Source organism: Giraffa tippelskirchi, chromosome 6 (genome assembly GCF_054371585.1).
Source record: "Giraffa tippelskirchi isolate mGirTip1 chromosome 6, T2T-mGirTip1v1.2.pri, whole genome shotgun sequence".
Taxonomy (NCBI): domain Eukaryota; kingdom Metazoa; phylum Chordata; class Mammalia; order Artiodactyla; family Giraffidae; genus Giraffa; species Giraffa tippelskirchi.
Window position 1 is genome coordinate 101,411,883 of NC_137280.1, and position 65,553 is coordinate 101,477,435.

General features: G+C 37.1%; 1 long non-coding RNA gene across 1 annotated transcript; it reads right to left on the reverse strand.

Moving 5' to 3' along the window:
- Positions 1-37,614: 37,614 nt before the first annotated feature.
- Positions 37,615-46,567, reverse strand: LOC145510488 (uncharacterized). The gene is made up of 4 exons (XR_014057054.1): positions 46,355-46,567; positions 45,815-45,906; positions 40,081-40,174; positions 37,615-38,718 (listed from the first exon to the last, which is right to left on the reverse strand). It is a non-coding gene; the product is annotated as an uncharacterized LOC145510488 (long non-coding RNA).
- Between the last annotated feature and the right edge of the window lie 18,986 nt (positions 46,568-65,553).

The window sequence follows — 65,553 nt, forward strand, 5'->3', positions numbered from 1 at the left end:
CAGTGACAGATTATCCTAAGATGCTAATGGAAAAAAAGGTTATCATTATGAGATTTTTATGGTAGTAAGGTTCTGCCTCAGTGTCTAATTGAAATACAGGAGATGATACATGCTCAGCAGATATAATCACACTAAAAATGGGACTCAAAGAAATATGATGCTACTAGAGGTGAAGAGCGTGGGTTTTATGAAGAGATAAAAAAAAAACAAACTTGGATTAGAAATGAAAAACAAACTAGTTATTTTATGTATTAGTGGTTGACAGTATTATCTTATTCATTTAGGCTATTTTGGCTAGTATTCAGGTTATTCTGTTCATAACATCTAATGAGTTAATATTTGAACTTTTAAGAAAGTAACACAACAATTAAACTTTGAAAATATAAATAAATAACATAGGTTTATTCCTGTGATAGACTTCTAAGTATATATCCTTCTTCTGAGCAGTTTAATGTATTTGATTATTGAAAACCAGTATTAATGCTGTATTGTGTAAAGTTATATTCAATAAGTTGAAACACAACTTATTCTGGGGATATAATATTAAAACACTGTTTTGTCTCCAACTATCTCTTGATTTTATTTGATGGGGCTAGATTTTCCCTGTCCTTGGATGTAATAGTCCCAAGAGAAATGTTAAAATGTCTAGAACCTTTTAATAATTAAAACTTTGAGTTTATTTTACAATTAAGCCATCTTCTATCCTTTCTGTAGCCCTTTCTCAGCTCAAAGAAATATAACAGTAACTTCAGCTTCCTCCTGCAAAAATCTTCATCCCGCAGTCTAGGCTGCCTGCCCTCATACAACCTTCTTTGTGTTGACTTTCATCTCCACATCTGATTCATGGATAATATTTCCTAGCCCTGGGAAAATCTGAAAAGTGAGCCCTTAAATGAAGTCACTCTCCTTTGCTAACTGCCAGCATGATGCCTGGTATCACTCATTCTAGAGATTTCACAGGTAAGAGTAAGACCTCACTCTTAGAACGGTCTCATTAAAACCTCCTCTCTACATGTGAGACTTAAGAGGCAATGCAACCCCATCCCTAACACCTTTGAGAGGAGAGATGGCTATTCACAGCACCCTGTGTTCTCTCCTAAGAAATTTGCTCCTTGTATCTTCTCCTTAAACACCATTTTCCCAAGCATAACATTAAGAAGTAGCAGACTCTTTCCAACAGTGGCCTGCTGAACACTCACTGCTACAAAGTCAATCTCTGCCATGGCCACCCAATTCAGTTACCACCACATGGGTGGTTACCAAGAATCAAATCATTCTGCTATAAAACTTGCTATCCTTGTGACTGTGAAAACAAATTTTTGTCAAATGTTATATAAACCAATGAAAAATGAATGCAAAAAATCATTTTTTTCTGATAGTTAAGTAATTTTTGATAATGGCAAGTCACTATAAAAAGATATTGTTAATTTAAGTGTAAGTGATAAAATGGAATAAGATTGGAACAAAAATGCAGAAAGATTCTGCACTCTGATTTCATCATAACTCTCTTTAAGTTCTTGCCCCTCTTTAAACAAACTAAACCTAGAACTTAATATGCTAGGGGGCAAAATATCCTGATTATTTAAGGAATACCTAGAAAATGTTCACTTTTCTTGCTCTGCTCTGGTTGCTCTGAGAATCAAATGGCATTCTAAAAGCACTGTTTCATCTTCTCTGAACCGCAAGCAGACAGTGGATTTAGGCTAATATTCCTCTGCACACAACTTACTAAAAAAAATAAGAGTGTTTTTTACTATCAATTTAACTTATTTAACTGAGTTCATTTTGTTAAATCATTTTTGGTATTGGTTTAGATCTAGTATACGTTTTCTATATTTTAAAATTTTTACTGACTTTGAGAGATGAAAAAACATTTTTACATGTCTAAGTTTACCAGCTTTCACTTGGAAGGAGAAAGCCAAATTGCCCACAGCCATATAAAACCCAATTTCCTTAACTTCAATGTAAGTTTACTGAAAAAATAAAATTTGAGATCTCAGAACTTCATATCAGAGATTCTAATCCTTGGTTCTAAGCTGTATTAGCTAAGGTAAGTAAATCAACTAGCAAATAAATCCTCAAATCTCAGTGGCATACACAATATAAGTTCAACTGTCCCTCTTACAAAGTCTAATTCTGAGTTCTTTCTCAGCATCATTCAGGAACCACAGTTTTTCCTATTACTTGGCTCAATCTTTCCTTAAGGCCTGGGAATCCCTTGCTCACTTTTCTGCATACACCTAGGAAACTGATGCAAAGAATAACAATTGGAAACAGTGCAAGAGTTTTCAGTGGATCAGGCCTGAAAGGCACATCAATTCTATCCATGTGGCATTAGAGAGAACTCAGTTGCCTGGAGACATCAAACTGCAAAGAACACTAAGATATATAGGACATCTAGGACATCTGTGTGTCCTGGAGGAAGAAGCAAGTATGAGTGAGCACATAGGAGCCTCTGCAACAGAAGTCCTCTATTGCATATAATGTTCCCAACACATAATGACAAACTTGTCCTGTGTCATGATATTTAGAAGTAAACGTGAGGAGCTAAGGGCTTCCCAGGTGGTGCTAGGGGTAAAGAACCCACCTGCCAATGCAGGAGATAGAAGAATTGTGGGTTCAATCTCTGGGTCAGGAAGATCCCCCAGAGGAGGGCACGGCAACCCACTCCAGTATTCTCGCCTGGAGAATTCCACGGACAGAGGATCCTGGCGGGCTACAGGCCACAGGGTCGCAAAGAGTCGGACACGACTGAAACAACTTGGCACGCACATGACGAGGTAAGAGGAGAATTTTCTCCCTTCCAAACTGTGTTGCCCTCTTTAACATAAAGAAGTAAGCTGAATTTTTCCTGTAATGTACTATAATATATTCTGGGTTATTGCTACCCATAAGCAAGCTATTTCATTGTTATGATGTGCATTGATACTTGCCTTCCATAGTATTATACATTTAGGTATGGGAATATAGATATTACTTCTATAGTAGTTTTTTTTTATACTCAGAAAATATGACCCCTTAGGAAAGTAAGCCCTGAGTAAAGATGTTTTTCAAAGCAAATTTCATTGTTATTACTGATTCTCAACTGAAGAAAAGTAAGTTGTTTGATTGACTTATTTGATATTTTAAAATGAATGAAAAATAGAAAGGCTTTTATTACACAAAGATAATTACAAACTGTAGAAACACAATATGTTTATTTTAGACTCGAGAAGACTGTATGAAAACCAAATGTGATATGAAAATAATAGAATAATAATTAAAAATATGAAGAATATACTTCATAGAGGTTCATCCCAAGGGAAACTAAGCTAGAATTACATAAATTAGAGCTCTAAAAACATTCCCTTTTAATTTATAATTTGGAATGAAATAACCAAATCCAATTTGATTAAAATATTCAAAATAATTAATTTAAGATGTTTCACTGAAAATTCTTTAAGTGTCCTAAGAGAACATGATGTTTTAAACTATAATCCAGAAAAACTTTAACCTCTGAACAAAATACCTCAATTGTATATTTCTAATATTTTTAACTAATATACAGTAAGAGAACATTTTAGACCAAACAGCTTTAAAGGACTCTCTTTATGGAACACCCCTGCTACAGTCTCTTTAGAAGAAAGATAATCTATTTGTCTTTCTGTCTGCTCTGAATGACCTCTTGAGAAAAAAAGAAAAGTATGCCTCCTTGGCTGCATTTAAAAATCATTTTCCAGTCAGTAGTTCTTAATTCCCCTCATCCATTTATTCATCCCAGCACAAACCAAGAATATTCTGGCATATTTCAGAACTAGAGGGTTGGATGAGGAGTATATCTGATTGTTCTTTGGAACCGTTATCATCACTGGAGGAATAATGGTTCTTTTGACCAGAAAGGTTGGAGAACAAACTGTTGAGGCCTGGGAATCAGAACTGAATTCAACCAAAACAGTGTAGTGAGATTTATTTCTGGCATTCCTGATTGTTTCCCTCTCATTATTTAACCTCAGTGTGAGTCCCTCACTGTGAGGCTCAGCTTGCATATAACTTCAGACTGTGCACCACAATCTGGACCTTTTCTTCCTTTGTTCTTTCATCTTGAGTTCCATTTCCTCCAGCCCTCCTTGTTATCCTAGATTACATGTATTGATACAATAATTAACATGCAGTAATATATTAGTGCACATCAGTGCCTTGGCGTGTCACTCCATTCACAACTATTAGTATTTTAACATAGACCTATAGGATATGAAAACTTTCATTTCTCTCCTAGTAGCTGATAGAGAATTCTGAAGGCATTATGTACAAGATGACAACTCCACAGCCTTCAAATGTGAACTATATCTGTACCACAGTTGTGGCTTTCTTCTTCCATAAGGGGCCATTATTTTTATTTCCTCCTTAATGTATAATGGGATAGTGGGTTTGTATGACGGGAACAATCTCCTATTACATATTTACATAATTCACGTTATAAGAAGACTGATTATTTCATTATTTTACATTACTCATTACTTTAGATGGTCTCCTTAAGGTGATGGTCACAATCTCAAATGCCCACAAAAGCTAGATAGGTGAAGTGAATGTGTGATTCTTGCAGTACACACTCCTACTTAGAAGTACTTAAATTCAACTGTCTTAAACATGCTGACTAAATGAAACATGCTGACATTGTCTGTTTAAAGGCCTGTAACAACAAAGTCACACTTCTGTGGTAAGAAACAGGAGGCTTAACAGGTGGATGCAGTGATGTTTTAGACTCTCAATTTAAGGCTATAAAATTGAGCTCCTAAGGGAAGCAGAAGGTACTCTACCTCTCCTGATCTTAACAATGGAAGAAAGATCAAGCTATCTAATCTGTAATTAAGGGAAGAGAGCTAACATCCAAATAGTAATATTCTATATTTTAAAAATATATCCATGTATAAAGTAAACAGATGATGAGATTATGAGATTTTTAATTTTCTTCCTTATAATTTAACCTATTTTCAAGTTTTACACAATAAAAAATACTGTTTTTTAAATCCTAAAACCCTGATTGATCAGGATCAATATGTTTACAAGACAAATGCTTATCTCTGTAGGGTCATGCCCAAATGGCAAGGCATTAGGATAATGGTGACCACAGGGATGTGAGGGCCAGAACGCAGAGACTTTCCTGAAAACTATAGGTGCCTGAACTTGACTTCAGACAGGATGCAAAGTGGAGTGCTCTGTAGTGAACAACTCAGAATTGTGTGCTTTGCACACCAAAATGGTGATGTTGCTTATACTATCTATATATTTTTCATTTTTCCCCAAGTCATTTTGAAACTCGAGCCTGTATAAACTGCACTTGGAAAGAGAAGGAGCTTCTGTCCATATTTGAGAAGAAAGGTAGAGAACAGTCCCCTGGAAATCTAGCTTGGAGGCCACAGCTGTGACTGAAGACCACGGAAAAGGTAGAGTGAAAGTTGAAAGGTAGCAAAGCTCCTTTTTCATGTAAAGTAATGTATTCATAATTGTGCAATTTTATCATATTCATAGGTTCCAAGGATTAGAAAATGAAATCTTTGGTATTTTAGAATTATGCTCACCTAAGACCCTAACCAATATTCCCAGCTGAATCAAGACAAGTCCTTACTGCAAACCACCCCCACAGTATCCTATGTACCTTTTCATACCTAATTTTTTCTGCCCGTAATAAATCTTTCCCTTTCGACTCTACTGTCCAATCTCACCTACCTAGGTCCTGCTGATGCTTCAAGGTCATTGTCAAAGGGGTACTGCATCAGGAATCCCTCTAAGAGTGACCCAGTTCCTTCTTTTACTACCCACACAGCTTAAAGTACACCTCTCTTTTGACCCTAATTAACAATTTTTCTCACTAGCTAAACACAATATATATTTGTTTGTTTATACTAAAGTCCAGCATGAGTTTTCCTGGTTGGTAGGGACATTCTATATGGTCTCTCAGAACTTCAAGTGCAACTCTCAGGTGATTGTGGGTCCTCTCCAATCACCTAGAAGAAAGGTAAACAGAGAATATGGAAGGTAACCCACAGAGGGTCTGTTTAGGTGAGCTCTGCACAGGCATGGCTCCCATTACATTTTTAATTAAAGTGTAGTTCATTTATAATGCTATAACTTTTTTAAGGTGTACACCATAGGGATTTTATATTTTTATAAATTATTCTCCATTTAAAGTTATTATTAAATATTCACTATATTTCTTGTGCTGTACAATATATCCTTGTTGCTTATTTATTTTATACATAGTAGTTTGTATCTCTTAATCGCCTACTCCTGTCTTAGCCTTCCCTCCTTTCGTCTTCCCACTAGTAACCACTAGTTTGTTCTCTATATCTATGAGTCTGTTTCTGTTTTGTTGACATTCATTTGTTTTACTTTTTAGATTCCACATATAAGTGATAATATATAGTATTCACCCTCCTCTCTCTGAGCTATTTCACTAGATATAACATGCTTCAGGTCTATCCACGTTTTTGCAAATGGCAAATTTTCATTCTGTTTTATAGTTGATAGCTCAGCTGGTAAAGAATCCGCCTGCAATGCAGGGGACCTGGGTTCGATCCCTGGGTTGGGAAGATCCCCTGGAGAAGGGAAAGGCTACCCACTCCAGTATTGTGGCCTGGAGAATTGCATGGACTGTACAGTCCATGGGCTCGCAAACAGTTGGACGTGACTGAGTGACTTTCACTTCACTTAATACACTTAAATATATACACCATATAGCATAAATATATACCTCAACATATCATAAATATATACCTTTAGGATTTCCTTTAGGAAATTTATTGGAAAGACTGATGCTGAAGCTCCAATACTTTCACCACCTGATGTGATGAGCTGACTCACTGGAAAAGATCTTGATGCTGGGAAAGATTAAAGGCAAAAGGAGAATGCGGCAGCAGAGGATGAGATGGCTAGATAGCATCACCAACTCAATGGACATGAATTTGAGCAAACTCCAGGAGATAGTGAAGGACAGAGGACCCTGGCGTACTGCAGTTCACAGGGTTGCAAAGAGTCAGACACAACTTAGTCACTGAACAACAACATATATATACATCACATCTTCTTTATCCATTCATCTACTGACACTTAGGTTGCTTCCACATCTTGACGATTATTACTATAAATAATGCTGCTGTGAACATGAGGGAGCATGTATCTTGTTGAATTAGTGTCTTTGTTTTCTTTGGATACATATTCAGGAGTGAAATTGCTGGATCATATGATAGTCCTTTTAGTTTTGTGAGGAACCTCCATACTGTTTTCCATAGTAGCCACATCAATATACATTCCCACCAACAGTGTAGGAGGGTTCCCTTTTCTCCACATCCTTGCCAATATGTTATTTTTGGTCTTTTTGATGATAGCCATTCTGACATATGGAGAAGGCAATGGCACTTCACTCTAGTACTCTTGCCTGCAAAATCCCATGGATGGAGGAGCCTGGTAGGCTGCAGTCCATGGGGTCGCTAAGAGTCGGAGATGACTAAGCAACTTCACTTTCACTTTTCACTTTCATGCATTAGAGAAGGAAATGGAAACCCACTCCAGTATTCCTTCCTGGAGAATCTCAGGGATGGGGGAGCCTGGTGGGCTGCCATCTATGGGGTTGCACAGAGTCGGCCACAACTGAAGCGACTTAGCAGCAGCAGCAGCAGCATTCTGACGTATGTGAAACAATATCTCATTGTGGTTTTGGTTTGCATTTCTCTGATGATTAGCAATGTTGAGCATCTTTTCATGTATCCATTGGTCATTTGTATGTCTTCTTTGGAAAAATGTCTATTGAGGTCTTCTGCTCATTTTAAAATTGGGTTTACTTTTTTTATATTGAGTTGTATGAGCTATTTATATACTTTGGATATTAACCCCTTTTCGATCATATCATTTGCAAATATTTTCTCCCATTCAGTAGATTGTCTTTTCATTTTTGTCAGTGGTTTCTTTGGCTGTGCAAAAGCTTTTAAATTTACATAGGTCACATTTGTTCATTTTTGTTTTTGTTTCCATTTCCTGAGGAGACTGACCCAAAAAATATTGCTGTGATTTATGTCAAAGCGTGTTCTACCTATGTTTTCTTCTAAGAGCTATCTGGTTTCCAGTCTCACATTTAGGTTTTTAATCCACTTTGAGTTTATTTTTGTATGTAGTATGAGGAAATGTTCTACTTTCATTCTTTATATGTAGCTGTCCAGTTTTCCCAGAACCACTTATTGAAGATACAGTCTTTTACCCATTGTACACTTTTGTCTCATCTGCCATAGATTAATTGGGCATATGTGTGGGCTTTATTTCTGGGCTCTCCAATCTCTTATAATGATATATGTATCTATTTTTGTGCTAGCATCATGCTGTTTTGATGACTGTAGGTTTGTCCCATAGTCTGAACTCAGGGAATATGATACCTCCAGCTTTGTTCTTTTTGCTCAAGACTGGTTTGGCTGATCAGGCTTTCTGGGGTGGCTCAGTAGTAAGGTATGCGGATGACACCACCCTTATGGCAGAGAGTGAAGAAGAACTGAAGAGCCTCTTGATGAAGGTGAAGGAGAAGAGTGAAAAAGTTGGCTTAAAGCTCAACGTTCAGAAAACTAAGATCATGGCATCTGGTCCCATCACTCTATGGGAAATAGATGGGGAAACAGTGGAAACAGTGTCAGACTTTACTTTTTTGGGCTCCAGAATCACTGCTGATGGTGACTGCAGCCATGAAATTAAAAGACGCTTACTCCTTGGAAGGAAGGTTATGGCCAACCTAGATAGCATATTTAAAAGCAGAGACATTACTTTGCCAACAAAAGTCCATCTAGTCAAGGCTATGGTTTTTCCAGTGGTCATGTATGGATGTGAGAGTTGGATGGTGAAGAAAGCTGAGCACCGCAGAATTGATGCTTTTGAACTGTGGTGTTGGAGAAGACTCTTGAGAGTCCCTTGGACTGCAAGGAGATCCAATCAATCCATCCTAAAAGAGATCAATCCTGGGTGTTCATTGGAAGGTCTGATGTTGAAGCTGAAACTCCAATACTTTGGCCACCTCATGTGAAGGGTTGACTCATTGGAAAAGACCCTAATGCTGGGTAGGATTGGGGGCGGGAGGAGAAGGGGACGACAGAGGATGAGATGGTTGGATGGCATCACCGACTCGATGAACATGGGTTTGGGTAGACTCCGGGAGTTGGTGATGGACAGGGAGGCCTGGCGTGCTGCAGTTCATGGGGTCGCAGAGAGTCGGACATGACAGCGACTGAACTGAACTGAACTGAACAGTAGTAAGGAAACTGCCTGCGAGGCAGGAGATGCAGGAGACGCAAGTTCAATCCCTGGGTTGAGAAGATTTCCCTAGAGGAGGACATGGCATTCCACTCCAGTATTCTTGTTGGGAAAATCCCATGAATAGACGTGCCTGGTGGGCTATAGTCCACATGATTGCAAAGGGTCAGACACAACTGAAGCAACTGAGCACACAAATTACATTTTACATTTAATTTTCTTTTGCTTTTTGTTTAGTCCTTGATAGTGTAAATTGATGCAAATGCCAAGAGGGCTGTGACTGTGTTCTCATCACCTTTGAGTGTCTCTACCATTCAGCCCCTTGTCATTAGCTGAGTTATCACTATTTAATATGGTATTTCTTAAAAAGAAAGTTTATTTTTTTCTCCAAGGAATCAATGGCTTGAGCCTACATGTAGGACCCTTCTGATGTGGTGTGTGTGTGTTACTGTGCACCAGCTTTCCTAGACTTACCACACTGAAAGGACCATATTTCTTTACACTGTCACGTCTAACATGAAATCCCTCCAGGACAGGGACAGCACTTCAGTTATTTATTCCCTCATTAGGCACAGGTTATTAAGTGCCTCCTAGTTAGTGCTAGGCCTTAGACCATTCACAGAGATACCACAATGAACAAAATAGACCTCATGGAGCATACAGTCTGATGGGAAAGGCAGCCAATGACAGAAACACATGTATACTTACAAAGTAAAGTAAGAAATCTGGGGAAAAAAAAAAGTGAAAGATGCTATTAGAAAGAATATCAGGGGACCTTACTGAGGTGAAGGGGCAAGTAGTGGCCTCCTTGAAGAAGTAACATTTAATCTGAAACCTGAAATAAGGACAGGAATTTTTCAGAAATGGAAATTGGTAAGGATGATCCAGGCAATATAAGTAGAGGAAATGGGTGAAATGAAGTTAGGGAAGTAGAGAGTCAAGTCGCTCAGGGCTTCATAGGGGCATACTGAGGATTTTGATTTTAGCTTCAGTGCCATTACTACTATTAAAACTAAAGTTTTCAGTGAAAAAAGCAATATGCCTAGACTGAATTTCCCAAAAGAATACAGGTAATAGTGTTAGTCAGTCAGTTCAGTCAGTTCAGTCACTTAGTCGTGTCTGACTCTTTGCAACCCCATGGACTGTAGGACGTCAGGCTTCCCTGTCCATAGCCAACTCCCGGAGTTTACCCAAACTCATGTCCATTGAGTTGGTGATGCCATCCAACGATCTCATCCTCTGTTGTCCCCTTCTCCTCCCACTTTCAACCTTTCCCAGCATCAGGGTCTTTTCCAATGAGTCAGTTCTTCCCATCAGGTGGCCAAAGTATTGGAGTTTCAGCTTCAGCACCAGTCCTTCCAATGAATATTCAGGACTGATTTCCTTTAGGATGGACTGGTTGGATCTCCTGGCAGTCCAAGGGACCTCAAGAGTCTTCTCCAACACCACAGTTCAAAAGCATCAATTCTTCGGCACTCAGCTTTCTTTATAGTCCAACTCTCACATCCATACATGACTACTGAAAAAACCATAGCTTTGACTAGATGGAACTTTGTCGGCAAAGTAATATATGTTGTCTAGGTTGGTCATAACTTTTCTTCCAAAGAGCAAATGTCTTTTAATTTCATGGCTGCAGTCACCATCAGCAGTGATTTTGGAGCCCAAGAAAATAAAGTCTCTCACTGTTTCCATTGTTTCCCCACCTACTTGCCATAAAGTGATGGGATGATCTTAGTTTTCTGAATGTTGCATTTTAAGCCAACTTGTCCCCTCTCCTCTTTCACCTTCCTCAAGAGGCTCTTTAGTTCCTCTTCACTTTCTGCCCTAAGGGTGGTATCATCTGCAAATCTGAGATTATTGATATTCCTCCTGACAATCTTGATTTCATCTTGTGCTTCATCCAGCCTGGCATTTCTCATGATGTACTCTGCATAGAAGTTAAATAAGCAGGGTGGCAATATACAGCCTTGATGTACTCCTTTCCCAATTAGGAACCAGTCTGTTGTTCCAGATTTCTCCGGAGGCAGGTCAGGTCATCTGGTATTCTCACCTCTTGCAGAATTTTCCAGTTTGTTGTGATCCACACAGTCAAAAGCTTTGGCATAGTCAATAAAGCAGGAGTAGATTTTTTCTGGAACTCTCTTGTTTTTTGATGATCCAACGGATGTTGGCAATTTGATCTCTCATTCCTCTGCCTTTTCTAAATCCAGCTTGAACATCTGAAAGTTCATGGTTCGTGTACTGCTGAAGCCTGGCTTAGAGAATTTTGAGCATTACTTTGCTAGTGTGTGAGAGATGAGTGCAATTGTGCAGTAGTTTGAGCATTCTTTGGCATTGCCTTTCTTTGGGATTGGAATGAAAACTGACCTTTTCCAGTCCTATGGCCACTGCTGAGTTTTCCAAATTTGCTGGCATATTGAGTACAGCACTTTCACAGTAATAATGTAGTGACAGAATGGAGGAACCACCCAGGAAAGCAGAGAGAACAACAGGGAGGCCACTATAGTCATCCAGGGCACTCACCATCCTCAAGTGTCCCTGGAAATTTAACCTTTCTACTGAATAGTAGCTGGATTACTTGGCTTCCACTGGGCAGAGAGACTCCTACATTAAATATTTACTTTACTTTGGTTATAAATACCTTATAATGCTATCCAATAATATTTTTCTGGAAGCACAAGATATGTTTCTCTCAATTCAGATAATCTGACTACTAATGTTATTGTGACTCAATTAAATACCATTTGTAAAATATCAAACACATCAACTGACCTGTGTAAGTGATCGAAAAATAATAACTCCTTGCACTTCTTCTTTATATGATCTTCTCTACAACATGGTATATTGGTATTACTTCATTTAAACCATGATATCCTCTCAGAAATACAATATAGCCCAATATTCAAATGTTGTAAGTTTTTATGAATTCTATTATCAAATAAAATTTTCAAAGTACATCAAAGCTATGTATTATTCATCTATGCACTCAAGTGTATTATAATCATCAATAAAAGTCACCATACAATAATTATCAACATGATTCCTGAAAAGGGTAAAGCCCTAGTGAACATTCTTCTGAACTGGCTCCATACCCTACTGCACTGAGTTCAAAGTCAGTAAGACAGAAGTGATAAATGAGTTAGCATGACCCAATATCAATAAATATTCTGTCTGCATGGATTTTATCCAAGACAGTTCAAAAATTTGGAGGAGTGAAAAATAGGCCAGTGGCAGAGTTCCTGGAAAACTAGGATATTTTGGGAAAGCTTATAATCAGAATAACATCCAAAGAGAATAAAATAGGTGAAATTAGAAAGACTGAACTACAAAATGTGAAGAAAATTGGTATGACTGACACAATGAATAAATTCTTGTTGAAATAAGAGTGTAAAAATTTTACTGATAATTGTACACAGGCTTCTCTGGTGTCTCAGATGGTAAAGAATCTTCCTGTAATGCAGGAGACCTGGGTTTGGTCCCTGGGCTGGGAAGATCCCCTGGAGAAGGCAATGGCAACCCACTCCAGTATCCTTGCCTGGAGAATTCCATGCATAGACCATGGGGTTGCAAAGAATCGGACATGACTGAATGACTAACACTTTCAACTTTCAACACATGTGAAGAATTAGACATTTCAGTTGGTTTACAAATTGATGCAGTTGACTAATCTTGAATTACAGCTCAGTTCTGATATTCCAGAAGTCTTTGATTTCATTCCTCCTCCAAATTGACTCCCTATCCTTCTCCACCTTGTTCACTATCTAGGGAAGCTGAATTGCATGGATTATACCAATAGGCTTCCAAGTCTTATGACCTCCAGTTTGGTTTGGCCAGAAGGATACAGAGAATGGGAGGAAACTGAGGCCAGAGTATTTGTTTTCCTAATTGCTCCTCTGTTATTTCACCTTGCACAGCCTGTGTCCCTTAACAGAAGGTCACTTTTCCACTCTAGGTGGCTGCTCTATGAGATATTCTCTCCTAGATTCTGGTAATATCTCCTTCCCATTGTCCATTCAACTCTGGGGATGTTGAAAGCTTGCTTCTGTTAGCTCCAGGTTTCTACCTTCTTTCCCTCTTGTTTACCCACCAGTACCACATGCACACACCTTGGTAATCAGTCTCTTTTATAAACAAACTCTTTTTAAATTATTCTAATTTGAGTGTGATAGCTTTTTCCTTTGAGGTCCTGACTGATACACATAATTCCTGACAAGCTATTTCTACTAGACCTGCATTTCTAAAACTTTCGCTGTTCATGTAAGGATTCTGTAGTCAGATAAGTCTAAGAAATGTATCTTTTTTCTTGTGCCATAGTACTGAGTTCAGAAATATCCTTGAACCAGATTTGAGCAGCCTAAGCTAGGGAGAAGGTAGTAGATGGGGGTTGTGTTCCTGCCTTGAGCATTTTATACCAAAATGTGCTCTGCAGTCATATTATTCATGTACATTCTTGAGAGACTGATGAGCTGTACCTAGCACCTCATGACGAGGGGATATCAAGCACATAGCCAAGCAGCCTACCTATAAATAACTCCAGCCTTCCATATTTAAGGTAGACCTAGAGGAGACAGATTAGCTTTCAGAAGCTCTGATGTGATTCATGTTACCACTTGAAACTGTCTGACACCCTGATAAGATTTTGAGGTCTAAGAGCTTGCATATATACCTAAGAAATGTTGCTTTTCTTACTGTTCTTAATTGTGGCTTCTCTGGCTTCATTCTCCACTCTTTGACTGTATCAGCTTTATATAACATACCCCAGTATCTCTGCATCTGCTTTCACAATCAATGCAAACCTACTCTTTACATTTGTCAACACAATAGTCATGTGGTGGCTTACTGTCTTCATGATTTACACCTGATTGGCATACTTTTCAACCAATTTTAAATTCACTCTTTATTTTAAAGAATATTGAAGGTGAAAAGTGTTAGTCACTCAGTCATGTCCAACTCTTTATGACCCCATGGACTGTAGCCTGCCAAGCTCCTCTGTCCATGGAATTCTCCAGGCAAGAATACTGGAGTGTGTTGTCATTCCTTTTTCCAGGGGACCTTCCCGAACCAGGGATTGATCCCAAGTCTCCCACATTGCAGGCATATTCTTTACCATCTGAGCCACCAGGGAATTAATATTATACTATATAAAAAAATCCGGAGAAGGCAATGGCACCCCACTCCAGTACTCTTGCCTGGAAAATCCCATGGACGGAGGAGCCTGGTAGGCTACAGTCCATGGGGTCGCTAAAAGTCAGACACGACTGAGCGACTTCACTTTCACTTTTTCTTTTCATGCAGTGGAGAAGGAAATGGCAACCCACTCCGGTATTCTTGCCTGGAGAATCCTAGGGATGGCGGAGCCTGGTGAGCTGCCATCTATGGGGTCGCACAGAGTCGGACACGACTGAAGCGACTTAGCAGCAGTAGCAGCAGCATATAAAAAAATCAGTAAAACCACAGATTTGACATGCTAGTCAAATGATTTCTTATACATGTTGAAATAAATATATAACACTGTTGAGTTTCTGTTAACATAGCAAGCTCTGGATCACTCTTTCTTTGCAATCAACTGAAAGTCTTAGATTAAAACTCAAATAATCCTCATAAAAGCAAAGATGAGCTGTCAGTAAACAGTTCCCTGATGCTGCCCCAAACCTAGATTTTCACAATCTTATGTAGGCAAGAGTAAGAGATAAGGATAAGCTTCAAAGCCTAATCAAAAGGAAGACTCTAAGGAGAGAAAATTTCCTCTGCTTATAAAACTTGACTCTCAAGTTGTAAACTGCTCGAACATGAGTAGAAGAAATAAACTCTCCTCTATATAGACACTGAAAACAGAGGAGTAGTTATTATTGAAAATCTGGGTCTAGAAAGTAGCCTGCTTCAACCTAAACCTATGCTACCCAGGCAAACCAAAATTACTCAATTCATAAATGTAACTTAGAATGATCTAAGAAGTATAAGGCTCCCAAGCTTAGCTGAAGCAAAAACAGCCCTATCTGGAGGAATCACCAAGATCCTACGATCCTACCAAGACCAGATGAACAGGCACATTCTAACCTATATTCAAGAGAAAGATCATTCTTCTCTTAAAGTTTCTGAGAATTAAAACAGTAGAAAGATCCTAAAATCATTTAATGAGATGAATATAGCCTCAAATATCATAATCTGACAAGGGTACTACAAAAACAGAAAATTATAGGCCAATGTTACTTAGGAACATAGATTTAAAAAACCCTAATATAACATTAGCAAATTGATTCTAACCATGTATACAATGCAATATACCACAACCAAGTAAGCTTCATCACTGAAACACAAGCCTGATTTAACATAAAACCTATTACTGTAGTTCGCCAGTATAATAGATTAAAGGAGAAATATATGATTATCCCAGCAAATACAGAAATTGTTGTTATTGTTTAGTTGCTAAATTGTGTGTGACTTTTTTGGACTCTGTGGATCTGTCCATGGGAATGCCCAAGCAAGAACTGGAATGAGTTGCCATATCCTATACCAGGGGATCTTTCCAACCCAGAGATTAAACCCATGTCTCCTGCCTTGGCAGGTGGATTCTTTACCACTAAGCAACCATGGAAGCCCCAAATACAGAAAGAGCTCTTGATAAAATACAAAACCATTCAAAAACAAAACCCTTGAAGTAGAAATAAAAGAGAATTTCCTTAACTTGTTAATGCTTTTTTACCAAAAATCTACACCAAATAAGACACCTAAGAGTGAAACAGCAGGAGGAATTCTGCCACCACTCTACCTGAATTCTTCCATCAGTCACCATTTCTCAGCCCATGAAACCACTCTTGCCTCTACCTCTTAGTTAAATGTCCAAGGCAAGTTTCAAATGGGTATGTGTGGTATGCTAGAGGGTAGTTAATGACTTTTTCCTTTAAGAAACCACCTTCAGTTTTCAATAATTTATTATTATCCTCACAGCAGAACACTCTCCCTCATTTCCTGGCCCAGAATCTTAGCCCATGCTCTCAGCAGTACCTCTGTGTGTTTTTACCCTAAGACTCGGACCAACAGCAGTCAATGGGTGCTTCCCACTCTCCAAGAACAGTTTTTGTTTTTGTGGAAATTCAAAGTGCAAATAGAGCTCTTAAGAGTTTACCTTTTACATCTCTTCTGTAATCTAAAAATCCTAGAGAAAGTCATGTCGTAAGCAAATACTAAAAAGGCTGCATTTGCTTTCCCTTCTTTCCTTTATTGTCTTCTAACCACAAAGAGGTTTTTAAGCATTCTTTACGATCCTTTCTAACTCACTCTCATTACTGTCTCCTAATGAACCCAGAAGCCACAGTGCCTTCTGATAGTTGGTTTCCTCTCAGACCAACAGTTTACCAACAAGAGGAAAAATACTGATTCAAAAAAACCTTCTTTGAGGGTTTTAATATGTATATTGTCACCCTGCTTATTTAACTTATATGCAGAGTACATCATGAGAAACGGTGGGCTGGATGAAGCACAAGCTGGAATCAAGATTGCCGGGAGAAATATCAATAACCTCAGATATGCAGATGACACCACCCTTATGGCAGAAAGTGAAGAACTAAAAAGCTTCTTGATGAAAGTGAGAGAGGAGAGTGAAAAAGTTGGCTTAAAGCTCAACATTCAGAAAACAAAGATCATGGCATCTGGTCCCGTCACTTCATGGGAAATGGATGGGGAAACAGTGGAAACAGTGTCAGACTTTATTTTTGGGGGCTCCAAAATCACTGCAGATGGTGATTGCAGCCATGAAATTAAAAGACGCTTACTCCTTGGAAGGAAAGTTATGACCAACCTAGATAGCATATTAAAAACCAGAGACATTACTTTGCCAACAAAGGTCCATCTAGTCAAGGCTATGGTTTTTCCAGTGGTCATGTATGGATGTGAGATTTGGACTGTAAAGAAAGCTGAGCGCTGAAGAATTGATGCTTTTGAACTGTGGTGTTGGAGAAGACTCTTGAGAGTCCCTTGGAATGCAAGAAGATCCAACCAGTCCATCCTAAAGGAGATCAGTCCTGGGTGTTCATTGGAAGGACTGATGTTGAAGCTGAAACTCCAATACTTTGGCCACCTCATGCGAAGAGTTGACTCATTGGAAAAGACCCTGACCCTGGGAAGGATTGGGGGCAGGAGGAGAAGGGGACAACAGAGGATGAGATGGCTGGATGGCATCACCAACTTGATGGACATGAGTTTGAGTAGACTCTGGGAGTTGGTGATGCACAGGGAGGCCTGGCGTGCTGTGGTTCATGGGGTCACAAAGAGTCGGACACGACTGAGCGACTGAACTGACTGAACTGAATGAGTTGTTGGAACAATGTGTGCTACAGAACATGCTCAGCAATCCTGGATGTGGACACACAAGCAGTGGGAACAAGTCTAGGCAACCATAAAAGTTAATATCAACAGTTAATGTTCAGTCCATGAGATCACAAAGAGTCAGACACAACTTAGCAGCTGTGTCAGGTATGTCAACAACTATGTGCCCAACATTGCTCTACTGTTCTAACTCATTCATTCCTGAAGACAACCCTATGACACGGGTACTATTGTTGATCTCATCGTATAGATAGATGAGATCTATCAAGTAATAGAAACAACAACCAAGTAATAGAAAGGCTAAGTCACTTGTCCAAGGTCACGCTGAACCTAAATGGCAGAGGTACATCTTGAACCTATGAAGCAATTAAGAGTTTCCACTCTGAACCACTGAGCTCAGTTTTAAGAACTAGCACAGTATTAAAATCTTCTTCTTTCAGATAAACATATCGTTTTCTGGATCCCCAGATAGAAGGAAATGTCTTCTTAGTCATACCAGAGTACCTAATCAAATGTTTGCAGTTCCATGGGTTGTGACTCATCTTGAGTGCAGTCCCAGATGGACTCTTATGTACAGTAGATCAGAATTTTACCTTAAAATGTCACATTAGTTGTTGTTGTTCAGTTGCAAAGTTGTGTTGGACTCTTTGTGTCCCCATGGACCATAGCGCACCAGGCTCCTCCATCCTCTATTATTTCCTGGAGTTTGTTCAAATTCATGTCCATTGAGTCAGTGATGCTATCTAACCATCACATTCTCTGCCACCCCCTTATCCTTTGGCCTTCAATCTTTTCCAGCATCAGGGTCTTTTCCAATGAGTTCACTCTTCATATCAAGTGGCCAAAGTATTGGAACTTCAGCTTCAGCATCGGTCCTTCCAATGAATATTCAGGGCTGATTTCCTTTAGGATTGACTGGTTTGATCTCTTTGCTGTCCAAGGGACTCTCAAGAGTCCTCTCTAGCACCACAATTTGAAAGCACCAATTCTTCAGCATTCAGCCTTTATGGTCCAACTCTCACACCTGTACAGGACTACTGGAAAAACCGTAGCTTTGATTATACTGACCTTTGTCGGCAATGTCTCTGCTTTTTAATATACTGCCTAGGTTTTTCATAGCTTTCCTTCCAAGAAGCAAGTATATTTTAATTTTATGGTTGGAATCACCATCTGCAATGCTTTTGGAGCCCAAGAAAATGAAATCTGACACTGTTTCCACTTTGTCCTCCATCTATTTGCCATGAAGTGATGGAACCAGATGCCGTGATCTATGTTTTTGGAATGTTGAGTTTTAAGCCAGTTTTTTCACTGTCCTCTTTCACCTTCATCAAGAGGGTTTTAGTTTCTACCATTAGGGTGGTGTCATCTGCATATCTGAAGTTGTTGATATACCTCCCTGTAATCTTGATTCCAGCCTGTGATTCATCTAGCCTAGCATTTTGCATGATGTACTCTGCATATAAGTTAAATAAACAGCATGACAATATACAGGCTTGACAAACTCCTTGACCAATTTTGAACCAGTCCATTGTTCCATGTCTGTTGGAACACGGTTCTAACTATTGCTTCTTGACCTGTATACTGGTTTCTCAGGAGACAGGTAAAGTGGTCTGTGGTCTGGTAGTCCCATCTCTTTAAGAATTTTCCACAGTGGGTTGTCATCCACACAGTCAAAGGCTTTAGCATAGTCAATGAAGCAGAGTAGGTGTTTTTCTGGAATTCCCTTGCTTTCTCTATGATCAAACAAATGTTGGCAAATTGATCTCTGGTTCCTCTGCCTTTTCTAAATATAGCTTGTACATCTGGAAGTTCTCAGTTCACGTACTGTTGAAGCCTAGCTTGAAGGATTTTGAACACAACCTTGCCAGCATGTGAAATGAGCACAATCGGACAGTAGTTTGAATATTCTTTGACACTGTCCTTCTTGGGGATTGGAATGAAAACTGACCTTTTCCAGTCTTGTGGCCATTTCTGAGTTTTCGAAATTTGCTGGTATATTGAGTGCAGCACTTTCACAGGATCATCTTTTAGGATTTGGAATAGCTCAGCTGGAATTCCATCACCTCCACTAGCTTTGTTTGTAGTGATGCTTCCTAAGGTTCACTTGACTTGGCATTCCAGGATGTCTGGCTCTAGGTGAGTGATCACACCATTGTGGTTATCTGGTTCATTAAGATCTTTTTTGTATAGTTCTGAATATCTGAGGTTGCTGATATTTCTCCTGGCCATCTTGCTTCCAGCTTGTGATTCATCCAGCCTGGCATTTTGCACATTAGTATGTGTCTCTAAAACAGCATTTCCTCCAAATCTCCACCAACTTGAATGGTAGAAAATTTTATTTCAGTTGAGTTTGTAAGGACTTCTTCCCTTTTTGGCCTATGCAAGAAGCCCAGAGGAACATGTAAGCCAGGACACTGGGGAAAACTCTCTGTGCTCTAGTCCCCTTGGTCTGTAGTCCAAACAGGTTGCAGCAGTTATGGTCCTCGTCCCATCCTTCCTGGTTATCTTGAACTCAAAGGCTTTGCAGGTGAGATGGCAAGCTTGAGCCCAGGACCAGTACCAAGATGGAGTACCAGAATACTTGGTACCCAGCCTCAGAAGAAGCCACCCACCTAGTCCCCTAGAAGCCCCAACAGTCCCTGGAGTCCTGGGGAACCACAGGGTACAGAAGGCCTCAGACAACTTTCTCCACATCCAGTCCTAGGAGAAGCTACTCTCCAGCTCCACCCAGTTCCTGGAGGTCCTTGTCCACTTAGACAACCTGACTTCACTGCTCCATGAATCCACCCTTAACAAAACCTCTCAACAGGTATTGTTTTTTTGTCTGGCAACTTTTACTTCTGGCTCTGCCACACAAAAGTCATTATTAACTTCCTAAGGTAAAGGAACAAAGACTTGGCCACTATCTTGGAAAATGAAAGAAGAAATTGCCTATAGCAAAAGGACAAAAGAAAAAATGTTATTTCAATAAATTATCTTACACCTTATATATATTTGCTTAAAACAGTCATAATAAACATAGTCTAAAATATTAATAGTGTGTTTCGTGGGTTCTTGAGCTTTTAAATTGCTTTTTATTTCTTTCAGTCATATTTTTCAGGTTTTTTATAATGAATGAATATTTATGATTTTTTCCAAGTGTTGATTTTTCATTTAAAAGTGTGCACCTGGGTTTGTTGTTAACTAATTCAAAAGTTAAATGCTTCATTCATTTAAGAATGCCAAGAAGATTTTGCAATTTGAAATCAGGCAAATATGTCTCTGTAGTACATATAGCATGTGATTTTTAGTCAATAGTGACTGCACACATAGATTCTATTTTAACTTAAAAACAAAAACTTTAGAAAAAAGTAAAAATACTGTTCAGTTTCTGGGGGAAAAGAGGAGGAAATGACCACCCACTAACAGAGAAGTGGGAAAATGAAAGTTGCATCCATTGGGTCCCCATTCATATAAAAAAAATGGACTCAAAAACCACTTCAATTTGTCCTATCTCACCTCAGTCTCTTTCTTAGAGAAAAACTTTTCTTCATAATTCAAAAAATTGGTAGAATTCAGAAACAATGAACATTTTATTGTGGCAGACCTAGTACATTTTATATCACTCCCAATGACATCAAAGACAGGCCACGGTTTGACTAGTGAGATTAAAATTTATCTCACAGCTACTCAAACCCAGCACAATTGGGGTTTTATAACCAATTTTCCAAAGTAGATTATCCCTCCTGATGCTGAAGGTTAGACAGCTTTGAGTGTGTGTATGTGTGTATATCTTTACAGAAGAGGAAAACAGACCACCCCTGAAGTTAGGGTATTTCTAATATATTTGAAGGTACAAATAGTTTTTCCAGAAGAGGAGTAAAATTTCTAAAATGCTGGAATTTTCCATATTTTAGTGGCTTTTCTAGAAGAATAGAAAAATACGTTTCTTAAGTAATTATGTTGTGTTCCTAAGAAAGGTGTTGAATTTACTGGCTTCCATACATAGTTTAGCAGTGAGACAATAATTAGAATTCTCACACATTTTTCAGGATGGCTTGTTACTAGTGCATCTTTGATAGTGAGCTGGTCAGCGTAATCAATTGCTTCTACCCTTGGTTTTTAACTATAATTTACTATTAATTTAAATTCAATACCACCGATTTAGTTTTTTAAAGGCTGTGGTGACATATATTTGAATCCACAGTGTTAGCTTTGGTGGGGAAAAAGGGAGGTTAGGATTATCCAGGAAGTTATACGTGAAATTATATATGGTATATGTACTCAGTCACTTCAGTAATGTCCAATTCTGCACAACCCTGTGCTTGTCAGGCTTCTCTGTCCATGGGATACATTTCAATATAAATCATTCACACCCTATTGGTAAAGAAGATGTACTCAGCATTCATTATCTCTTCCACTAACCATCACCACTCTAAAACATAATGTGCTTAAACAGTGGTATCCACAATTACTAAGGTCCTTTATCATTGTATAGTAAAAATAAGTTGGTTTTTTTTAAAGTAAAAGGCTTTAAGAAAGAACTTTGATTCACAGCACTCTATAATTTCAAGCTTAAAAGTTAATCTAAACAGTAGAGTCAAGTCAACCGCTGTCAAGTAAACTCCTTCCAAACATCCTTAATGTTGTCAAGGTAAAAAGTAAAAACACCAAAATGAAAAACCAAGATGTTATATTTTCTTAAATATATATATATATATAATTGAATGCTGATATAATTTAATATGTCAGTACAAGGAAAAAGGGGGAAATTAGGACCTCTTCCTTACCTGTTATATTAACATCATGTGGTTTTTTTTTTTGTTGCTTTTAAATTATATTTGTTTTAAAACATGTTTGTTTTTTTTAACTTTCATTCAAACATTGAATCAGTTCAGTTCAGTCACTCAGTCGCGTCCGACTCTTGACGACTCCATGGACTGCAGCTCACCAGACTTCTCTGTCCATCACCAACTCCCAGAGCTTGCTCAATCTCATGTACATAGAGTTGGTGATGCCATCCAACCATCTCACCCTCTATCATCCCCTCCTTCTCCTGCCTCAATCTTTTCCAGCATCAGGGTCTTTTCAAATGAGTCAGCTCTTCACATCAGGTGGCCAAAGTATTGGAGTTTCAGCTTCAGCATCAGTCTTTCCAGTGAATATTCAGGACTGATTTCCTTTAGGATAGACTGGTTGGATTTCCTTGCAGTCCAAGGGACTCTTAAGAGTCTTCTCCAACACCACAGTTCAAAAGCATCAATTCTTTGGCACTCAGCTTTCTTTATAGTCCAACTCTCACATTCATACGTGAAGTGAAGTGAAGTCGCTCAATTGTGTCCGACTCTTTGCAATCCCATGGACTGTAGTCTACCAGGCTTCTCTGTCCATGGAATTTTCCAGGCAAGAGTACTGGAGTGGGTTGCCATTTCCTTCTCCAGGGGATCTTCCCGACCCAGGGATCGAACCCAGGTCTCCTTCGTTACAGACAGACGCTTTACCCTCTGAGCCACCAGGGAAGTCTGAAGTCATACATGACTACTGGAAAAACCATAGCTTTGACTAGACAGACCTTTGTTGGAAAAGTAATGTCTCTGCTTTTTAATATGCTGTCTAGGTTGGTCATAACTTTTCTTCCAAGGAGCCAGCGTCTTTTAATTTCATGGCTGCAGTCACCGTCAGCAGTGATTTTGGAGCCCCCAAAAATAAAGTCTCTCACTATTTCCATTGTTTTCCCACTTATTTGCCTTGAAGTGATGGGTCCGGATGCCATGATCATAGTTTTTTGAATGTTGAGCTCTAAGCCAGCTTTTTCACTCTCCTCTTTCACTTTTCATCAAGAGGCTCTTTAGTTCTTCTTTGCTTTCTGCCATAAGCGTGGTGTCATCTGCGTATATGAGGTTATTGATATTTCTCTCGGCAATCTTGATTCCAGCTTGTGCTTCATCCAGCCCGGCATTTCACAGGATGTACTCTGCCCATGAGTTAAATAAGCAGGGTGACAATATACAGCCTTGACGTACTCCTTTCCTGATTTGGAACCAGTTTGTTGTTCCATTTCCAGTTCTGTTGCTTCTTGACTTCATTCAGGGCTTCCCTGATAGCTCAAACATTGCATAGAGACCAAAAAATAAGAAAAAAACTTTTAGAAGATTATAAAATTAGCATTGCAGAAGGAATCAAAATGAGCCATCAAGGAAGAAAGAAATAGCTACATAAACAGAGAATGAGAGCAAGGAACACTTAAGGGAGGTTGTAGTAAACTTCAAATGCCCTCAATGAAGCACACATCCCAAGACCCTGTCTGACCCTGGTCTTGCATGTGACTAGCCTTGGTAAATGGGTCACTAGCACCCATAATGTAAGCAAAAGCTTACGTGCTTGTACTTTAGGACTTACTCTCTTGAAATGCCCCATCTTGGAATCCAATTCTGGGTACGTCCAAGAAGCCATGCAGGGAGGCCCAAGTATAGAACAACTGAGTTTCCAGCTAGGCTTTCAGCAAGGGGCCAGTACCAATTGCTATACATGTGAATGAGACTATTTTGGACTTTCTAACCTATCCAGTGCCCCAACCAATCCTATATTAAGCAGAAGAAATTTCCCAGTCACACCACAGATTTATGAGAAACAATAAGTTCTTACTGTATTAAGTCACTATGTTTTAGGACAGTTTCTTTCATAAGCAATAGACAGCTTTTTAGAAAGAATGAAGCTTAGGGAATTTAAATAAATTTCTCAAAGTCACAATAGGCGAATTTTGGATCAGGGTTCAAAACAAGGTCTCTATGACCTAGAGCCCACTTCTTGGCCCCATGTTGCCCACAGTTCATATTTAAATATAGGGAAAATGAGAAGTCTCATTCTTTTCTCAACAGGAAAGATCATATAGTAAGAGTACACGCAAATGCTTTTATCTTATGCCTGGCGCTAGACACCCTACCTGGATCCCATCTCAGAGGTCTGTACACAACTCCAGGAAGGCCTAACTTATCCTCCAAATAAGCAGTATCTTTTGGGTGGCAACCACCTAATTCATACCTGCTATATTGAACAGATAGAAATTGAGACCCATACAGGTGTTTTACATATTTCTCAATGGAAAAAAAATAATGTGCTATTTTTGAAAAATTAAAGTTACATCATTTCCTACAGAAAGATTAATGTTCACATCATTAAAAACGTGATTATGTGGGGCGAAAATTTTCTGCCCACTTAATTTTGTGATACAGAGTTTGAAGAATTAGGGGATGCATGTTAAGACAGTATGATGCATGGACAATTCAATTCAGTAAAGTAAAAATTGAATGGTCTTCTTCAGAAAGGAAATAAATTAATGATCAAAAAGCACATGAAAAGGTATTCATCAGACATCTGGAAAATGCAAATTAAAATAATGAGATCAATTACACATCTACGAGATGGCTAAAGTTAAAAACACTAAATGTTAGTCAATATATGGAGCAACTAGAATTCTCATACATTATTGGTAAGAGTGAAAAATTATACAGCCACTTTGGGGAAAACTCTGACAATTTTATAAAAATAAACATACACCTAAGGCTGTAATCTAATAATTCCATACTTAGGTAGTAATTTATAATAGAGAAATTAAGATGTATGCCTACAGGATGAATTGTTTAAGAGTACTGACAGAAACTTTATTCACAATAGCCAAAACTTTGAAATAGTCAGTTTCTATCACTAGAATGATAAACAAATTGTGTTATATTCATACAATGGAATAGTACCATGGTGGTCGTGAATAGATACCACTCAGATCTGCTGGGGTAGGCATAATTCAGCTAATCCAACTCTTGATTGACTCCTATGTTTCTCATGGCTGCTTCCAGCAGATGCCTAGACATGGTAGGTATAATAATGGAGAATGTGGGACTCCTTTAATAAGCGACTCTGGCTTGAGGACTCCCCATTGGCCTGCCTGAAACTCTCAGAGATACTCTGCAGCCTTCCTACCCATTGCTCCCTCTATCCTCCTCTCCATCCCAAGTGATGATCTGAAGTCTCTCCCTACCTATTCTGAATCCCTTCCCTTTATCCTTCGCAAGTATTTCCTGCAACAACTCTTTTGCATATCTAATCCTGTCTTTCAGAGGACCAAAACTAACATAATTACTTCATGATAAAAAGAAATGCAGAATACCATGGATGAGACTCAAAAACATGCAAATCAAAAAAAAAAGAAAAGGAAAGAAAAGAAAAACTCAATCCAACTCAAAAGAATAAATACTACATGATTTCATTTACATGAAGAACTAGAGCAGATAAAGCTAATCTATGATGAGAGAAAAAAAAATGGTCACCTGAGGGAGTTAGGGATAGGCATTGACTGGGAAGAGATATAACAGAACTTTCTAAGGTGTTGATAATGTTCTATACTTTGATAGTGGTTTGGATTGCACAAAACTCACCTAATGGTAGACTTAAGATTTGAGCACTTTATCACATGAAAATTTCACCACAAAAAAAAAACTGTAAACAAATATTGAACTTTAGTTGATAGGTATGCTGAAATACTTGAAGAGAGGTATACTAATTTCTTTAACTTCCTTAGATTCACCAAAAAAGCAAAATGGTTTAATGAGTGGATAGAAGCATGACTGGGCTTCCCAGATGGCACTAGTAGTAAAGAACCTGCCTGCCCAATTCAGGAGACATAAGAGATGCAGGTTCACTCCCAGGATCAGGAAGATCCCTTGGAGGAAGGCACGGCAACTCACTCTAGTGTTCTTGGCTGGAGAGTCCCATGGACAGAGAAGCCTGGAGGGCCACAGTCCACAGTTAAAGAGTCAGACACAACTGAAGTGAGTTAACATACACGCAGAAGCATGACTAGATAGACAGATACGTTATAAAGACAGTATGTGAAAAATGCTCATGGTAGATCTAAGTGATAGTATACAAACATTTACTGTAAAATTCTTTCAACTTTACTATACAGTTAATAATTTTCATAAGAAATCCCAGACACTGCTGATTTTTTAAAAATCCTATTGACTTCAAGAGGCTAGACACAAACAAATATGAAAAAAAAAAAATAATGGCATCAGACTAGAATCTAGAAGATAATGCAAGGGTAGAATAAAGGTATTCTGGGGTTAACGATCTCAGAAAATTTGCCTATAAAAATCTTTTCTCAGTAGGATATGCTCTACCAATACAAAAGAGTAAATTGAGAAAAAGGAAGACATGGCATCCAGGAAATGAAATTCAGTATAAGGGCAATGTAAGAAGTCTTAGCTTAATTGTAACAAGAAGCCTCAGGACACCAAATGTGCACTTGGTCTAGATAATAAACACTGCAGAACAGACAGTTCAAAAAGGGATGTCACTCACGGGAAAAAAAAAAAAGTGAGACTGATGGCTTATCTGTTGTACTTGATTTATGATTTTATTGTGAGGAGTTCCACATATCTGAAGATTGCTTGCAATGAGTGAATACAAAATAAACAAAAATGTTAAAAGAATTCATTACCAACTCCAAGAAAAACAAAGAGTTTTACCAAACAGTAAAATATTTCTACACTATAAGCTTAGTTGATAATAACATTAATATAGTCAAAGGAATGTAGACCTTCAATATTGATATAACCAAAAATTATGCTATAATTACATTGGAAGTGATGGATAGTATCTATAACTGAAAATCAGGAAAATTCCGAATAACTTAAATAAGCAGACTATTTAGAAATATAGCAGAAGAAAGAACTAATAGTTGATAATCCTCGTCCCTGAAAGCAGAAATGGGGGGAAGGGGTATGCAAGAGGGGCTACTGTCTATTGTCATAGGCCTTATTTTCTTCCTTCATGTTTAAAAGTGTGTACATTCACTTGCTTTTATAAAATTTATAATTTAATGAAAAAGTGTTTCTATCTATTGCAATTACAGGTATAGTGAAGGTTTATTTTTCCATATCCTATCCGTTGAAATACCAGACATTCCTTGGTATGTCAAAAAGGAAGGAATGCAAATACTTCAGAAAATAGGAAGACCATAGTGGATTTACCATGTGTTAGCTGTCTAATTCACTCTCTACATTCCCTGAGAGGGCCCAGAACTCACTTTTTTCACCAAGGAGATATACATTAGTGAAAATAGCACCAACATTTTAGAAAGGTATTTTCATAATAGTTCTCTTGGGGATGTTACTGGGAGAAATGTCCAATGAATCAGATTCCTTGGTTTTAGTAAGATGTCCATTATGTGGCATTTAATCCTCTGAGGGAAAGAAAGCATAGTTACCAAAGCAATCAGAACGTTCCAACCTAGATAGTCCGGCAATGATAAATCAACTCCGGAGTTTCTGGAGTTGAAACAGAAGGACAACCCACTAAAGTCTTACTTGACTTACATAATTGAAAAACTTTGGGGTCTAGTGGAAAAAAAAAAAGACTAGCAAAATAGATATTAAATTCTTGACATCTCTCCCAGTTCTTAGAACAAAGTTATTTCACAGACCCGAGCCTTGATCAATAAAGAAGAGCCTAGTGATCCTGAAAGATAATAACACTGCAAGTAACCAATTTCGGGGAAGAGATGCATTGCATAGAAATAAGAGTCTGTATTTGAGAGTCAATCTACCTGAATTCAAATTCCGGCTCCATCTCTTACCAACTGTGTGATCTGGGATAGTTACCACATTAACTGTGTTACAGAGAAAGAAAAAATTCAAATATTTAGAGAAATATAAGACATTGTCTGAGAGCCAAAAGGCTTCCCAGGTGGCGCTAGTGGTAAAGAACCCACCTGCCAATGTAGGAGACAAACGATGTGGGTTTAATCCGTGGGTCAGGAAAATCCCCTGGAGGAGGGCATGACAACCCACTCCAGTATTCTTGCCTGGAGAATCCCATGGACAGAGGAGCCTGGCAGGCTACAGTCCACAGGATCACAAGTTATTGAACACAGCTGAAGTGACTTAGCACGCATGCACACTGAGCGCCAACACTGATTCCTAAGAACCTAGGATTCTAGTGCTATCCACCTCTATCCACAAAATGAAAACTAATGGGCATTTGTCCACATCAAGGTAAACTGGGTCTTGGCCTCCTACACAACATTGCTTCTGACCAAGGTTTTTACATTAAAAAGACCAGTGGATACATTGGTTTTATCATGTATGCAACATCTAGACTCAAAACAGGTAGAATAGGCTAGTGAAGATTGATTTAAGTCATCATGTAGGAGAAATACCTTGAAAATTAATGGCGTGGTTCCTCAGATGCAGTACCTATTTTGAACCACCAAGAAGTAAGTGGATTCTGTTTTTCTCAAAGCCAAGTTGTATTAATCCAGGAACCAAGGACTGGAAAGATGGTGCTATTCACAATTAGTGTGGAAGTGAAAGTGTTAGTCACTCAGTTGTGTATGACTCTTTGCGACCCCATGGACTGTAACCCATCAGGCTCCTGTACCCACAGAATTCTCCATGCAAGAATACTGGAGTAGGTTGCCATTACTAATTACACTTCACAAAATTTTTCTTTCCATTCCATCATCTCTAGGCTCTGCTACTGGTAGAGAAATAATAGAAAATAGAGGAATGCTTTCAACATTTAATGGAAGTGAGACTTCCACTGGGCCATTTTACACTCCTCATGTCATTATGAAGAAAGACCAAAAAAAGACAGAGAGAATATTTTAGCCTTCCTTGTTTGATTCTAGTTCTCAAGGAAAAATAGGATTGCTGTTATACAATGGAACCAGGGAGGAGAATAAACAGAACACCTTCTCATATTACCAAGTCCAGTGCTAAAAGTTAATCAAAGACTCTGGCAATCTATTCAGGCAGAACCACCAAAAGCTTAGATCCCTCAGGAGTGAAGGTTTGAGTGACCCCACTGGGTAATGAATCCCGGCCAGCTGAGGTGCTAGCAGAGAGCAAAGCAAACAGAAACACTTGGTGGAGGAAGAAAGTTATAAATACCAGCTACTGCCTTGCGGCCAGTTGGAGAAACAAAGACTAATGCTGCTATCTATTTTTCCTTCCTTGTTGAGTCATGGCTTTATCTATACATTTTAATAAAGTTTCCTTTTGTGGAGGAGGTTTGCTGGTAGTAATTATTGATGCAATGCATGCCATGAATGGCAGAATTCTGAAGGAGACTGCACCAAAACTAGAGAAAATAGACATCACATTATCTTGGGTGAAGGTATTTTTAACGTAAATGTGTGCAGAACAAACAGAGATAGTCAATAGAATAAATTAGGATGGGTATTTGTCATTTGCTGGCTACATAAACCCCTTCTAATTGGGAGGAATCCTGATTGTGTGAGTCTGGGAGAGAGACACGGCTCACCTCCTGATACACAGGAAGCCAAGTATGCCCTCCTCCTCGTGCCTCAACAGCAACAACAGGCACATGTGCCTAGTCTCATACATGGAGCTCTCCTCCCCAGTTTCTGTACCTTTAGTGAGTGACGCAGAGATGAAACTTCATGATGCACTGTCAGTAGCACGGATGAGTAGTGATAATAGCTTTACTGTCAGTACACTGTATATAGCAGAGGCAGCACTCTAACCAGAGCATTTCAGAGGCAAGACCCTGCCTGGGCTCTCCTTTTCTGGCCTCTTCTCATCTCCTACCTTTTATCCTTCTAATAAATTCCTTCTCCTTAAATCAGACAGAGTTGTTTTCCATTACTTGGAAGAGCCAAGTGAGACAAAACTGCTTCACTACTTTAGAAGAAGCGGCCACTTCATCAGGGCTAATCCATCTGAAAGCAGGAAGGGGAGAATATATGGCTTTGTTAAGAGACCATTTCTGCCTACAGCCAGGAACCAAATACGTCAGAAAGTCAGATAATCCTGAGCCAAGATCTCTGCCTCGAGCTAATATAAATGAGAGAAAAAAGAAAGGAGGAAACATCACAGGATTTACACCTGAGACCTGGAAAAGCCTGACCCTATGCCTGTCCAAGCACCAACTCTAACACACTCTCTACTTGACAAAGGTGTCAACTACCTATGCATACACTTTGTATACAATTTCAGAAATTCAGGGTCCCAAAAGACCTTCCCTGTCTTAGATGTCCAAAAACAGAGTAATTCAGCAGATAAGAAGTAATTAAGTGCAAAGATGCTGTGATAATGGAACCCCCAAATTAGGTATGACTAATTAAACTACTGATTAATTTTTGGAAACAGCACAGAATTGAGAATTAAATTCAGCAAGACAACGGAGGGGAAAAAAGTCTACAAAGTGAACTTCAGTAAGTCAAGGCAGAAACTCAAAAACTGTATAAACTTTCCACATAAATAACTTTTCTTTACAATTTAATGACTATACATAAAACAGAGTTTTGCTACAGAGTGTAATACTGGTATTAACTCCTCTTTACTTAGTCAATTTTGAAATATCTTCTTTCCTTTTACAATATCCAAATGAAGTTTTTGTCTTTTCCTCTTCCAGGTTTTTTGTTCCAAATGGACTAGAGCCCAACACTGCTGAAGGGAGAATTTCTCCTCTGCAGTGAGGGGCTTTCATAGAGGCCAATAATTCAAGTTTCCTCTGTTAATCTAAATCTAGCACCGGAAATAAAGATTTGGTCCTGGCCAGCTATCCCCTTTCAGCCAGATACAGCTGAATTTATTTGAAGGTATAGCAAGGCGGCATAATGCCCAAATGCAATCTCTATTTCAGACGTTCCTGGTGAGCCCCAGACTTCCCGTGCACTCCCTCTCTCAACACAATCATCCAGATTCCCCAAAGCAAATAAATGGAATTGACTTAGAGGCCCACCTCTCCCCTCCTCACCAGTCCTCTCAAAGCTGTCCACTTCTCTACCTCTCCCTTGGGCAGACCCTTCTGATATCACACATGAATTACAAGCAGTAGCCCCTCAAGGCCTCTAGAACTTTAACCTCCTCTGCTCCACCCACAATAGTATGCCTGTTGACTACACAGCACACCATAATGAGTTTCTTAAAACAAATCCTTTCTCTGCTTAAAATTATTGAATGGCTACTCACTGCCTTAGGAAGAAGTCCAAGCACCTTAGCATATCCTCAGTATGCTAAGTAGCCTCTATTGCCAATTGAGTGTAATTTTTTAATACTTCTTGCCTTGTAGTTCTACTTGCATTTCCCTAAATATATCATGTTTTCTTGTCCTTAGGCTTTGCCTGGGGAGCTTTGAATGTCTTTTTCTCTCATTCCTCTAGCTAAATTTGCTCCTCCTTCTAACTGCAGTTCAGATATTGCCTCGGCCAGAAGCCTCGCTGATTGCTCAAACCTTAACACTGTGTCTGAAGCTCTGGAAAGGCTATCGCCAAGTTGTCATTGCCTATTTGTTAGTATCCCCAAGGCAGCCAACTGTGTGCTCTTCAATGGCAGTCTATCTACTACCCAGTAAGCAATAAAAAGTCTCTGAATAAATCAATGATTCATAAACTTGGGTGCTTTTCTGTTATTAATTTCCACTCCATAGGTAGACACACTTTGTAGGCAATAAGATATTCTTCAGTTTTGTTTTCTAGAGTCTCATTCCTGTCCCCATGACCTTCAAGTTCTACATCTAAACTAAAGCAATCCTTTGTTTATTTATTATGTAAGCCAGAAGTAGCCAAGCAGACTGATGAAGATAAAACACTGCTGAATACAGAAGACAAGATTATTACATTTTGAAACTGCACTTTGTTATCTGATATTAAAGAAATAAGAACCTACCACTTTGAAAAGAATGGCACCTGCTTGACCTAGTGAGAGTTAAGACACACTGTCACACCCAGGGGTTACAACTTGTGAACTTTATAAAAAAAACATTCAGCCTATTTTTTGTAGGAAAATTCCTTGTTTTCTGGAAACCTGAAATTCATGTCGGCCCCTGGCTGACCATACATTTCATCTTTTTATTCTAATCTTTTTTCTGTTATTTAAAATTGAGGCCTGAAATCATACACTTTTTAGAAGAGAAATGTACATTTGTACTGAAAATGCAAAGACCTCCAAACTTGTCGTCTCTAAAAATTCTTCTGAAATTCAAGTAAAAATAAAAGTTTTAGTGGCTGTTGTATGTTTTCTCTGAAGCCTGAGTAGGAAAATTATTGTACAACTGACAAACATGAAACATTTGCAAATACATGATGAAATTCCATTTTACAATACAGCCACTTTCACTGACAACCCTGATCACATTTCTTACAGTCAAGTACATCATTAATCGGAGAAGGCAATGGCACCCCACTCCAGTACTCTTGCCTGGAAAATCCCATGGACGGAGGGGCCTGGTAGGCTACAGTCCATGGGGTCGCTAAGAGTCGGACACGACTGAGCGGCTTCACTTTCACTTTTCCCTTTCATGCACTGGAGAAAGAAATGGCAACCCACTCCAGTATTCTTGCCTGGAGAATCCTAGGGACGGCAGAGCCTGGTGAGCTGCCGTCTATGGGGTCGCACAGAGTCGGACACGACTGAAGCGACTTAGCATAGCATAGCATAGCACATCATTAATGTATCTAATTTGGGAAACTATGTTTAGAATTGTCAATTCTTCCATATGCTTTACCTTAAAAGATACGGAAGAGAAAGGATATTAATGATGCTGGGTTAATTCATTCTTAAAACAGAGATGGCAGAAGTTAGAGATGTAATAAGACTTGTAATTTTGGATTCATATCATTTATTAAAAAGATGAGATATGAAGGGCCTGAAGTTCTCTTTTACAGCAACAGAATTCTACTACTATGCATATATTTTAAATAATTTTCTCTCTTTTGCATTTTGTGAACTATGCAGAAATAAGTGAAAACTTTGAGTGCCTGTAAGACTAGGTACCTCTATGACCCTTCTGACATTTTAATTTTGTAAAATTTTTAGCAACTAAGATATGTTCCTAGGAAAAGCATAGGGTATTAATTTTTCCATTTTAATATAAAATACTGATGGACACGAATGAGCAACTGAGCACATGAACTGACGAAAGTTAGGCAATCATGAATGAGAACATTTGAACCACAATAATGTGATTATGGTCAAATCTCATAGTTGGAACTTTGTATTTTTTTTTTAAAAAAAAAGGTGTTTAAAGGTTCCATTTGTTTTCAAAGTCCAGTAGTTGCATAACTTTCCATAAGTGTTAATATGAGTCAAGAGCAGATCCTGAAAAAAAGTTTCCTAAAGTATTTTTATTATTTATATTTCATTTGAGACTAGAGGGAAAGTAATACTCCCCGTGAGCCAATGAGCAATGGTTAAAGTGTTCAATGGAATATGGGAAATCCATTACTCGTTAACAAAAAGGAGTCCTAGATTTGAATTTCTGCCTTACCTCTTTGTCATGATCCTATTATTCAAACCTGGGACGGGGGTTTGATTGAAAGAAGCCTTTATGAAATTGTCAAGCCGTAGTAAGCTGAATGTGAGGATATGCCATAATTTCACTCATGCCCTGCATTATAATTCATTATTAAAAGACCAGATTGGTATCAAATGTGAGAATGCAGTTGCATCTGATACTTTTGAATCTTGATACCATTAGTGCATTGAGAGACACTGTGGTTTGCCCCATCTGAGGGAAGTTAACAATTCATACAGAAGTTTCATATTATACATCTTCAGTTGATCACTCTTAGGGGACTCAGTGAGTGCTGGAGTTTTTATAAAAGATCTGAGCTTCCTGGAGTTGAACCTAAAGAGACTTTTCAAAGATTACTGCCATATTTGGTCCCTTGACAACCCTTTTTTAAAGAGAAGACAATGATAATCATTCAGATGTCATCGTTCTGTTCAGCCTAACTGGAAAAAAAAATAGTTGATACTCTATTTCAGGCATTGTCTCAATAATGAAGTGAGGGTTGTTAATCTTGTATGAAGTAATACTGTATAACAGTTTGACATTGTCACACACAGAGACAAAATATTCATGCCAATGATAAGACACAGAATCTTCACAGTGTTTATTCTACGACACTATAAAACTAGTGCTTTCACCACAGAAAAATTTCAATGCCAGAAAAACAAATCCTTTTACCTTCCAAGTATCTGATCAGTTCAGTTCAGTTGAGTTGCTCAATCATGTCCAATTCTTTGCGACCCCATGGACTGCAGCCCACCACCAACTCCCAGAGCTTACTCAAATCCATGTCTGATAAGTTAGGCCATTTCTTTCACTCTTGTGTAGCACTAAAGAGAAACACATAGGATCTATGAATTTTCATATTGTACTGGTACATGCTGCTCATTCTGAGATCTGAGGAAAGCTTCCACTACATTTTACTTTCGGTACTACAGCCCCTGGGCATTAGCTTCCATCTCACCATTTCCTTGATTACTCAGCACTAGAATATCAATGAAAAAGAATGTTTATTCGAAGTCCACCATCGTAAATCCATCTTAATACCTGAAGCAAACATCATTTTATTAACTACATAGATCTAGACTGATGTAATGAGCTGGATCAAGCACCCATGGCAGGCAATGCAGTAAAGCAGAAGGGGCAAAGACCTCATGGTACTTTGGCTTCAATTCTAGTCAAGATCATCATTTTTCAGCTATGTGAAAAAGGAAGGTTATTACTGATTGATTGGTAGTCATTTTACCAACCCATTGTGTTTCCAATTTCCCAAAGCTAAGTATAAAGTTTCAACCATTTATCACTATTCTCAAGCTTATCATTCTTCTACCACTCTTTGACTCTCAATGCATTACAAAATCCTTAATTACCGAAAAAAAAAAAAAAATAGATGCACTGGAATGACGTTAAAACATTTTTAGTGGACTTCCAATTGTGCCTGTAACTTTTCCCTACGCATCTCATAGTACATTCTATGTGTATATGGAGGTAAGTGGTGGAGTGATGGGTTCACAGCTTCCTGGAATATTAGTTTATCCTAAAATGTTTGGAGATGAAAAGATGTGAATCATTGAATTTATAAAAGTTGCACAAACACATGGAAATAATATTAGCAAACTGTGGCTTTCCATGGTGGCTAATATTATATTTCTTTCTGTGAACCTGAAGAGTAGAAAGTTTTCATTAGTATGTAATTGAATAATCTGGTTTAAAATATTTAAATTATTATAATTGAAGATTTTTTACACTGTAAAATCATGTGAGGAATGTAACAACTTTTCTAAAATATATATCCTCTGAGATAAACATATCATCTCAACTAGCCCCCAATCACCATAACTGGGCTTTAATAAAAATAGGAATGAAAATATCTCTGGGTTGCCAAGTCCAGGTGGTGGCTGAAGTACAGTATACATCTTTATCACCAGGGGTAAATTCAACATAGTTAATGAATGAATAGTAGAGTACAGGTACCAGGGGTCAAAATGGACACTGGCCACTACAAGGTTCCAGTGTGTACTAGTGGAATGTCATCCCTGGTTTTCACGTCAAAAATAGAGTCAATATGACCGTGCTAGTTCCAAGAATGCTAGACCCACAGAGACCTCTAGCTGAAACGTGTTAATCGTGGAACCACACAAGTAGCAATGATAGGTAGTAAGATTTTACTAGCTCTGTATAATCAAAAATATTCTAGAGACCAACTTGAGCTATCCACTACAGCCATGGCCTCTGGGCCAGTTTTTCAAACTTAGAGGTCCTTGAGTAAAGACAAAATCACACTTTAAAGAAGGATTTATTGTAACACTATACATAGGTTCTCTAGCCCTTTCTCCCAGTCTTCCCCAAAGAAACTTACGACGCTTTGCATTGTGAAAAGTAAAGAAAGGAATTACCAAAACATTTTAGGTTTGGGTTATAAGCAAACCTTAGTTCCAGAAACCCATTAAATCATTATGGTCTGACAGTCAGAGTAAGGCTAATAGGATAAGTTCCAAAATGGAGTACTTGCCCAAGGCCAGTGGAACAACAAACCTATTCAATGATTAGTTTCTTAGCTTAATGATGTATATTTGAATGGCTATCTTTGGCTACTGGTTGAATCCCTATACTAGCTCACTGACCTAGAGTAAAAGTTTATGGTAGGAAGGGCCAAATGCAAGATATTAGTGTTCCTCAATCCAGAGCTTAATATACTAATTTTCGTAATACATACAAATTTCAGGCATTTAACCCAATAGCAGTAAATTTGTCATGTGAAACTCCAGTGTGAGTGTTCTTGGACGGTGGCATTCATTCACAGAGATTCAGCATCTTTGCCTCTTAAATCTCTGCCATAACCAAGTGTTCCACCCAGTGTTCTAAGAAGAACATTGTTATCCTCTGCATCTACTTGATCTCATGGGGTCTGTAAGACTGCAAAAGAAGCACAAGACTTCTTAAATGCCTTCCCCTGAAAATGGTAGCTTACATTTCATTGGCCAGAACACAGTCACATAATCACACCTAACGAACTACAAAGGAAGCTGCTAGACATAACCTAGAAATAATTCTGGGAAGAATAAAAGAACAATGATTTTGGTGAATAGCCAGTAGTCTGCCACATAGGAGAATTTCAAAGATTTGTATTATGTCAAACATTTCAAAGATGTACTTCTTCCTAAACCTTATCAATAGATTTATTAGCAGTTCCTTTTGATTGAATGAATGAGGATGAAAACTGGTTTGATTTTCAGATGCTTCTCCAACAGTTTTCACCAACATCTAGTATAATCTTCTACTGATTTACAGTCCTGCTTATTTGTGGCCCTGAAAGACAGTGGAGAAAGACAATCTTTCCAATGGGCAGTCTTTGGAATTGCACCTCTTCTTATCTATTTTTTAAAGAAAGATAACATAAGAAGAGTCTCTATACTGATGTATGGACATTGACCAACAGTTTTCCCCAGTGGAACTCTCAGAATAGACCAGGGCTAAAAATATTTATGCACTATGTGACTATTTACCAGAAGGTCATCATTGTCTAAAAGGTGTTTAGAAAAACAATACAATGACAACAACAACCACACAAAGCATCGTGAAGGAAAGACATAAAAGGCTGGGGTAAGGCTTTATGACTAGCTGAAGAAACAAGGATGGTGTATAATCCAGAGACTCCAGACAAGCTGAATACACTACATGGTTATCATTTGGTTAGTCTGCTCTACAGTGCTGAGAGCATTTTCTATTTGAGATAGATTCATTATGTCAGCTGAAGGGATTTTTAAAAGTTTACATGGCAAATAGAAGGGGAAAAAGCAGAAGCAGTGACAGATTTTATTTTCTTGGGCTCCAAAAGCGCTACAGATGGTGACTGCAGCCATGAAATTAAAAGACACTTGCTCCTTGGAAGAAAAGCTATGACAAACCTAGATAGCGTATTAAAAAACAGAGACATCACTTTCCCAACAAAAGTCCATTATCACCAAGCTATGGCTTTTCCAGTAGTCATGTATGGATGTGAGAGTTGGACCATAAAGAAGACTGAGTGCCAAAGAATTGATGCTTTCAAACTGTGGTGCTGGAGAAGACTCTTGAGAGTCCCTTGGACAGCGAGGAGATCAAACCAGTCCATCTTAAAGGAAATCAACCCTGAATACCCATTGGACAGACTGATGCTGAAGCTGAAACTTCAATACTTTGGCCACCTGATGCGAAGAACCAACTCATTGGAAAAGACGCTGATGTCAGGAAAGATTGAAGGCAAAAGGAGAAGAAGGTAGCAGAGGATGAGACGGTTAGACAGCATTATTGACTCAGCGGATATGAATCTGAGGAGATAGTGAAGGACAGGGGAGCCTGACATGCTGCAGTACATGGGGTCACAAAGAGTCCAACACAATTTAGCGACTGAACAACAACAACATGTGGAGGAAAATATATTCCTCTGTGTGTGTGTGCATGAACTGGTATGTATGTATGTGTGTATTAGTCACTCAGTTGTGTCTGACTCTTTATGATCCAATGGATTGTAGCCCAACAGGCTTCTCTGTCCATGAAATTCTCCAGGGAATACTGCAGCAGTTTGTCATTTCCTTCTCCAGGGGATCTTCCCAACCCAGGAATCAAATCCAGGACTCCCGTATTGCAGGCAGATTCTTTACCATCTGAGCCACAAGGGAAGGTATTGATAAAATTTGGTGGGCATCTGTTGTTTTTCCTATAGCAAGCACCTTTCTCATTTTTACAGTCAATAAAAAACCTACTTTAGGAAACTGTATCCTGTTTAAATTCATCACTGAAGTGTAGGAGTAAACCAGTTCATGCCAATTAGATATCTCTCCTCGGAATCTGAAACTGATGCAGAAGTAGACAAGAATTAAGCCAACGAGAACCACGGCACAGATAAAAAGACAGTCCTGGGTTGCTAACTACCAGGAACCTCAGCAGCCCTCACTGTTACCCTCTCAGACTGGTTGCTTAGAACATTCTTTGATGAAATAACTGATACACAGTTGCTTGTTAGTTTTTTCCAATAAACTATCTGTTTTGGCTTAAGTGATTAGAACTTAATTATTTTCTTGAAATCAAACATAATAGGCTTAATCTTGTCAATCTACAGAAGTAGATTACAATTTTTTTTATTAGTTGTGCTCTCACAAATGAGATCTTATGTGAAATCCAAATGCACCTATTCCCCCTATAATGGCCTTAACTTATTCTCCAAAATAATGCCACTAAGTGAAAACTGGTAAGTATAAAAATATGGGATGTGTCCATATCAGTCTAATATATCCAACCTTTTCTCAGACAGATAGTACATCAACTGAATAATAAAAACATGTTTACAGGGCTTCCTCGGTGGTCTACTGATTAAGAATACACCTGCCAATGCAGGGGACACAGGTTCGATCCCTGACCAGTGAAGATTCCATATGCTGTGAAGCAATTTATCCCATCACAACTACTGAGCCAGTGCTCCAGAGCCCATGAGCCACAACTACTGCAGCCCATGTGCCTAAAGCCTGTGCTCCACAAAAAGAGAAAATGCCACAATGCGAAGCCTGCACACAACAACGAAGGGTAGCTCCCACTCATTGCAAATAGAGAAAGCTGGTGCGCAGCAGCAAAGACCCGGAGCAGCCAAAAAAAGAGAAAAGAAACAAACAAATAAATCTTTTAAAGATGCTTATAAAAATAATCAACTTAACAGTGAATAAATGCTGTTTGCACATATACATATTATTTTGTACATATACATTAATAAATGTATTATACATTTATTAATAGTATGCTGCTGCTAAGTCGTTTCAGTCGTGTCCGACTCTGTGCAACCTCATAGACAGCAGCCCACCAGGCTCCACTGTCCCTGGGATTCTCCAGGCAAGAATACTGGAGTGGGTTGCCATTTCCTTCTCCAGTGCATGAAAAGTGAAAGTGAAGTTCCTCAGTAGTGTCCGACTCTTAGCGACCCCATGGACTGTAGCCTACCAGGCTCCTCCGTCCATGGGATTTTCCAGGCAAAAGTACTGGAGTGGAGTGCCAATGCCTTCTCCGTATTAATGGCATAATATAATATAATATATTATATATATTATATACTGTAATATAATATAATATATTATATTATACTACTATAATATATTATATTATACTACTTGCTGATTCATGAATATGCTATGAATTTTCAGGCTTTCAAGAAATTGTTTATGTTCTTACCTTTCACGAAATAACTTCACAATTCTCAAAGTTTAAAAAAAGATCTACTTATTTTTGAATTCCCAGCATATACATCACCAACCTTAAGGCTCACCTAAAGAAAAAAGAAATATTTTATTATGAATATTCTCATAGGATATGATTACACTTCAATTCCAATTATATAATATATAATATAATATAACACATATCATTATACAAAATATATTTATATATTATATTATATATTATATATAAAATATATTATATATTATATCAAGGGTATAATATAATATAATATATTATACTACGGTATAATATTACACCATTAATATATCTTATATTATATAATATATTATATATAATATAATATATATAATTATATATTATTAATTATAATATATAATATAATGGTACTATTAATATATAATAGATGTATTATATGTTAATAAATGCTGTTTGCACATATACATTACATATTATATATAATATAATATGTAATATATAACAATTACATATGAAATATATTTATATATTTATATATATATATAATGTATACAAATATATAAATATATAAATAGATTAATATATATTTATATATTTATATATTGAATATATTTAGAAAACATTTATAATAATTATTATAGATATATAATATATATAATATATAATATTTATATATTTATACAATATTTAGATATATAATATATATAATATATTACATACTATATAATATATAAAATATTTATATATATAAATATATAGAATATATATATTCTATATAATATATAATAGAATATATATAGAATATATATAAAACAATATATTACAATTATATATAATTATATAATAATAATAATTATATATATTACAATATATATATTACAATATATAATACAATATATTATAAATATTATATATAATATATATTATATATAATATATATTTTTTAATTTATATATATTTATATATATTATATATGAAATGTATATATGTATATATATGATTATATATATGTTATATATATATAATATATGTATATTAAATAAATGATATATACAATCTATATTTATATATTTATATAATATTTATATATAAATATACATAGAATTGTATTATATATTATATATTGTATTATATAATTGTATTACACTGTATATACATTTTCTACATTGTATATACATTATATACATTGTATATACATTGTATAAATGTATATAATATATACACATATATCATATATATAATCTATATATATTACATATAATATATTATACATATTATATATATATTATATATAATATTTATATATTTATGTATAATATATATATAGAATATTAATGTATATATATTTTTATATATAATACAGAGAATATATATTATATATTGTACTATATATTGTATTATATAATTGTATTACACTGTATATACATTGTATACATTGTATATACATTACATACATTGTATATACATTGTATAAATGTATATAATATATACATATATATCATATATATAATCTATTTATATTATATATTATATATAATATATAATATATGTATATTATATTTAGTATATATAATAGATTATATTTATACATTTATATAATATTTATATATAAATATATATAGAATACATATATATTATATATTATATATATGATATATATTTATATATATAATATTATATATATTATATGTAATATATATTTATATATTATGATATATAAAATATTATATAATATATAAATTATATATTATACTATATGTTATATACTATATATTATATTATACTATATAATATATTATATAGTATAATATATATTATAATATAAAATATTAATATATTATATATTATAATATATATTATATATAATATATATGTATTCTACATATTTATCTATATAAATATATTTATATAGATAAATATATTTTTATATATAAGTTTATATATATAATACATTATAATATATAATATATATTATATCATATATGTATTCTGTATATTTATATATATTTATATATAATATACAATATATATAGTTATAATATAATTATAATATATATAATATTATATATAATAATTATATTATATATATTATATATAATATTATTATATATAATATATCATATCATATCATATAGTATAATATAATATAATATATATCATTATATTAAATATAAATATATTTATATTATATGTATAATATATTATATATAATATATATTATATATTATATCAATGGTATAATATAATATATTATATTATGGTATAATATTATACCATAATATATACATATTATATTATATATTATATCATATATAATATAATATATTATATATAATATAATTATATATAATATATTTTAATATATAATAAAGTATAATGGTATTATTAATGTATAATAAATGTATTATACAGTAGTAAATGCTGTTTGTACATATATATTACATATTAATGTAATGAAGCTTTATAACATTGCCCAAGGCGGATGATTTATTATGGCTGCAAGAAGAGTGGTAAAACATCATTCTTTAAAAGCTAGAAGAAAGTCACTTGTTTGAATATTGGGCAAGCATTTAATATAAGTATCATATGAACTTGAGAATTCTCCTCCTCTTAAAACTTTAACCCGAAAATAACTACCTGAAATGGAAGGCTTTGACATAAATAGAAAAGCCTGGAATCTTTGGGTAGAAAAGTATGCACGTTAAAACATGAGGAAATCATATACATGCACAAGAATGAAGCATAGCAAAGAGGATACATATTAATTTCTCTTGCTTGGCATCCATAGGCAAAACACAACATTACAGTTCATCCAAATATAGCATGTATTTCAAATTTGCTCCAAGTAATATTCTTTAATTAGAAACTGTTGTATAAAATAAATGTGTGAGTGTGCCTTTGTTTGAAACAGTTAACATTAAAATATAACTTTTCATTCAATTTTTATTTAGTGGATTTTAGGAGGAAAACCCATTATATTGGAAAACAAGGAGTCATTGTCTAAAAGTGGTATAAGTTTTCAAGAGCTGTTAAGGTAAAAAATTCTTTAAGGAAAAAAGTGATATGTGAAGTTAAAATGCATAGAGAACCAATAAAAACCGAACTGGGAAGGTAAAGTGAACTACAACCCTTCCTCTCCTCTCAGTTGCCACCCAGGCAATCACTTGCAAAGCTTTGACCGATTTACCTTCTCAGTCATATAAACTATAAGTTCTTTTCCCAGTTCCCATCATCCACCAAATTGACCGACACTACTTGCTGATTCATGAATATCCTATGAATTTTCAGGCCTTCAAGAAATTGTTTATGTTCCTCCCTTTCAGTAAGTAACTTCACTTTCTTCTCAAAGTTTAAAAAAGATCTACTTATTTTTGAATTCCCAGCATATACATCACCATCCTTAAGCCCCACCTAAAGCAAAAAGAAATACTTTACTATGAATATTCTCATAGGATATGATTATACTTCAATTCCAGTATTTATCAAATTTAATTATAATTAGTTGATTATGCAGCTAATTCCTTAATAAGTTCTTCAGAGCAAGGAATTCTGCCTAATTTTTTTTGTTTCCTTTGAATTTAGCACAGTGTCTTGTTCATCAGAAAGATGATCAACAAAGACATGTTGCTGCTGCTTCTGCTGCTGCCACTTCAGTTGTGTCCGACTCTGTGCGACCCCATAGATGGCAGCCCACCAGGCTCCCCCGTCCCTGGGATTCTCCAGGTAAGAGTACTGGAGTGGGTTGCCATTTCCTTCTCCAATGCATGAAAGTGAAAAGTGAAAGTGAAGTTGCTCAGTCATGTCTGACTCTTCACGACCCATGGACTGCAGCTTACCAGGCTCCTCGCTCCATGGGGTTTTCCAGGCTACAGTACTGGAGTGGGGTGCCATTGCCTTCTCCAAAGACATGTTGAGCCTTGGTAAATACAATAAGGGGATAAGAGTTTTAAGAAATAGTTGGTGGTTACAACTGATCAAAAAATGGGCAGAAGAACTAAATAGACATTTCTCCAAAGAAGACATACAGACATCCAAGACACATGAAAAGGTTTAATATTACTAATAATTAGGGAAATGCAAGTCAAAATCACCATAAGGTATAATTTCATACCAGTCAGAATGGCCATCATGAAAAAGTCTGAAAATGGCAAATGCTGGAGAGGATGTGGAGAAAAGGGAAACCTCTTACACTGTTGGTGGGAATATAAAATTGGTTCAGCTACTCTGGAAGACAATATAGAAGTTCCTCAAAAAACTAAAAATAGAGTCGCTATATGATCCAGAAATCCCACTCCTCAGCATATATCCAGAGAAAACTAAGTTGAAAAGATACATGTACCTCTATGTTCTATAATACAGCAGCACTATTTACTGTAACCAAGACATGGGAGCAACCTAATAAATGTCCATTGACAGATGAATGGATAAAGATGTGGAACATATATACAATGGAATAATATTCAGTCATAAAAAGAAAGAAATAATGTCATTTGTAGCAACAAGGATACAACTAGAGATTATCATACCAAATGAAGTGAGAAAAACAAATACCACATGATATCACTTATATGTAGAATCTAAAATATGACACAAATGAACTTACCTGTTAAACAAACAAACTCACAGGCTTAGAGAACAGACTTATGGTTGCCAAAGAGCAGGAAAGGTGGGAGAGGGATGGATTGAGGGTTTGAGGTTAGCAAATGCAAATGCTTATATATAGATAAACAACAGAGTCCTACTGTATAGCACTATCCAGTATATTCAATATGCTATACTGAATTATATTCAATATCCTGTGATAATACATAAAAGAAAGAATATGAAAAAGAATATATATATGTATAATTGAATCACGTTACTATACAGCAAATTAACACAACACTGTAAATCAACTATACTTCAATCAAATATTTTTTAAAAGAAATATTTGGTGGTTATAGTGAAAAATGAATTGATGATACAAGCAGTGCTAAAGTTCATGTTTTGAGGATGCTCTCTATTCAACCTTGTAACAGTTAAGATTAAAATAAAAGAGAAAAAATTTTAAAGACAACCATGTTCAAAAAATGTAACAGAACCAAACCAAAACAAAATTTGATGTGGTAGGTGTAGCTGAAGGCACAGAACTTGCAGGCTTCAAGTTATCAGCAAGTACATATGATCAGTTTTGATCACACAGAATATCTCCTCTCCGCATAAGAAGAGAGACTGGGACATAAAAAACTCATTTAGCGATGGTGTGACTATAAACTGGTACTGTAACTCTAAGAGTAGTAAAATGCTCACACGTGTTCTGGGTGATAAGTTACTTCAGTCGTGTCCGACTGTGTGTGTCCCTATGGACTGGCTCTAGGCAAGAATACTGGAGTGTATTGCCATGCCCTCCTCCAGGTGATCTTCCCCACGCAGGGATTCGCCTGCGTGTCTCTCACATCTCCCAGGGATCCGCCTGCGTGTCTCTCACATCTCCTACATTGGCAGGTAGGTTCTTTAAGATACCGCCACCTGGGACGGCCATGCTCACACATGTAATCCAGCAATTTCATTTCTGCGTTTGTAATCTAGAACACTTTGCACATGTGCACAGAGATTTTTCCAAGGCAGTTAAAGGTACATGTTGGGGAATCAAGACTTTTGGGTTCAAATCTCGCCTCTGTTGCCTTCAGTTACACACCATGGATAACTACTTAACCTTTCTGTGCCTAGGTTTCCTTATTTCAAAAATAGAAATAATAAAAATACCCACCTCTTGGGGATTGTTGTGAGGATAAAAACGTATTCAACATTTGTGTAACTCTTAGAATAATAAAGACTCAAACCATTGCGGCAGCTTTGGTTCTGTTTAAAAAAAAGACAAGCCCCAAATGAGGTCACTTAATCTAAGCCCCACACAACCAAACCAAGACTTTAATTAGTTGCAGCTCTCTCAGAAACAGAATCTTAAACCAATCCATCAGCATTAGGAAGGTAATCTCCCCGAAACACCCCTGCCATCTCCTAAGGAAAGTAACTACACAATTAACCAACCTGCTTTTTTGGTTTTCTGCCTCAATACAATAAGGTCCACCTTCCTGCTCCCTCTGACTATAAAAGTCTCAGTGTGTATATCTCTTCAGAGCACCTTTTATATCTGTGGGATTGGATGCTGCCAGATTCAAACTTATTTTTATTGAAATAAACTCTTAAAAATGTTCAGGTGTCTCAATTTCTTTTTTAGGAGTTTTGGCGTCAGAAGAGGAAACTGAAGGCGGCCCGGCCCTCAGGAGCACCGCAAAAACGGAGGTACCTGTTGAGCCCCTTGAGCTTCTTGCTCTCTCGCTGCCCCGGGAGGTTGGGCGGCAGTTCGCGGATTCTAGCTTCCCAGCTTGTGTTATTTATGAGCTTTCAGACTTTGAGTACTTCTTTTTCCAGAGGAGTTCGAGAAACTAGCGTGAGTCGACTGGGTCTGACTTAGGAACCGGACTGCGTCTGGGGACGGACTGGGTCCTGCCTGGAAATCGGACCGGGTGGGGAGATGAGCTGGGTCCGACTTAAGCTGAGCTGTGATCCAACGGTTGTTTTTAAGCCGAATAAGCTGGTTAACCTTACCAAAAATAATCTTGAATTATAGTGGTCACAGTAGAGAAATTTTAACCATTTATGCGGCATCTTAGAGAAAAAGGAGTCTCAGCCAAGCACTCACCATAAAGTGTGAGTGAAGTGAAAGTCCCTCAGTCGTGTCCGATTCTTTGCGACCCCAAAGACTATACAGTCCATAGAATTCTCCAGACCAAAATACTGGAATGGTTAGCCTTTCCCTTCTGCAAGGTATCTTCCCGACCCAGGAATCGAACCGGGGTCTCCTGCATTGCAGGCGGACTCTTTACCAAGTAAGCTATGAGGGAAGCCCCCACCGTAAAGTGTGGAGGGATAATTATTTTTTTCTCCTCTTCAGTTTCTAGTGACCAGGATGAGACCCACTGGAACACTCTGCTCACTCCACAGCCTGCAGATGGGCTCCTGGGAAAACTAATGGAGGCTGAAAGGTGAGAATTCTCAAAGACAGGTCTCCCAGATGTCTTTCTGTGGTGCCTGGTCAAAAGAGGAAGGTAAAACTTCACATTATTCCTTCCTTTCAGATTGCAGGCAAAAAAATTAAAAAGAAAATGTAAGAAACTTAACCTTTTGGCCAACCCAATGGATCTTTAAATTGTGACTTGCGAACTTGCTATTGGGTACCCATTAATTGTCTATCTCCATGCTATCTAGTCTCCAAACTAGAGACTAGATAGGGATTGGGATTTTCCAGCTAATTTTTGTTACTGAATTCTGATAAATTTCTATTGCAATCTGAGAAAAAACTTGGAATAATTTATATCCTTTTAAAGAATATGGTCTACCTTGATGAATTGTCTATGTAAGACTGAGAAAAAAGTGTCCAGTATTTTGTTATTGGGTGTTGTGTTCTATAAATGTCAGTCAGATCTAGTCAATAAATGATACTTTTCATCCTTCCTGATTTTATAGTTGCTGGAAAGGAAGAGGGTGTTGAAATCTCCAACTAGAATGTGGATTTATCTGTATCTCCTTGCAGTTCTATCAGCTTTTGCCTGTTTTGATACTCTGTGGCCCTGAAAACATGATGGTAAGATGTGTGAAATTGAAAGGTTCAATAATTTAAAATAATGTCTCATTCTTTGAATGGGCCTAAGTCCTTGGACTGTGACCTTCAAAAATGTTTTGTAGCCTCCCCCACCTCCCCCATCCCCAGCCCAAGAGCTAAAACAGGAGCACTAGAGGGAACTGATTTGGCTAAATGCCCTTCCCCGGGTCAGAAAAGATCTGATTAAGTCCTTTCCTGTGGTTAGTAGGCCTTTGCTACAGAGAGCATTGTGGGAATAATTCCAAATGGCTGCTTTTCTCCTCTTTCTGTCAGAAACATGAGAGGATTTTTCTTAGATCTTCACCTTGAGAACAGGGTAATAACCACGAAAGTATTGGATCCCCACCAAGACTGGGTCCACATGAGTTTCTCTTTCTCTCTCTCTCAAGCTAGTTCATAGTTGGCCCCCACCAGTTCATCAAAATGTTCCTTGATAGTTTGAGAAAAATGGAAATTGTTATTGGGTGATATCTAGGAAGATGCATTACCCCAGAGTCTTCCTACCAGTTTATGGCCCTAGTGGCTTCTGCTCCAAATAATAAGTTATTGTGACTGTGAATTTCTGTGTTCACCTTGACTCCATATTTCACAGTATTAGTCTTCCCTGCAACCCCAGTTTTCTGATGTATCTAAGTCATTGGTTTTCTGTTTGTTCAGTATTCTTCTTCTTTGAGAACAGAAATACCCCCTTCCAAGCTCTTTGTATGTCAGAGCTGAAATGCATTGCCTCTATGTATTTTTAAAAGCCAAATCAATTACTTGGAAGTGAAGTAATCTGACTGTAACTTGGTCAGATTATGAGGATTGTCTTCTATTTTCCCTGGGCACAATGGACTTGTGTAAATGATGGGGTAAACCTGAGGCCTTGAGTCCCTCAGTCAGGAGGACCTGATGGAGTTATTGGTTTTTTAAGCTGGGTGCTTAAGAAAAACTGATAAAGATGAAAATATGGGATGATGCTTTAGGGATGAGAGCCCTCACGGGTGGATCCAAGGAGATACTTCACCAAAGGTCTGATGAGATCTGAATAAAATTAGCACGTTTATGAAGTCATGATTGTTATCCTCCAGAGACTATGATCTCTCAAGAAATACATTTTGTTGCCCTTGAAGAAATGAACAAGTGACCAACACTCTTCATGTTCTATGGACTTTCCTAAAGAAAACTAACACCTTGTAAAACAGAGTAAATAGGCCTCCTCATCTCCTGAGTAGCCCTCCTTAATGTCCTGTCTTCTCCTGCTTCTCCTTGACCCTCACAATAAGAAAAAGGGAAGAAGAGAAATCCTAGGCACCCTTAGAGGATCTCCCTGTGAACTTTCTGGTTTGGAAACTTACCACCTGGAAAGACACATAAAAAGGAGCTAGACTCGGTTGGGAACATGTTCTGTATCTTGCCCCATGCCTTAGACCAGCAGCCAAACTGTGCTGTCTGTGCCTCCCCACCCCCACAGTTCCTCCTACAAATTCTTAGTTTATAGATACAGAGAGGGTAGGTTTTTTAAACTCACACCTTCTCATAGAAGGAAAGACTAGGGGAAGTATCAGAAAGAAACACCCTCCCAGGACTCATGTGAGGCATCTGCAAAACCAGAACCAGATGGGTGAGTTTAGTTATTCTTACTGCAAAAACAGCAAATAATACCATACTGGATCTGGTAAACCTCAGCTATTGTTGATTATACTGAGGGGAGGAATGAGAAGGGAGGAAAACCACTGCAAAGCTTCAGATCATCACTGAAAAATTAGGACACCCAGGTACATAGTGCAATATGTTTTATGCAATTAAAACACACAGAATAACACATTTTCTTGAGTCTAAAATGTAACAACCAATTTTAAAACAGCCTTTATTGGGGGAGAGAAACCCTGAGACCCCTACCACATTAATCATACATTTCTATTGGAAAAGAATAAAAAATCTACATTTTTAATGGCATTACAAATGTTTAAATGTTTAGATTTGACCATCTTATGTTTGTGGAAACACAATGTTTTATAGTCTCTACTAAGTTACATCATTCTGAAATAAAATAAAACATAACAGTGAGGGCCTCAGCTTCCTTTGATGTAAATGGATCAGATTAATGAAATTGAAAAGTATGTACAAATGAAATTTTGACTTATCCACTGTCCCATTAAGAATTCATTAAAAAGTTCTCTGAAAATAAGTTACAACATTGCACATAAAAGAGTATAGATGTTTCTAGAGATGAGCTTATGAACACTAACAGGTATTATTAGGGCAGTAAGTATAAGCAATACCACAAAAACACAATTAATAACATCATCTGGTAAGTTAGTCTCAGGAACAATGCACTCTGGACATGCTTGAAAAATTAGTCCTTAGACAAAGACATATGAAATTTTTATGGTTCATGAAGAAAAGAGGAAGGACGTTTGTAGATTGTCCATGTTCGCTAAGTTGATTTATTGCTTCATAAAGCATTTGACACATATACAACAGGAGAATGAATTCTTCAGTGTTTAGATCAGTTTTTAGAATACCATCAAATAAATTGGCAAAATATAGAGACATCTGTATTGATGATGAAAAGGCAATGGCAGGAAGGAATGCGGGACTAGTGGAAAAGTTGTTGCCGTTGGATGTTCACAGACACTGTGTTTCATCAGCAAGCACTGATTTGTTGAGAAAGTGTAACATCATTGAAAACAGTTGTAAATAAAGATAAACTGTCAATCTGCTCAGATATAATATCTACATAACAGAATTTTTCAGAGTGTAGTGTAATGATGACATGGGCAGTAAAATCAGACTCCACAACAAAGTCCTTACAAAGCTTCCTCCTTTGCAGTCCTCTCCGGTACACAGTGAAATGGCCCCTTTCTTTAAAGTACATACTGAGTTTGCAGGGGTGCTGTTTGTCCATAGTAGGGTGGTGGGTGGCTAGATTCTTAGTGCAGCTCAGAAGAAAAGCCACACAGTAAAGAGACACATTTTCTTGGACTTACACAGTTCCAGCAGGGCTACCCCTCTCCTGTCTGTCTGTTTCTGGCTGGAGTTATGGTGGCTGAGTACCATAGGCCTCCATGACTGCCCAACTCACCTATCTCCACATGATGAAACAGGAAACTTAAGAAGGAAAAATCAAAAGAAAGGAGGTGATTTGCTTCTGGAAAGGGCAAATCACCATTTGCTTCCCCCTGGCTTCCTATGTCAGAAGCAGGCGCTAGCTTGAATCAAGCTTTCAATCTATTTATTCATTCATGCATTTGTTTATTTCAGTCAAAAAAATGGGTCCCTGTTCTGTGCCATGCACTATTTTAGGTGCAGATGGTTTTCCCTATCAGTTCAGTTCAGTTCAGTCACTCAGTCGTGTCCCACTCTTTGCGACCCCATGAATCGCAGCACACCAGGCCTCCCTGTCCATCACCAACTACCGGAGCTTACCCAGACCCATGTCCATTGAGTCGGTGATGCCATCCAACCATCCCATCCTCTGTCATCCTCTTCTCCTCCTGCCCCCAATCCTTCTCAGCATTAGGGTCTTTTCCAATGAGTCAACTCTTCGCATGAGGTGGCCAAAGTATTGGAGTTTCAGCTTCAACATCAGTCCTTCCAATGAACACCCAGGACTGATCTCCTTTAGGATGGATTGATTGGATCTCCTTGCAGTCCAAGGGACTCTCAAGAGTCTTCTCCAACACCACAGTTCAAAAGCATCAATTCTGTGGTGCTCAGCTTTCTTCACTGTCCAACTCTCACATCCATACATGACTACTGGAAAAACCATAGCCTTGACTAGATGGACTTTTGTTGGCAAAGTAATGTCTCTGTTTTTAAATATGCTACCTAGGTTGGTCATAATCTTCCTTCCAAGGAGTAAGCGTCTTTTAATTTCACGGCTGCAATCACCATCAGCAGTGATTTTGGAGTCCAAAAAAACAAAGTCTGACACTGTTTCCACTGTTTCCCCATCTATTTCCCATGAAGTGATGGGACCAGATGCCATGATCTTAGTTTTCTGAACGTTGAGCTTTAAGCCAACTTTTTCACTCTCCTCTTTCACTTTCATCAAGAGGCTCTTTAGTTCTTCTTCATTTTCTGCCATAAGGTTGGTGTCATCTGCATATCTGAGGTTATTGATATTTCTCCCAGCAATCTTGATTCCAGCTTGTGTTTCTTCCAGCCTAGCATTTCTCATGATGTACTCTGCATATAAGTTAAATAAGCAGGGTGACAATATACAGCCTTGACGGACTCCTTTTCCTATTTGGAACCAGTCTGTTGTTCCATGTCCAGTTCTAACTGTTGCTTCCTGACCTGCATACAGGTTTCTCAAGAGACAGGTCAGATGGTCTGGTATTCCCATCTCTTTCAGAATTTTCCACAGTTTATTGTGATCCACACAGTCAAAGGCTTTGACATAGTCGATAAAGCAGAAATAGATGTTTTTCTGGAACTCTCTTGCTTTTTTGATGATCCAGTGGATATTGACAATTTGATCTCTGGTTCCTCTGCCTTTTCTAAAACCAGCTTGAACATCTGGAAGTTCACGGTTCACATATTGCTAAAGCCTGGCTTGGAGAATTTTGAGCATTACTTTACCAGCGTGTGAGAAGAGTGCAATTGTGTGGTAGTTTGAGCATTCTTTGGCATTGCCTTTCTTTGGGATTGGAATGAAAACTGACCTTTTCCAGTCCTGTGGCCACTGCTGAGTTTTACCTATAGCAAAGTACTTTAACAAAGAATGCCTGATCTTAGCTGTCTTTAGATATTGGTTGGTTAATTAATGATTTTTAAGAAATCTCCATATCCACCAGAGAACTATTGGAATACAAATCTTCAAGACTAAATTCAGCGACTCGGGTTCTATTCCTGCCACTTACTTGCCAAGTATTTCTAACCAGTTTCTTAGCCGTTCCCAGCCTCCATTTACTCTTCAAAAAAGGAGAAAGTGAAAGTGAAGTCGCTCAGTTGTTTCCGACTCTTTGTGATCCATGGACTGTAGCCTACCAGGGTCCTCTGTCCATGGGGTTTTCCAGGCAAGAATACTGGAGTGGGTTACCATTTGAGAGCACTGGACCAAATCAGGGATGACAATACGTGTGCCATTTCTGTTTGAATAGCAATGGCTAACCACAGTGCTGTATTGAAAAAGATTCTATAGTCAAGTTCAAACTCTTTGGGGAAGGAGATTATGAGAGGAGAAGGGTCAGTACTCATACTATGTATTTGCCCCTGCTGGACTAGATGATTTCTAATTCTCCCATTCGAAGCAAAATCATCGCAGACATTAAAGTTTTCTTCTGTGTTTGACCACTGGTCCATTGATTCATCTCTAAATAGGCTTATTACCTAAAGAGCCATTTTGGATGTATTGATCTGGAAAATACAGAAATACCAGTCAAGGATTCCAAATGAGTGCTATCTTAGTCACTGTATATTTCCTTCAGGGAGGTCAATACCCCTGTTAATATCTGTGGAGTATAATTATATCATTTCTCCAAAGGTGAACATGCCCACATGATAACTATTTTATTTATCATGTTAGAAATGGATATCAGTTTTCTCAATCAACTGTTTCCCTCAATCACTCTTTAAAAATACAGTTTACATTTCTGTATGCTGAAATATGGAAGCTGATATCTGCAAAAGAGTTGTGTGTAGGTTTTAAATAAAATTAATTCCCAAAATAAATAAACATCTCATATACTTCAATATCAAAAAACAAAACAACCCAAAAAACATGGACAGAAAATCTAAAGAGATATTTCTCCAAAGAAAACATACAGGTGGCCAACAGGTACATGAACAGATGCTCAGCATTGCTAATTATTAAAGAAATGTAAATCAAAGCCACAATGAGATATCACCTCACACCAGTCAGAATGGTCATCCTCAAAAGGTCTACAAATAATAAATTATGGAGAAGCTGTGGAGAAAAGCACACAAATATATATATGTGTGCTCAGTCACTTCAGTTGTGTCTGACACTTTGTGACTCTATGGACTGTGGCCCACCGGGATCCTCAGGCCATGGGATTCTCCAGGCAAGAATACTGGAGTAGGTTGCCATGCCCTCCTCCAGGGAATTTTCCTGATCCAGGGATCAAACCTGAGTCTCCTACATCTCCTGCATTGCAGGAAGATTCTTTACCACTGAGCCACCAGGGAAGCGTATAGACACACATACATACATATGGCTGAGTAATATTCCATTGTTCCATTGTGTATATATATGAATGTATATATACATATACAGGTTTGTATGTATATATATATATATATACATACACACACACACACATATATATAAAACACATCTTCTTTATCCATTCATCTGTCCATGGACATTTAGGTTGTTTCCATGACTTAGCTATTGTAAATAGTGCTGCTGTGAACATTGCGGGTGCGTGTATCTTTTTGAGTTAAGAGTTTTTTTATGGATATATGCCCAGGAATAGGATTGCTGGATCATATAGTAGCTGTATTTTTAGTTTTTTAAGGGACCTTCACACTGTTCCCCATAATGGCTATACCAATTTACATTCCCACCAACAGTGTAGGAGGGTTCCCTTTTCTCCACAGACTCTCCAGAATTTATTGTTTGTAGACCTTTAGATGATGGCCATTCTGACTGGTGTGAGATGATATCTCATACACACACACACACACATACACACACACACACACACATACACACACACACATATATACACACACACACACACACACATAAAGCCTGTATGTATATGTATACATTCATATATACACAATGGAATATTACTCAGCCATATATATATGTATGTATACATACATATATAATGGAATATTACTCAACCATAAAAAGAATGGAATAATTCCATGTGCCATGACATGGTTGGACCTAGAGATCATCAAATTCAGTGAATATGACAAATATCACATGATGTAACTTATATATGGAATCTTAAAAAAGATACAAATGAACTTATTTAGACAACAGAAACAGACTCACAGATATAGAAAAGAAACAAGGGAAAGGGGGTGGGGGGAAATTAGGAGTTTTGAGATTAACAGATACACATTACTATATATAAAATAAATAAAGGACAAGGACCTACTGTACAGCACAGGCAACTATACTCAATATCTTGTAATAACCATTAATGGAAAAGAATCTGAAAAAGAATAGATATATATAGGTATAACTGGATCACTAAAAAAAATACAAACCATACTTTTATACGTTGAAATACAGGGAGTGATATCTGCAGAAGAATTGTATATAGGTTTTAAACACACTTACTCTTTTTTATTTACTGTAAAATACTAAGCCTAAAGTAACTACTTCTTAATTTTGGCCTTTTTATCTTTTCTGTTAGTAAAACATATGTACAATATGTGAAATATTTTACCCAAGGCTGTAAAGGGGAAGGGTGTAACTAACATTTCCTTTTCAGTCTGAAAATTTACAGGAATGTACTAGCACATCTGTATGGAATTAGCAGAGCTGATTCTATACATTCATGTGACCCACCAGTTCCAGTTTATGTGCTTCTGAGATCAGCCTTTTTTCACTATAATAAAAATATGACTTGTCTACATTATGGGTAACATAATTAAACTAGGGTAATACAAACTTGTTTAAATATAAACTCCAAACCATCAAGTTGCTTCATATGTTTGCATTCACTTGTAAAATATGATCTCCTGAGATATCTTTCATTGGGCTAAACACCAAAACAAGCACATGGATATCAAAAAATAAAAGGACATCATTATGGGATTTCAAAGTTGACAAATTGAGTGTTCCTATGTAATAATGTGATTTCATCTTGGAATCTTCTTTTGTGATTTAATTTATAGACTCTATGTGATCCAAGATTACATTTCACAAAAGTGTAAATATATTTAAGACAGATTACACTTGCTTCATTAATCATGATATAAGACATTCAATCCTAAACTGAAGGTCTTTTTTATGTGACTCCATTGGGAAGTCACTCATGGTGTTGATATATTTGACTCCTAAGAGCTTGTTTACTTCAATTTTTTACTTTTTTAAAAATAGAGTTCCAACTTATTTGTCTGCGTAAGCCATTGAGAAGACATACAACTTAGAAAACAGTAACAGAATATAGTACATAATATCAGACATCTTAATAAAGAATGCTTTTTTAAAAAAAATTTTTAATACCAAGCCCTTGGTCCAAAATAACAGATGATCTCTCTTTCATCAGTTAAAAAATGATTATATAAACACACACATGAGAAGCATGCTACAAGCAAGTACAAACTAATTACAGTTCTATGGAAGAGTTTTATGTCTAAGTCTTTAGCATAGTGAGAAAATATGCACTAGAGGAATTAGTAAAGATAGTGTGGAGTGGATACATTTTAAAAATACAGTTTGCTAAAAAAAAAGTTATAGTCTATGTAAAGTAACACATGCAGAAATTTGGAGACAATAACATGACTGTAAAGATCCACTTCAGTGATCAATATGATCATATTGATGATATCAATATAATGATAAAAATAACTATGATTGGGCAATAATATGTGGGACAAGAAACAAATTTCACTCGTTTCACAGAAGTAGAAAATCCAGGACTTTCCTGGTGGCTCGGTGGTAAAGAATCCATCTGCTAATTCAGGAGACATGGGTTCAATCCCTGGTCCAGGAAGATCCCACATGCCCCAGAGCAACTAAGCCCATGCAGCATAGGTATTGAGCCTATGTTCTAGAGCCTGGGAATCTCAGCTACTGAGGCCACATGCTCCAGCTACTGAAGCCTACATGCCCTAGCACTGGTGCCCCACAAGAGAAGCCCAGGCACCACCACTAGAGAGTCATCCCTGCTCTCCACAACTAGAGAAAGTCTGCACCACAACGAAGACTCAGAACAGCCAAAAATAAATAAAATTACATATATATAAAAGAAAATCCAGGCCAACGGTATTACCAAGCATGAGATATGGTAGTTGATATCTTGGGATACATTCTAAATCAGGATTTTATTTCAGAAGCTGTAAATAGGGGGGATAGTGTGTCTGAGGTGGGAGTGAGGAAGATGACTTGTTTAGTTTGCTGCTAAGTCGCTTCAGTCGTGTCCGACTCTGTGCGACCCTATAGAGGGCAGCCCACCAGGCTCCGCCGTCCCTGGGATTCTCCAGGCAAGAATACTGGAGTGGGTTGCCATTTCCTTCTCCAGTGCATGAAAGGGAAAAGTGAAAGTGAAGTCGCTCAGTCGTGTCCGACTCTTAGCGACCCCATGGACTGTGGCCTACCAGGCTCCTCTGTCCATGGGATTTTCCAGGCAAGAGTACTGGAGTGGGGTGCCATTGCCTTCTCCGTTGTTCAGTTTAGTTCTATATAAAAATGTGTCTATATAAAGAGGGACTTACTGTGACATGAGAGTTGCTAAGAAGGCTAAGTAGCATCTAGTTTGAGGGGAAAGTGAGTTTGAAACAAGGTCATAAAAATGGAGTGTTAAGAAATTGGAAACTCTGCAAAGCAAAATTCAGGCTGGAGAGAGAAAAAATAGAGAACCACTAAGATGGTGACCCTAGGAGAGCCAATAATGGTCTGTTTTTATGTCAATTCCAAGATCATCGTAAAAAACCATTACATTAAAGAAGGTAAAAATGTTTCAGTACCACTTTTTTGAATGAAAAAAATAAATCTAGTATAACATTAAAGGTAGCCAAGTCTATGTTATTCTTTTGAAACACTAAGAGAATTAAACTTTAAAAATTCTGCAGTAAAACTTTTCAAATATCAACTTAATGATAAAGTCACTGAAAAAGTATTGATACAAATGTAAGAAAAATTATAGAAAAGTAATTTTACTTGATTTATTTATTGAGAAAGAAATTTAAAGCAGACTTTGAGAAGTATCTTAAGAATGAACATCCTTTAACACACTAGCTTAAATTTCTCTTCATATGAGCAGGGAGCCATTCTATATTTGAACAGGAAAATCTTATTTATAAAGGGTTTCCTCATCCAAGAATCTTAAATGTGCTATTTCAATTGGCTTGAAAAATCCACTCCATGAATTGCCTAATATAGTTTAAAGATGGGAAATTTGAAACTGTAAGACTCCACTTTCATAAGAAACTTTCATTATTCCAGAGAGATGAAGGGGAGGGAGACAGAAGTAAAAGAAATAGGAGTATGTAAAAGAAATTCAGATAAATCCATAAGAAATTCAAAAATTTTTTAAATTAAACATATAAGTCTCTTAGCAAGTCTATCACTTGCATCTATTTTAAGTTTTCCTAAGGAAATACTCGTAATTAAATTAACTGAGAAATTCCTTTGGTTGATAGGGGAGGAAAAAGCAAAAACTTGATTATTCTTTCTTTTAAAGTAGATAGTAGAGTTTTTATTGACTATATTTAAAAAGTTTCAGAAAAAATTAAATCAATTTCCTGCAAATTATGCCAACAAAATAGCCAAAAGCTATGTTGGAAAAGGCAAACAAAAGTAAAAATAACATGAAAGTAAATGTAATATTTTAAAGTTCTTTTTAAAATAAAAGGTTTGATTTCTTCAATAAATTAAATGACTAGGAAAATATGCATTTTCAAGATGAATATTTTGGTAATACAAAAATTAAAACTGTAACATATGCCAGTATTATAGAATATTAATGTATCCCTAAGAATCTTATCCTTGTTTCTACACCAGGAAGAGTCTCAAATAGATACGTCATACGTTCTCTTTTAAAGTTTTAAAAATAAGAATTCAATGGGTAAATACTTAAAGAGTGATAACAATGACTAGATGTGATGTGATGACTTAAATTCTGGTTGGAAGGTTATTCCATATTAGAATAGAAAGTGACTCTTCCTATTTAGTTCAGTTTAGTTCAGTCGCTCAGTCATGTCTGACTCTTTGCGACGCCATGAACTGCAGCACGTGAGGCCTCCTTGTCCATCACCAACTCCCGGAGTCCACCCAAACTGATGTCCATTGAGTCAGTGATGCCATCCAACCATCTCATCCTCTATCGTCCCCTTCTCCTCCTGCCCTCAATCTTTCCCACCATCAGGTTCTTTTCAAGTGAGTCAGCTCTTCGCGTCAGGTGTTCAAAGTATTGGAGTTTCAGCTTCAACATCAGTCCTTCCAATGAACACCCAGGACCGATCTCCTTTAAGATGGACTGGTTGCATCTCCTTGCAGTCCAAGGGACTCTCAAGAGTCTTCTCCAACACCACAGTTGAAAAGCATCAATTTTTTGGCACTCAGCTTTCTTTATAGTCTCTCAGTTAGTTCAGTTCGGTTCAGTTGCTCAGTCGTGTCCAACTCTTCCTATAAGATTTATCAAATAGATAATATTTAAAATATTATCTATTTTAATTCATTGATTGCAGCTTATTTAAAAATAATAAAAAAATAAGAATACATCTTTAATATAATAAAGAGTATCAGCCAATTTTAATATTTTTGTGATAGTGAAAAAGTAGAAGTGATCTTATTAAATTTAATTTTGCATCAGTATAATTAAATACATGGCAAAACTTTGATAGTTGATATATATCATTCTCATGATTAGTACCATCTTAATAATATGTAAGAAAAAAATTTTAATTTATTTTTTAGAAATAAAAGCCCAGTATGATTTTTTGGCAATATCAATAGAAATCAAGTGTAAATTTTATTCCACAATGCCAGAATTTCTAATAAATAAGATTTATAAAATTACTTATATATAATTTAGAATTACTTCATTTAATAAATGTAAATTGATAATATTCACACATATCAAAAAGAAAGTATTTTTAGAAGTTGGCTTTACAATAACAGCAAAATAAAAACTACTGTAGTTCCCACTTATTCACAGGGGATACATTCCAAGACACCCTATGGATTCCTGAAACCACAGATTGTATCAAATCCTATATATACTACTGCTTTTTCCTATACATGCACACCAATGATAAAAGTTTAGGCACAGTTAGTGATTAAAAACAATAAAATCAAACTATTATAACAATACAGTGTAATAAAGCTTATTTGGTCTCTGTCAAAATATTTTACTGTACTGTAACTCACCCTTCTCCTGTTGATATAAGATGGTAAAATGCCTACATGATGGAATGAAGTGAGGTGAATTACATAAGCATTGTGACAGCATTAGGCTCTTATCTTCTGTTGTTGAAGAAGAAGGATTATCTGCTTCTGGCAGTTTCTTTTTCCTTCTTCAGAATTGCATGAATAGAAAACTCCTTGCCAGACATATGGCAACCTCAGCCAATGATTTTTCTTTTCTTATTAAGTCGAGAACTTTCACCTTTTCACTTCAAGGAAGCACTTTACAATTTCCCCTTGGCATAGTTGAATTGCTGGCATCACTACTGTTGCACTTTGGAGCTATTATTAGGTGAAATAAGCATTACTTGAACACAAGCGTAGCACTACTGCAACAGTAGATCTGATGACCAAATGGACAGTAAGTGACTAATGAGTAGGATACGCTGGAGGAAGGGATGGCCCACATCAGGGGTGGAACAGAGCAAGATGGCACAAGATTCATCATGCTGCTTAGAACAGCATGCAATTTAAAACTTACAAGTTGCTTATTTCTGGAATTTTTCATTTACTATTTTGGACTGACGTTGACTTCAGGTAACTGAAACTGAAACCACAGATAAGGAGGGCCACTGTACCTGGCAAAAATCTTGCTAGGAACTACATGTGAAGGATAGTGTAAACTTTTATGAGCAATAAACAATAACAACCTGAGTAAAGATATATCCCTCATTCTTGAATGAGAAGAATAAATTTTATAAAGATAATCATTCCTCAAATTATTAACTGGATTCATACAGTTTCTATAGAAGTCAACAGAGTTCTCAATACAGTTCATCTAGAATTATAATTAGACAGAGCAAGTGCAAATGGATGTTTACCCTGTGGAGTCACCCAGCAGTCATTTCCTCTTTATTGTTTTCTTGTGTTCACTCCTTCCACAAATGGCCTAAGTGCCTCAAGGTAAACTTACCTCACACAGGCCAGTGATGGCCTAAGACTGGCTTAAACCTATCAGCTACTCCCAATTGCTTATCAGTGTATCTAGAAAAGCTCTATGATTTAGTGTAGAAGGATGCATATTTTACTGAAAGCTTCAGAGAAACCAAAACAAACAAACAAAAAACCCTTCCTCCTAATTAGAAGTTATTGAGACACATCTAACTTCCTGTTCGGCAGAGGCCATACCCTAGAATACTGCCTGACACCAACTTGACTTTCCAAAGGTTAACTTGCTAGTTAGAACCCCTCTGGTGAAGCTACTAGAAGAAAAGCTCCTTGGAAGAAAAGCAATGACAAACCTAGACAGTGTATTAAAAAGCAGAGACATTACTTTGCCAACAAAGGTCCATCTAGCCAAAGCTATGGTTTTTCCAGTAGTCATGTATGGATGTGAGAGTTGAACCACAAAGAAGGCTGAGTGCCAAAGAGTTGATGCTTTTGAACTGTAGTGTTGGAGAAGACTCTTGAGAGTCCCTTGGACTGCAAAGAGATCAAACCAGTCAATCCTAAAGGAAATCAATCCTGAATATTCATTGGAAGGACTGATGCTGAAGCAGAAGCTCCAGTACTTTGGCCACCTGATGCAAAAAAGTGATTCATTGGAAAGGACACTGATGCTGGGAAAGATTGAAGGTGGGATGAGAAGGGGTGACAGAGGATAGATGGTTGGATGGCATCACCAACTCAATGGACATGAGTTTGAGCTCAAAGGTCGGGATTGAATAAAGTAAAATTATTAAATGAGAGTGAGTAAAATGAACATGGAATCATATCCAGTGGATTTAGTAACTTAGTATTCATTTGGCAACATTTCAAAAAAGGAGTCGTTTCTGTATGTGTGATCAAGAAAAACCATTAAGTGGCCTTTGTTTAAGAATTATTAGGGTGCCCCAATGTAGTTGCAGTTTCAGCAGATCTACAGTTCCACCCCTCCTTCCCACTCACCACTCCCTCTGTGGAAGAACAAGTGGATTAGGAAGCTGCACTGAACTGTGATCTCTGAGAAGATCTTGCACTTGGGGAAACAAATTGAAATTACCCTAACCAACAGCAATGTAAAACCCCTGGAGGAGCTCTGTACTGGCTTTATTTAGACATGCAGAAGAAAACAACTTCAAAATTAAAAACCTCAAACTCCTAAGCCTACAACGCTCAGGATCACTACAAGAAAAATTCCTTGTGTTGAAACATTCTAAGAGTTGGAATTCTTTTCCAGATTATAATTCTCAAATGACTCATTGACTTGAGCAGTCCTTCAGAGATTAAGCAGATTACTTCTGTCCGTATTGAGTCAAAAGTAGAGATTGTGGTCACCACTGCAGGTACTTGAATCAACTGTTTCAATAAATTGGTTGTGTGTACATGCATGCTCAGTTGTGTCCAACTTGTTATGACCCCATGGACCCCAGTCGTGTCTGCAGTTGGCCAGGGTCCTCTGTCCATGGAATTTTCCAGGCAAGAATACTGTAGTGGGTTGCCATTTCCTCTCCAGGGGATCTTCCTGATCCAGGGATGAAACCCGAATCTCCTGAACTGGCAGGCAGATTCTTTACCACTGAGCCACTTGGGAAGCCAAAAAAATTGCCTATCAGTTGCTAAATAAACAAATAGAGATGAGGAAGCAGGGGCAGCAGTGAAGAATAGAAAAATACAATACTAGCATGAAGCTGAGAGACAAAGGAGATATTTTTAAAGAAGTAATAACAAGAATGCTGGAATGCTGATGCTGAACAGAGGGAGGAGCTGGAATAGTGAAGTATTTCTTGAGCCTGGAGAAGAGTTCCAATGCTTTAAGTGGAGGAATTACCTCTGGGTAGAAAATGGAGACTTTTTCCAGTATAGAGAGAAGTGAGGCAAACAAGTTTAGATGAAGTTAGCAGAGTAGATTTGGTAGTGAGAAAATGAAGGGGTTCCCATCTTATTTGTTTTAGCATCTCAATGAGGCATAAATGAGATCATCAGCTGATAGATGCAGAAATATGGAGAGCTGCAGATGGTTTAAGAGAATGCAGAAAGCATTAAATATTTGTGTTGAAAGTGGAAAAATAAACTTCCATAGAGAACATTTTCATCATTGCACAATTTACACTGTTTCAGAGAAATATTCCATTTTTTGAAGCAGATGCAAGATGTAGAGTTTAATTAAGAATACATTTTTTGCTAGATGAGAGGCAAAGGAGTTGAGGGTATTTGCATGGAAGATCCGTGGAATATAAACTGCTTAAGAAAAGAAGTGAAATAAAAGAGTACAGAGAAAAATATGAAGGGTGGATAATGAATCAGTAATTTCAATAATGTTGAATTGTTGCAGTGGGGTATTAAGAGTAAGCTGGCATAGCAAGTGAAGATCAGAGAATAATAGGAAGTCTGAAACAATTATTTCAAAGATGATAGAGTTACTGATAATAAGCTTTAATGTGTGACCATGGAAGTGAGTAGCTGGGGTCAGATCTCATGTTGATTGGAAATAAGGAAATCCAGAGCCTGGGAAACTAGAGCGCTGAATATATTATTGGCATGCATGTTGTTCCATGAGAATTATGACAGTAGTGGAACAGGACAGGAAAAGATTAATGTAGGAGTTCAAGACTTCAATAAATGACGAGGAATGATAAGAAATTGGAAGAGGACACTGAGGAAGAGCAGAGAAAGATAAAGTCAAATAGTACCAGCATCAAAGGAGCTGAGGATTCTGAAGATGGAAGAAGATATTCTGATAGCAGCAATGAGGAACAAGAAGTGCAGAATTAAAAACCTCCTTGAGGAACAAGCAGTACATTTACTTGCACACTGCCTTCTTTTCTCATGAGGTTGGAAAAGAAAATCTTCCTCTAAAGAAGGTTGCAAGAGAAACTGGTGTTCATGAAAGCCCCCAGGGTTCTGATAAAACTAAAGGAATTAAAACAGTGTAGTACTGTTATAGGCTTCCCTGATAGCTCAGTTGGTAAAGAATCTGCCAGAAATGCAAAGAGACCCCAGTTCGATTCCTGGGTCGGGAAGATCCCCTGGAGAAGGGAATGGCTACCCACTCCAGTATTCTGGCCTGGAGAATTCCGTGGACACTGTAGTCCATGGGGTCACAAAGAGTCAGGCATGACTGAATGACTTTTCACTCACTCAGTACTGTTATAAAAGTAGACAGAGGAATGAGACAGGTCCATAAAAGGAAGTAGGCTCAAATACACATAATATATATTTGAAAAAACACAAATCATTAAGAAGAGGTGTTGTATTTAATAATTAGAGCTGGGCACTTAGCTCACCAAGTATTAGAAAATACAAGAAAAGCAAAACAATAATCAAATTTCTTTTTTCTTTTATTCAAATTTCTATTTAGGGAAGTGCTTTCTAAGTTTTGAAGAAATGCATGGCAGAAAAAATTTTAACTGACACATTTAAAAACTGTTGTAAATAAAAAGAAAACAAATAAAAGGTAAAAGATAATCAAAGAGGGAAAATGTTTTCAACAAATACTGAACAAGGGAAGGGATTATTGATGCATAAAGACCTTCTTTACAGGAAGATCAAAGATAAGAATTTACTCTCATCCCTCTGATGACTTAACCAAAAAAAAAAAGTGCAAAAAGGAATAAACTCACAACAGTGAAAAGGACAGGAAGAGAGGCTTACCCATAGAGGGGAAGCTTCAATACATTTAAATAGAGACTCTTTAGAAGTTACGTTTGACTACTAGATATTTCAGAAAAGGGGAACAGAAGAGATGAGGGAAGTAAATAACTGAAGAATATCATCATTCTTGAAGTCAATGGGGTCCATGAAATATTCAATATTGAATGAAAAAGAGACCTCTCCTATAAAATTTTTGAACCTCAAATAAGAAGAAAGATTACCACATTTTATAGTAAGAAAGGAAGAGCAAAAATTCAATTCACTTGCAGAGGCAGGAGAATTCAACTGGCATTAATCCTTATCGGCACCCCGACTGATAGAAAACAACAGAGCAGTAAAAAGAGAGGGAGAGATGTAGGGGGCAACAAACAAATGAGCGATCTCGCCCAGGATAAAAAAAAAAAAAACAAATTACATATCAGAATAAGTCTATTTTTAGGACTTCAGGGAAACTCGTTGTTATTTAAATTTGTGTGTGGTTGTTTTCTTTTGGCTGAATATTATGCAATCTGTGACACTTGGGGGAGTATTCCCTATTGTGTGCAATATTGGTGGGGTGTAGTTACATACCTTCAACTACGAAAGACAAATAGGTACATGTTCCCCTAGAAGCCATGTGGGCCAGTGCTTAAACTCAGCCACTGAAGACTCATTTCCAGGACTCTGAAGCAGAAGTGAAAGATACTAAGATGAAGGTGCAGATATAAATCCTTAAGCATAGCTGCAATAATATCTAGTGGTGACCAAAGGCCTATTCCTGCTAAAATATTAGTGGTTATACTTCCTTCTTGAGTCTACTTATATCTTGAGCCTCATTGAATAGTTCTTATCCAATTTGTGAGCTGTTCAAGTTCCTTCTAACAGATTTCTTTCCTCTTTAGGATAGTAAGTTTCTTCAGCTTGCAACTAAGTTTAGCTTATTTCATAATTTTTTATCGGTTTCCAGGTAACAAATCATTTAGAATCAGTAGGGAACTTTTGCCTAGTAAAGTTGAAGAGAAATAGCTATTCATCATATTGCTTATTTTTTATCTACTACCAATTGAAGTTAAGGCTTTGGTGAAACTCATTACCACTGAAAACAGATAGTATAAAGAGCATAAGGAATTCAAAGATTACTAAATGGTAAGGCTACTTCTGAAGGCCTCAAACGTATTAAAAGAAGGAATATGTCATCAAATCCCTCAATTCTCAATCAAAACCAAAAGTGAAACCTAAGAAGTGT